At 38.3% G+C, this 64,199-nt stretch overlaps 2 protein-coding genes and 1 pseudogene across 3 annotated transcripts; 2 read left to right on the top strand and 1 right to left on the bottom strand.

Annotated features, from left to right (window-relative positions):
- Positions 1 to 15,044: 15,044 nt before the first annotated feature.
- LOC114283187 (aminotransferase ALD1, chloroplastic) lies at positions 15,045 to 21,760 on the top strand. Its single transcript, XM_082897361.1, has 11 exons — positions 15,045 to 15,106; positions 15,221 to 15,246; positions 15,338 to 15,415; positions 15,634 to 15,661; positions 15,705 to 15,846; positions 17,457 to 17,519; positions 18,117 to 18,221; positions 18,758 to 18,808; positions 19,412 to 19,732; positions 20,327 to 20,533; positions 21,464 to 21,760. The coding sequence occupies exons 1-11, from the start codon at positions 15,045 to 15,047 to the stop codon at positions 21,758 to 21,760; spliced, it is 1,380 nt and encodes a 459-aa protein (XP_082753487.1).
- A 593-nt stretch (positions 21,761 to 22,353) lies between these two features.
- LOC114283186 (F-box/kelch-repeat protein At1g22040) lies at positions 22,354 to 49,361 on the bottom strand. Of its 2 annotated transcripts, none has more exons than XM_028226016.2 (2): positions 49,186 to 49,361; positions 22,354 to 24,194 (listed from the first exon to the last, which is right to left on the bottom strand). In XM_028226016.2, exon 2 carries the CDS (start codon positions 24,053 to 24,055, stop codon positions 22,646 to 22,648), a length of 1,410 nt encoding a protein of 469 aa, XP_028081817.2. In that variant the 5' UTR covers positions 24,056 to 24,194; positions 49,186 to 49,361; the 3' UTR covers positions 22,354 to 22,645. The 2 variants fall into 2 exon arrangements, with proteins under 2 accessions (XP_028081817.2, XP_028081816.2); XM_028226015.2 differs by lacking the exon at positions 49,186 to 49,361 and adding an exon at positions 26,718 to 26,916.
- A 3,809-nt stretch (positions 49,362 to 53,170) lies between these two features.
- LOC114283163 (putative CCR4-associated factor 1 homolog 11 pseudogene) lies at positions 53,171 to 53,950 on the top strand (annotated as a pseudogene).
- The last annotated feature ends 10,249 nt before the right edge of the window (positions 53,951 to 64,199 follow it).

The following is a 64,199-nucleotide window of genomic DNA, read 5'->3' as shown; positions in this document are numbered from 1 at the left end:
CGAAGTAAGGGTATGGCTGAAGAGTGGTTGGCTGGAATAAACCAACTCTCTGTACTCTTCAACCGAAGTAAGGGTATGGCTGAAGAGTGGTTGGCTGGAATAAACCAACTCTCTGTACTCTTCAGCCGAAGTAAGGGTATGGCTGAAGAGTGGTTGGCTGGAATAAACCAACTCTTTGAACTCTTCAGCCGAAGTAAGGGTATGGCTGAAGAGTGGTTGGCTGGATTAAACCAACTCTTTATACTCTTCAGTCGAAGTAAGGGTATGGCTGAAGAATGGATTCGTTGGCTTTTAACTCTTTGTACTCCTCAGCCGAACTAATTATGTCGGCTAAAGAGTGGTTGGCTAGTAAGCGTAGTTAGATTGACCAGATAAAACCGAAATAGCAGTTGGAGTAATAGAAGACATTACAAGTGCAAGCATACAAATCAAAACTGGAATAAGAGTTGAGCATAAAAGAAATTTCTCATTCATCAGAAAGATTACAGTTAATGGGCTCCTAGCCTGGTTACAGGTAAAAGCAAAAAAAAAAAAAGCAAAAAGACAATCAGTTGAAAAGATCATCAATTTCGGCATCAAACGCAGCATCGGCATCAACACGAAGACCGGTTTTAGGCGGGAGCTCGCTCTCGGTCACAAGGGTGGTTTCGGTCGGAACCATAGTTTCACCTGATAATTCAATAGTCAGGTCTTCCACCATGGGCTCCAGCCGAACTGACTGGTTCGCATTGACAACCGGAGTATCCTCAGAGGCAGAGTCTTCGTCAGAGTCTGAGCCTTCAAGAAATTGCTGCTGAATGGCATCAGCATACTCCGCTAGGGAGTTCGGTATGAAGTAGGCTGGAGGGTTGAAAACCTCGATCTGTGGATCGTGACCGAGCTTCTCAACAGCTGCCCTACAGCCGCACTTAAAGAAAAGTTCCTTGGCGGCTTCGCACTGCTTGATATAAGCATCCTCTGCCTTCTTGAGGCCTTACTTTTCGGCTCCTTTTGCACTCTCCTTCAGCTGGGTTATCTTGGTATCTTTCTTCTTTTCGAGCTTCACCAGCTCACGCAGATACTTATCCTTTAGCACAATGGCAGCCTTCTGCTTTTCTGCTTCGGCTGAACTAACCAGTCCGGCCAGTCGGCCGTTCTCAGCTCGTAGATCGGCCATTTGCTTTCTGGCCTCCTCTAACTCAGTCGTCTTCGCTTCGGCTTCTGCCACGGCTTATCTTGTTGTTTTCCTGAGCTCTAACACTTTCCTGTGAGTGATGTTGTTTTTCTGAATGGCCTGACAAAACAAAGACTTCCCTTGAGCCGAAGTAAAAGTTGAAAAAACTAGACAGAACTACGGACAGAACTACTTACCAAGATCATGGATTTTGTTGAAGACCGGATGGCCTTCAGTTCGGTGTTTAGTTTCTTTTGGTGGTGCTCCATATCTTTGGGGAGGCACACACTCTTGGCCAGGTTGAAGGCCAACTGGTGGTCCTTATCAGCAACAACCGAGTCAGAGTCTTGGATATCTCGGTTGTTGAAGGTAAGTTTTGGTGCCCAGCTACTGGTAGTTCGGTCAGAAGGCTCCGGTTGGGGGCTCGGTGGCGGGCTCGATGGAAGAATAGTTTCATCAACCAAGCGTTGTTCAGTTTCAGTAGTCCGGGTGCGCTTGGTTCGGTGGGATGAGGACAGTTGTTGCGTAGGAAGGGCCACCATCGCTTCTTGGGTTTGACTTGATGGTGGTACTTCAGCCCTGTTGGTCTCGGTCAAGAGGGCCCTGACTCTGTTTCTTTTGGCCATTTCTTCTTCTGCGGTTAGTGGGATTAGTCTGATCTCTGGCAAGGTCGGGTCCGGTTCTAGGGCCTCTTCAAGAAGAAAATCGGTCACTCTGGCTTTTCGGCGACCACTGTATCTGTAGGTCGGCTCAAATTTGAGCAGCTTGGCCCAACTACGTTTTGGATACCGTAGTGCGGCGCGTAAAGTTGCTAGGTTGGGTAGCTGTATAAGGAATGGAGGTGGGCAGAATCTGCGAAAGAAGACAACTGTTAGTTCGGCTGAAAGATTAAAAAACCAAAATATAAAATAGCACGCAAAAAAACCGAAGTAAATTTACCGGGCTCTCCTTTTTTCCAATTTATACGTCGGCCAGGAATCTGGGCTTGATGATCCTCAAAATTCCCAGATACCCAGAAAAAGTCGTCGTCGTTCAAGTCTTTATCCGGTGTATGTTTTATTATCTTCTCTCGGCGATGACGTATTCTTAAATAATAGACCCATCCATCTTCTTTTGAACCAATGGAATATTGGTGGAAGATTTCGGCCAAACCAAGGTTGAGTCCGGCTTGGCGGTTTAGTTCGGCTATTCCCATTATGATACGGTATGAGTTGGTGGATAATTGGGTTGGGCATAGTCTTGTTTGCCTAAGAAATTCGCAAATTAAAGGTTGGACTGGAAATCGTAGTCCGGCTTCAATTATAGATAAAAGGGTGAAAGGAACAAAGCCTTCATTGCCTCAAGGAATGACATCTTTTTCGGCTAAGATCAAGTGGACATCATCGGGTATATTGTAGTCTTTTCTGAATTCGGCTAGGCCGCCCGAAGTATTTACTAGATACCTATACTTACCCATTTACTGTGTAATTTACAAATAAATTAGATCGGTGCAAAAATTGTGCTCAGTAGCTCTGTTGAGCGGGCAGAAGAGTGCCTGGGCAACCTAAGTCTGCAAGGTAGAAAACAGAGGGGTTAAGCACAGATCGTTGGACCGTGCTACAAAATAAAAGTAAAAAATAGGAGCCCCACGTCGGCTTTGTGGATACCACAAGTTCTATCTCGGTTTTCTGCAAGGTGATTGGTAGCTCGGTTTGAGCAGGGTTTTTATTAGCCAGATCTTGGCAAGCATTTCGGCATACTGGCTTTGGAAACAATTTTGTTAGACCGGTTCATCGTCTAGGGGCAGCTTTCTGAGTTCGGTCAAAAAAACTAAGAAAGCTGGTTTAGCCCCAAAGGCCTAAATCGGTTGGTGTTCAGGTATCTCAGTATACTAAGTGCAAACCTAGTAAGGTTGGTTATCTCGGTTTGAGCTATGAGTTTTGTTACTTCGGTTGAGCCTTTAGGGGTAGCTTTCTGAGTTTGGTTTAGAAACTAAGAAAGCTGGCTTAGCCCCAAAGGCTTAGCTCGGTTGAAGGCCGAGGTTCCTAGTTTACTGAGTTCAAACTTCGTTCGGTGAGCTTATCTCGGCTAAAGTGAATCAGGAGTTGGTAACTTGCTGAAACTACTATTATTTCTATGAGTTCTAGTTCGGTTATTGTCTGAATTGATCTACACATATAGCACAAACAGTCTCCTAGTTCGGTTGGGACAAGATTCTGGATCCAAAGCTAGTTTTCTACAGGGTGTATCATATACTCATGCGTTCTACTATTAAAGTTTTTTCCATAAAAGTACAGAAGCAAAACAAAAATGTACAAATATGTTTCGCAAAAACATAGAAAGCGAGATACGAAAACAAAATAGATGAGCAATACTAACCAGTTGAATAGGCAAGGGCTGGAGTTGGAAGCAATGGACAGCAGTCAACGAGCTCTTTCAGAAAACGAAGAACAATGAAGAAACGCGAAGGAAAGGGAGAAGATGAAGGGCAAAAGTAGAGGGATTCTGGCCTCAAGGCTTGTTTTTGTTTGAAAGCCCAAAAATTGGGCGGGACTGCTCAAAAAACACGAAGTACGAAGACGGCGTGACAGCCGTCCTCAGTCAATCATAGTGTGCCACGTGTGATTAGAATGGGAAGCGTTACAGTCACTGTGATTGAAGAGACGTTTTGACCGGACAAGCAGAGCCCGGAGTAAAGTAAGCTCGGCCGGAAGGCTAAAGAGTTTTTTAGCTCGGTTGGAGAGGCTAAAGGGTTTTTTAGCTCGGCTGGAAAGGGCTTAAAAACTTCAGCTCGGCTGATTGACAGGTAATCCCAATCATGCTGTGCAGATGGAATTAAGGGGCAATTGAGAGGGTAATTTTAGTGCAAATTGGGTCAAGCTATAAGATGGTCATAGTGGCCCACAATACAAAGGGCTGAGTAAAAAAGGCCGTAAAAGTTACTCCGGCCCAAGAGAGGTACAAAATTACTCCGGCCCGAGATACGTATAAAGTTACTTCGGTCCGGAAGCAACTTGAAGGTTAGACCGGTCTTGGAGTTATACCGGTCACGAATCGTTAGTTCGATCTAAACCGTGTCATGTGCAGTGTATGAGAAACCAACGTGAGAGAAGTAAAAGGAAGAATTAGTTCGGCTCATTCTATGGCTATGCATAGTCATGATTATTTCGGTCATGTTGTAGTTCGGCTATAGTAAAAACCATCTCACTTGGTTTAAGCAGTGAGGGGGGGTTGAAGGATAAGCATTATCTTTCAGGAGTATGAATCTCAGGAGGACTTTGCATGGAGGAGTAGAAGTCCTACTAGGATTGTGCCACACGAAACCTATAAAAGCTCACAAACATCACCTTGGAAGAGGTAACACACATTTTTGCTTTCTGAATACACAGAGCTTTGTCTATTAGTCAAGTTTGCTGACTTAGGCATCGGAGAGGTTTCCGGCACACACCCGCCGGCTAGCTCACGTTTGTGTTTTCAGGTAACAAAGCGACGTCGTACGGAGGAGCGCAGACTTGGTCAACAGGATTATACGAGAAGGTATATTTCTTTTCCGTACAAAACACATAACCAAACACAGATTTCACTGTTCTTTCACAGTCTGCTCCATATTTTAGCAAACAAACAGCCACCCTTTTTGGCTGCAAATCACACTTGAGACTTCCAATGAAAGGCAACAAATCAATTACAAAGGCCTTGTTTGGTTTGTTTTTTAGAAAAAATTTTGAAAAAAATTCTCTACAAATAAATTTTCAAGAGTAATCAAACCAAACAAATTTTTTCAAAAAAAATCTCAAAATTTTGTTTGGTTACCTACTTTCCAAAATCACTCTCTTTCGCAAACACATCAAATCAATCACTTTTTTAAAACTCTCTCTCCCAAAACAATTTTTCAAAATCATTTCTCAAAAAAAACAAACCAAACAAGTTTTCGTATTTTTATCTCAAAAACTACTCTACAAACACAAACTAAACAAGGGCCAAAAAGTCTCTAATCTTGACAAACAAAAAAGACAACAAACTTTAGCAATCTTTTCCTCATGCTTATATCAACAACACAAGGTTAAACAAAATCTATGCCAATCCATCTGCAACAACTAAGTTTATAATTCCAAGAAGATAATCCACATGTTTAAGAGATGAAATAAAAACAAAACCAACTAAGATAAAAGTCAATAAATAAAAAATCAAAAAAGAGAGAAACAAATACAACTTGAAAAGTAAACACAGCCTTCATTGTTCTTTCACGGTCTGCTCCATGTTTTAGCAAACAAACAGCCACCCTTTTTGGCTGCAAATCACACTTGCTTGACTTCCAATGAAAGGCAGCAAATCAATTACAAAAAGTCACTAATTTTGACAAACAAAAAAGACAACAAACTTTACCAATCTTTTCCTCATGCTTATGTCAACAACACAACGTTAAACAAAATCTATGCCAATCCATCTGCAACAATTAAAAGTTTATAATTCCAAGAAGATAGTCCACTTAAGAGATGAAATAAAAACAAAACCAACTAAGATAAAAGCCAATAAATAAAAAACCAAGAAAGAGAGAAACAAAGTTTTGGAACGAAATTTGCCAATACAAATACAACTTAAAAGGTAAGATTAAAAATCCTAACACTTAGCATAAACTGTAGTTATTGAGATTGACATAAATCATAATTATTGAGTGAATTTTAACATTTCCACTGTTAACATTACTAATTTACTCACAATTTTTTTCATGACATAATAGATTGAATTGTAAAATTTGATCAATTTTAATTTTAAAAAATAATAATAATTATCCAAAGACAATCATAACTGGTATAATCAAATAATATTTTATAAAACATTCATATATTTAGCAAATAACCATTCATTACTTTTAAATAATTCATCAATGCAAAAATTCCGTGAATCTGCATTTTTTAAATCTATACTATATATTAAGTAAAATAGGGTTTTTAACCCCAAGCCTTGTGGGATCTCCAATCTCCCAATCTAAATTTCCTAATTTTTTGATTTTTTTTAAAAAAAACTTAGCATTTATTAACTTCTCCTAACTCCCAAGTCTTACCCTTATAATAACACTTTAATGCATTAAGAACAAGTATAAAAAAAATTCTTTGAAATCCGATACATATGAATTCCTTGAAAAGTCCCAACACATATGATTATTATCCCTCATAATAATACTTTAATGCATTAAGAACAAGTATAAAAAAAATTTCTTAAAAAGTCCAACACATATGATTATTATCAAAATATTAAACTTTAATATAATATAATAAAAAAAAAGACATTTAATTCTTTGAAAAATCCAACACATATGATTATTATCAAAATATTAAACTTTAATATAATATAAAAAAGGGAAAAAAAGAAGACATTTAAAAAAAAAAGAAAAAATAATATTTAAAAATCACAATTCACATATATAGATAATTGTAAACACAATCCGTACATAGCACGGGTGATATTCTAGTTACTAATATTATAATGTAGTGTTTGATTTATTAAAATATAAAATAAATAATAATTTATTAGTCTATCCTAACCAGACCAAACCAAACTAAACCTTAACTCTTATCGAATGGGATCGGCTGCATGAATCATTATTCTCACTCGATTCTATCCAAAATTAGTCAAATTAAATAATAATTTCTTAGTATCTTTATAAAATAAACTATGATAATAATTTCATTAATAAAACATTAGAGAATAAGATACCAGTGGAAACATAAAAAATATTTACAAAAAAAATAAATAAAATAAAATAATTATAATTATAATTATTAATATTTATGATGTTTATCACCTTTTATAATTTTTATTTATTTATTTTTTGGTTCAATTGCCCCTAAAACATAACTTAAAAATCAAAAATTATTTTTTTAGCTATTTTAATTTGGGACTAAAATAGTCTCATTTGATATGAACTTTTTAACTTTCTAAACTTTTGTAAGAAAAAAAATATAATGATTATAATTTTAATATGACAATTTTTAACCTAAAATTAAAAAAATATTTTATCTTTTTAACTAAAGCAATCCCAACCAAGCCGAACCCACGCACCAAACGACTACTAAGAATTTGAAGCCCGAGTAGTCTTGCCGCGTTGCCTGTGGGCCGCGCCTGTCATGAATGGAAAAACATAAAACGAACAGATAAATAAAACCCGCGCAAACATCAACGGTGCTAGGACCCCAGTGAGGGGCACCCCAGCACCCCCAGTTTTTTTTCATTGGTCTAGAATTTTTTTTTTTTTTTTTTTCTTTCTTTCCAATCACCCACAGTCACGTGGGCTGGGGGTCACTGGGGGTCCGGGGAAACTGGGGGTCTGCCGCATTAATCCGCAACCATCTACACCGAATTCATATTCAAGCACTGATACAAGAAAATTGCAATCCCAGAAAGTTAAAAAAGTGAAATTTGGTACATTACATTACATTACATACATACACATATACATGCATGGGATGGGATGTGACATTTGGCATTGACTGACTTGCAAACAACCAACAGCGACTGTCTTGGACTCCACACTTCTTTCCTTGATTTTGCATCTGAGAAAAAGGTGGGTTTTTCCGAGAATTCATGTTGTGTTTAGTTGGGATTTGATGATTTAAAAAGAAAAATGAAAAAAATAAATAAATTGTGAATAAAATATACTTATATTTCACATCTTTTTTCATTTTTCTTTTCAAATTCTCAACCAAATACAGCATAAAAGTTGTGGTGATTAGGTGATTCCTTTTGTTTTTGTTTTTTCTCTGCAAATATGCTGATAAAATTCATAGACATTTATTGTCGTTGAACGTTGTTTTGATTTCAGCGAGTTTTTTTGCAAAAAAAAATAAAAAATTAAATTGAAGGATGTTGGTAAGGGACTTCTTGGTTTCGTGTGTTCATTGTCCTCTCTCTATATATGCATATTGTATAATATCTGTTAGAACATTACCATTCATGATTCGATCTGTGTTGCTGAATCTTAAATAATTGAGTTAATTGTATAATTCAATTGCGATTCACTACAATTCACTTCAATTTGATTCAGTTATATTTTTTACAAAATAAATTTTTTATTTTTATTTTTTTTAATTATATTTATGTACATGGCTATATTGATACAATTTAGTTTTATTGATATTTATTTGACTTTAAGCACTATACATATACATATACATATATAAAATTATATATTATGCTAAATAAATTCACCATTCACTAGTTTAGCAAAATGATTCACGATTGAATACATCAAAATTTGGTAAATTATTATTGACAACAGCTATGGTAGTTACCTGGGCTTATACCCCCTTGAGGATTTTGGCCGGTAATTAGATGGTATGCGTCTGACAAGATGAAACCCTAGGGCCCATACACCACTTAGCACGCTTGTGATAGAAATAAAAAAACAGCTCTGGTCTAATATCAGGATGAAACCATGGATTTTATCTTCTGGTATTGAGGACTGATTTTTGGAAGACTTCTATTGACCTTGTTTGTTTATTAGTGCTACGTGTGTACTTGAGTTGCTTTCAACAAACAGCTGTGTGTCTAACATCAAGATGAAACTATGGACTTTTTGTCTCCTGGTATTAAATACTCATTTTTTGTTGACCTTGATTGACATTGTTTGTTTATTAATGTTAGGTGTGAGTACTGAGTCATTAGATTTCAAATAGTGATTTTCTTCAATCCTTTCACACTAGGCATAATCAATTTCATTGTAGTTTTATTTTCTGCTTTTGGGTGATATCTGGTCCATGTTCTGTATTCTGTTTCTAAAGGTCAAACATATTTTATACGTTGGGGCTGACTTTGTGTATGGGTCAAATGGAATTAGTTGGAAGTTGGAAGTTGGAACCTATGTTACCTGGAACGTGCATTGCTTTAGTATGTGGAACGGGAACGGAGCGGGAACAGGAACGTGATATGCCACATGCTCTAAAATGTGATACGATAGGGAAAGACTTCTATGTATCACACTTAACAATCGAAAGTACTTCTAGAATAATTTTTTTTTTAACTATTATGCATCTAATAAAAAATATACATATATATATATATATTTTTTGATGTTTTTATTTAGTCAAAACTTAACTCATCTTATATTTTAGTTCATTATATTTGATTGTTTTCCTCCTACGGTAACATTTAAAAAGATATATTATTAAAACTTTTGGGATCACTTCGGATCACTAAATTTACTGTTTTAGAACGAGAGTGTACCATATTTAGAAACGTCCATACCAATACGTAATTCGTTAAGGTGTTAACATTTTCTGGTAACACAGGTTGTGTCACGACCCAAACCTGCCTCTGTAGATTAGGCATCGCAACCGGCCAGTAATCCGTGGATTACCAAAGGCCTCTGGACAGATTAGCAAATAATAAGGGGCTGCGGAAGCAATACTACAAAATAGATAAGGTCCAATGAACTGTGATAACATACATGAAACAGAACATTTTAAAACTTATTTATATATATACACAAACATACCAGTCCAGATACACAATATTTACAAGGTATTTACAGAATGTACTTTTCAAGACCTGACTTTACAGAGTATACACAAAGACTAGCATGAATACAAAAACAGCCATGGCATTACGCTTCGTTCGGAACCTCCTAGGGAGGCACAACAGTTGGCTGACAAAAACAAAACAGAAGGCCGTCAACTCTGGCCCTGGTCATCTGCCGGCTCACCTACATACATAATATAAATTGTGAGCGGAAGCCCAGTGAATAATAACAGAGTAAAGGGGTTTTATGAATGATATCTAGCACAAGTTAGGATCCAGTATTTAAATCAGAACATATTCAGACTTCAAAACAGAAATAGATTTAGATACACACTCATGTTCATATTCAGCTTTTGCATAAGATCATACGTGGTACACCTATTAGGTATCAGATCAATTTGGTCCAGCGACCCACATGCATAGTTGGTACCAACGACCATAAAGGTCCATATCTTGCGCGCAAGTAGCCATGGTATTGTTACCCCCAGGCAAGGCCACGTGCAGATTGGCCTCGGTATTGTTACCCCCGGGCGAGGGCCACGTGCAGATTGGCCACAGTATTGTTACCCCCGGGCGAGGGCCACGTGAACTAAGGGTGTTACAAATACTTTTCAGAAAATTGGACATTCATTCATAATTCGTAAGATAGCATTTCAGAAAACAGATCATACCATACCAGTCAGAAAATACTTTAGTTAAACATAACTTTACAGAGTTATTACTCACGATGGGCCTTGAGACAGACAGACGGAGTAAACTTGGTCAAACGATACGTGGCACGTAACCTACACAACACATAACAAATGCATACTTGAAACATATGTTTTAATTGTACAAAACTTATTTCGTTGACTCTTAGTGTGTTTCTAATCTCTTATCCTCATTATGGGGTTTTAAACATGGCCTAGGAATGCCTAGGATGGAATGAGGATGCAAAAATGCATTGAAAACCATTTCTCAAATTTTGCTGAAGATAAGGTTCACGCTCGAGCGGACATGTAGACAATGAAGCTCCGCTCGAGTGTGGACTTCCCTGCTCGAGCGGACTACAAACTTATGAAAAAGTGCTGGATGCATGAAATTCACGCTCGACGGGCGCTCGACCCCCGCTTGAGTGTGTGACACAGACCCTCGCTCGAGCGTGGCTTCCCCCGCTCGAGCGGACTGCAAAACACACAAACTTCTGGGTATACGCATTTCACGCTCGAGCGTGACTCTCGCCGCTCGAGCGGAAATGCATGTACTCAAGCTTCACGCTCAAGCGTGGGTCAAATTTCTAGAAAATCCAAATTGACCTCCAAGCATGAAACTCAACCATCAACATCCAAAACTCATTTTTCTGGGCCAAAACTTTGGAAAACACTTGGTAACCCACAAAATAACATGTTAAAAGCATCATTTCAAGAAATCATGGCCCAAGAGCAAACCAATTATGCACAAACTCAACTTAAACTTTATAAATGATCCAAAACATGAAAACATGATCAAATGCTATCAAACAACATGAAACTCATTGTGTTTCCAAAATCAGAATGAAATCAACACATGCATGAGGAAATTCTTGAAACTCATCCTTCAAAATGCTATGAAACATGCATGCATGCATGAATTAATCCTCAATTCAACATTTTAACCCAATTCCTAGCTTTAGACACTAATTAACCATGAACCATGAAAGAAACAATTCAAATTCAAGTTCAAGGGAATGAAATCTCTACCTTAGGTCTTGAATTCAAGGTGTAGGAGCTCAAATATGCAATTCTTCTTTAATTTCATCTAAGTCCCCAAGCTAAATCTCTTGTTGAACTCAAATTCTCCTACTCTCCCCCTCTCTCTCGAATTGGTCTAAGAAAGAGTGAAGGAATGATGCAAAAAGATATAAAATCTATTAATGGCCTAAAGTGCCCACTAGTGGCAAAGATGCAATTAATTCAAGTTGATGTAATTTAACTTTAATTAATCATACCAAATCAAATTTTAATTAAATCTACCATAAAATCACATATATTCTAACTAGTATGAAACACTAATCAATTTCGAAATCGGGCGCCAATAAGGCTTTCAATTCGTAGTTCAAAGTCTAAACATGAACAGATCATTTTATGGCAAACAGATAGAAACGCAAAGATAATGCAATACATATGCAAATTAATTCCGGATTCCTTCTAAATTACTGTTAGGCATAACTAATCATGGATTAGCATTAATCGGAAGTCGGGGTTATTACAGGTTGGAACCAATAAGGCTAGCCCATTGGCTAAGAGCCCTTGCATCTCATGTAGAGGTTTGGGGTTTGACTCTTTCCACTTACGTGTGGATCTCTTCCATTGTATTTGTTTCGGGGTCTTTCTTGTGTGATTGTTAGGTCTATGGTATGCGTAATGTAAGTTGGACTTTTTTATATAGTTGAATGTCTAGTTTGATGTAAACCTCATTATGTTTGTAAATTATTTCCTACTAATAAAAAAGGGGGTGCTAACTTCACTTCACACCCCTACAATTTACTCCATGTGCTGTTTACCCTCCCATCATTCGAAAGTAATCATACAACTCCGTTTGGTTGTAGACTAAAGTGCTCTATTAGATACTCCATCCATGTTAACATAAAGTATGAAAGACATGCCTAGACATAAGGGGGTTATGTGCTCATATCCAATTGTTGAGGGTAAACTGCACGTCGAGTAAAGCATAAGGGGGTAACGTGTATTTTGAGTCCTAAAAAAATGACGAAAATGGCTGTGATTTACACAATGAGGTTACTTAAGTTATGTACAAGGGTATTTTAATCTTTTCACTTAAGTTGTTAACTATACTAACGGTGCATTTTAATTCACAAACCATATGGAGTTATATGCTTATTTCCAAATGTTAAGGGAGCAAACCGCACATAGAGTTTTAATCACAGAAGGTAAAGTGAAATTTGCAAACCCCCCTCCCCCCCCAAAAAAAAGAAAAAAAAAAAAAAAAGAAGAATAAGTTGGGTAGACTCTTATACAATAAAGAGTTTTTACAACATTGTATTTCTTCTACTGCATGCTTTGGGTGGGTGACATCTGTATGCATTTTAGTCCATTTACTAGGTGAATTCATTGTAGTTTCGCCTTTTGCAGGTTTAGGATGATACCTGTACCAAGTTTGTCTTCTATTTCTAGAAGTCAAATATATTTATAGTTCATGTCCTATTTTCTTGGGTAGCCTTTATGTATGGTCAAATGCAATTAGTAGGGTAGACTCAGTTACATTGTAAGAATCATACTACATGTTTATTGGCTTATATTTCATGTTTGGCATCTTTGGCAGATAAGGGCTGTGATTTACACAACGAGGTTACTTAAGTTATGTACAGGGGTATTTTAATCTTTTCACTTAAGTTACTGACGGTGTACTTTAATTCACAAACCACATGGAGTTATGTGCTTATTTCTAAATGTTAAGGGAGCAAACTGCGCATAGAGTTCAATCACAGGAGGTAAAGTGAAATTTGCAACCCCCCCCCACCCAAAAAAAAGAACAATTAGTTGGGTAGACTCTTACATACAATATAGAGTTTTTACAAATTACAACATTGTATTTCTTCTGCTGCATGCTTTGGGTGGGTGACATCTGTATGCATTTTAGTCCATTTACTAGGTGAATTCATTGTAGTTTCGCCTTTTGCAGGTTTAGGATGATACCTGTACCAAGTTTGTCTTCTATTTCTAGAAGTCAAATATATTTATAGTTTATGTCCTATTTTCTTGGGTAGACTTTATGTATGGTCAAATGGAATTAGTAGCGTAGACTCAGTTACATTGTAAGAATCATACTACATGTTCATTGGCTTATATTTCATGTTTGGCATCTTTGGCAGATAAGGGCTGGTGAGTTCGAGTTTTCTTTGAAATTCTTGTTTGGTTCGTGGAGAAATTTGATTTAAATTCATCAATTTGTGTACAAACCAGCTGAGGATTTTGTGTTGAAAATTACATGGTTTTTATCTGTAGTCACATGAAAATTTGATAATAGTTTCAAAGAAAGTATGAAAGAAAATCTCTGTTTAGTCTACTGATTATTTAAGATTGACCCTTGTTTGTGTTGTATATTTGATATGAAACATGAACCAGTTTTGATGACTTTTCAAAGGGAAGAGATAGCACTCCTGTAGGATTCACTGAACTGAGCAGTCCAATTTCCCATGTATGCATTTGGGTTATGTCGCATAAGAAAAAGTCCAGAAACACAGAAACTTATCACAGAATCGGACACAACCCTCTCAAATAAGGTGAGTCCCACCTTTTTTGTGGGCCCCACACCCATGTGAGAGATCACATAATGGTTTCTGTATAAGTAGAAGAATTGGTCACATAACGGTTGATGCAACTGACTTAAAAATTGTTTTGTATCATCTCTTCTAACCATTAGTGTTTTTGGTTTTGTGGTCTCCAGATGCATCTTCACCTAAGGAGTTTAACAGATTAAATATTTTACCGAATGCTGTTGTATGTGCTTGGCTAAGTGGGGGGGTTAATTTTGGGGGTTAAATCATAATAAAACAAAGAGAAGAAATTAGAAAATTTTCTGTAACTTTTATTACTGATTTATCTTCTGGATGTCCAAGGTGACATCTCTTACAACCATTAGTGCTTTGGCTTAGTATCACCAGCTGCCTCTCCATCCGAGGAATCTTATAGATTAAAATATTTTCCCGAATGCAGTTGTATGTGCTCAGTTAAGGGGGGCTGGATTCGGGGGTTAAATCATAGTAAAACAAAGAGAAGAAATTACAAAAACATTGGTAATTTTTGGTACTGATTTATCTTTTGATGTAATACTGACAAGTTGCAAGTAAATCAAATGGACTTGGGAAGGTCCTAATTGCATGGCAACAAGTGAATGAAATTACTTTGAGTGGTGACTTGCATTTTTTCCCTTCCCTTTACCATTAAGCTATATAATATCAAGGATTTTCAAAGGTGGTATCAGCTTTTGTTTTTAGTCCTAAAAAAAGATAATATCTAGGAAAGAACCTCAATTAAATTACCATGTATTGTAAGTCAATAGTGTCACCCAGAGAAAATAAGGAAAAGTGAAGAAATTAGGTAAATTTTGTGGAAAATGTGTCTATTTTTTTGTTAATTTAGCCATACTGTGACACATGGGATGCATTGGCCCTAGAATACCACAAATCAAAACCCTGGATATTGACGTAGTGTGAAATGATTGATTTCACACGTGTGAAAGTTGTTTGCTTTAGAACGATCCAAGTTGAGGGCGACAAATGATTCTGATTGATTCATCATGGTATGAGACTATATATTTGTAGATGTATATAGTATTCTTACTACTACTCATCTCACATTGGGGAAAAAAAAAAAAACCTTTGGAGGAGTGTGTTTGGTGTAAGAAATTTAGCCGAAAGATGTTCAAGTTTTCAACTTGCAATTTTAGGCCTAATCCAATTTTCTTGCAGCCTAGAGCTAGGTAAATGATTTTATTATAGGTCCTGTTAAACAGTTTTTAGTGCTCTCTTGTGTTAAGCTCTTGCTCATACATTGCCTTACAGTATTCTATTATTGTTTATTGATTGTTATGCAGTTTGGATGTTCAGATGGAGGAAATTGGTATGTGGATACGTTTCATTTTATTAAACCTAGTTGTTATTGGTCTTTCATTAGGTCTACGTTAAATAACTAAATGCTAAAATGAATGCAGTCACTGGTCATTGTACAAAGGTAGCCCGCAATTTACACATGGAAAGGTTGCGAAACCACTATTTGTTTCCTGAGGTTTGTTGCTTCTAACATTTCCCATGCCTAACACATTAGCTGCTTTTCTTGAATTTCAGTTTGTTATCACTTGACAAACGGATTAATCTATCTAGTTTCCCCATTGCCTTCATTGTGATCATTGGTAATTTAATTTGTTAAGGTTGCAAATCGAAAGTTCTGCATCTCATTTTCGTTTTATATTCTATCCTATTCATTGAATGATTTTAAACTAATGTTTAGCTTGTTTGTTGATATCGACTTCTTCTACATGAACACTTTCTGGATCCTTTGTGTGACTTTGATTATCATACACTAATGATTCTCATTGCATTAAAGATTTCAGCACGTGAACTTGAACACATTAAGAAGTACCCAAATGAAAAAGTGATAAGGCTTGGGATTGGCAATACAACAGAGCCTATACCAGAAGTTATAACTTTGGCAATGTCTGATGTAAGTCTCGTTTACTGATCTTTGATTCATTTGCATCTGTTACACAAAAATTTGTTTTCTTAATAGATGGCAGAAAATGACCCTCGCGCTTCAACCTATTTGATATGGTTCAAATGAGACAAGTTTTTTGCTTTTGCCTAAAAGACTTCTTAAAAATTGTTCAAACTATATTTTAGATATCAGTTTTTCTAATTCTACAAGGTAAGTCCACATATGTTGGTACTCTCTCCCTATGAAGTATGGAAATGGACATGAGGCCCGGATACGACAAAATACGGATATGCCCCCAAAGCTTAAGTTGTTAGGAAATGGACCAAACAATATATATCAAGTTATTCAACACCCTCCTTCATGTGAAACCCATTTACAACCCATGACTTACACATGGAGATGCAAACATCTACACATAGAGAGTAGAGAGAATGCAAAAGGGAACCAAATACAAATAGAGAGACTTGAACCCTAGATCTCTCCTAACTTGAACTCTGATACCGTGTTAAGTCACAAATTGTCCCAAAAGCTTAAACAGTTAGGAAATGAGCTTATCAATGTATACCAAGCTATTCAACACCGCTATGTCAATTTTTAGAAGATAAGGACATGACATGGTAGGGATACAACAGCAAATAAATATATATTTGTATACATTCATGGAAAAAATAATTTCTTCATTTTTTATGTTACAAATATTTTTAGTAGTAGTGATTTTTTTTTTCCACATTTCACATATTGGAAGAGAAGTGTAAACAAAAAATTAAAATATCTAACTTCAAAAACTCTATTCACAATTAAATTGAAATTTTTAGGCTTTTGAGTTTCTAAAATTAAAAACCTAAATAATTGGTTCCCTATTACGGGTGATACTGAGATTATCTACCACACCAAGCTCTTCCATGCTAGTTGGTAGGAGACACCTGTGCTTCATATGACCAGAAATATTGGGTACATAGTACCTGGTGAAATCAGATCAAATGGAGGGCCCCTATCACTTTATTATTAGCTTGCTCTTTTTCCTTATTTGCATATAGAAGCACCAGAAATAAGTTCTATAAACTATTGAGTTATCATATTATGGGAAATCCTTCTTTGCGTTGAACTGCTAAATCGATATCAGTTTCTTTAAGATTTGTCATTCATACTCTCATCTTTGGGAGTACTTCTCTCTCTCTGTCTCTCTCATCTTTTAGAATTTTTCAGAGGAGCTTCTTGTCTAAGTACCTAGGCGTCCCAGATTTAGAGAAGGGAGCTTCTATTTGCACACCACTCTTTTTCTAAGTTCTCACCACCTGTTTCATTCCGATATCAACTATTAAACAATAATCAATTGTTTGGAAATCAACTACTGACAAAAATTACTTGTTTGGATATCAAGGACCAAACTGGTTTTTTGTTCAATAATTGATATCCTAACTAGGAAAATTTGTTTGGTAATTAATGTCTGAACGAAAAAATGCTGTGAATTGAAATTTTTTGTAATGTGCAAATAGAAGCTCCCTTTGGTGAAGGATAGTTCTGCTGGTATGAGCAATGAACAACTTAATCTCTATTGGGAGATGGAATCACATGAATTCTAGTTTTAAATGGATTTTCATTGATTTGATACATTGCAGTTTACACGTGCCCTTTCAACACCTGAAGGCTATAGAGGGTATGGTGCTGAGCAAGGCAACATGGTAATGTGATGTTAGTATTGGTGGTGATATTCTCTTGTTTCTTGTGATCCATTTTGCAACTAGCATCCTAAGTTAGCACATACACAAACACACATCACAAACACGAACACGGTGACATGTCGATTTTTGAAAAATAGACATGATACATCTAGGACATATTAAAAATTCTTAAATTTTTAAATTTTTTTATAAGACATGTTTGGAGGGTTCAACGTGTCAGCAAAGTATCTATAAAGTGTCCAATGTTATGCATTTAAATTTTTAATTAAGATACCTTGAAGAAGTGTCGGAAATGCTTTAAGGGGTATCCGTAGAGTGTCGGTGTCCGACATGATGCACCTCCTCCATAGAAATGTCTGTGCTTCGTAGCCAGTATCTGTTTGCAAAATTACTTTCTGTCTATTCAACAAAGAACACTGAGATAATTGGCAAGTTGCACTTCTTCTTCTTTTTGATTTTTTCTTTTTCTTTTTTTTCTTTTTCTTGTATATTTATTAAATATATAATATTTCTCCAATTCAGTAGGGACTTTTTGGATATTTAAAATAGTTAAGATGTGGAACTTCTAAACTATGGTTTACTTGTCTCTCTGTTCAGGAACTAAGGAAAGCAATAGTAAAAACATTCTATGGAGATCTACCAGTGAAAGATACAGAAGTTTTTGTATCAGACGGCTCACAATGTGATATCTCTCGCCTTCAGGTATTCAAACATTCAAGGTCAAAGCATGTTTCTGCTCCAGAGCTCTGTTTGTGTTTGTGATGATAGTGAATTTTAAATGTGGTCTCTAACTTTGAATGGAGCAACTTGCCCTGTTTGGCAATCTCTAAATAAACAGCTTTTTGGCCAAAAAGCCAAAAGTAAAAAGCCTGTTTGGTTTGGTTAAAAAAACTTCTCTATTAAAAACAACTTTTTTGGGGGGAATTGTCAACAGAATTGTTAAAAGAAAATTTTACTCTCTATACTTTGAGAAATTCTATCTTGTCCCTTTGGTTATGTTAACAAGGACTCCACAAGACTATAAGGGTAATATAACAAAATCTCACCAAAATGTATATAACAAAAAAGCAACTCTTTTTTTTATTTGCAATTATCAAATGCATAAACTTTCTTAGAATCTACAAAAACAAAAAGCAAAAAACTACTAAAAAAGCAATTGCCAAACCCCACTTTAGCCTCTGATAAAGCTTGGTTTACTACGGAGGCAACACTCATGTTTCTGTGTTTCTATTTTTCAGCTGCTTTTGGGATCTAATGTGACAATTGCTGTACAGGATCCATCCTTTCCGGTGAAGTTATATCACTTAAATACTTTTCTTTTTTCTTTTAACATCCATGAATTTGCAAGTTAGTGGCTAGTGTTAATATGACCATTTTTCTGGCTATTGTTGCACACATGCTATTAATGACCTCAATTGCGCTCTCTCTCTCTCTCTCTCTCTTTCTCCCCTAGTTTTGTTGGCTTATCCTTATCACTGTGTTTGGAGCAAAAAAGAAATTGATTTATGTTTTCAGGAGTTGGTACAAATATTACTCATCAAGTGCTATTCTCAAGTGCATCAATTACAGCACCATACTGTTTCATATCATGCATCGTAAAAAATTACTGGTACACTTCATTTACTGATTTTATTTCCCAAGGGCAAATAAAATTCCAAAGTTATTGAGAGAACAATTAGAAGAGTATGAAACTCAATTTCTTCATTGTATTTTATGAAGCATATCTACCATAAGTTTTCTGTTGTATGCATATTATCTCCTGGGATGATTGAGTTTTAATAGTTGAATTATCATCACGGCCTCGTGTGAATATGCTCATGTTTTTTTTTTTTTTTGGGCAAATCAAGACTTTAGCACCGATGGATTTATGATGAAGATGTATTTTGGAACAGGCATATATAGATTCAAGTGTCATAATAGGTCAGGCTGGTGGTTTTGAAGATGAAACAGGGAAGTATCAGAACATTGTATACATGAAATGTGGGCCTCAGAATCATTTCTTTCCTGATCTGTCGAACACTTTAAGAACAGACGTTATCTTCTTTTGCTCTCCAAATAATCCAACTGGCCATGCGGCATCAAGGGAGCAATTAGAGCAACTTGTGGAATTTGCCAAGGAAAATGGATCGATCATTGTATATGACTCTGCCTATGCTGCTTATATCACCGATGAAAGTCCTCAATCAATATATGAAATACCTGGGGCCATAGAGGTAGATCATTGCCATGAATTGTATTTTATTGGGAGAACTATAGAAAAATGGGAAATAGAAGAAGTAATTGCAAAAGGGTGAAAATAAAAAATAATTTTAGCAGGGGTGGTTGGAAGTTGAAAAAGTAACTACAAAAACATGGTGAAAATTAATCTTTTGCCACTCAGCCTCTTGCTCTCTCCTCCTTCTTCCCCTTCCCTTCCCAGCTGCTGCCTTTCTTCTCTTCCACCAGTTTGCAATTTTTCTTATTCCCCACCTTTTTGCAATTTTTTCTTCTACTTTCCTTTTTTTTCTTTGTAACTCTTCCTATTTTATTTAAGCTCCTTTATTTCCCCTGCTTCATTAGATATTTATGGTAATGTTGGTTGCTATTTCACTAGAATTAAATTTAAAAAAATTTGCCCTTTTGTTTTTCGTCTAAATCGACTATCAATCAGAGCACATTATACTCCCACCCTAAATATTTCTCAAGTAAATGTCTGTTCATGAATGTTTGCATTAGTAGCTAAGAAACCTTCTAGTTCACTAGTTTTGCTTCTGACCTAATGGCACATTAGAGTATTGTTGTCTAACTCAGCTTTGAGTACTTTACAGGTTGCAATTGAAATTTCCTCATTCTCCAAAATTGCTGGGTTCACTGGTGTCCGTCTTGGTTGGACTGTGGTACCTGACGAGCTCTTATTTTCAAACGGGTTTCCTGTCATACATGACTTCAATCGAATTGTGTGCACCTGCTTTAACGGTGCTTCCAATGTAGCTCAGGCCGGTGGGCTAGCATGTCTTTCCCCAGAGGGTGCCAAGGTTAGTTTGTCATAGCTGTTGTTATGCTTATAAAGCAATGAAGCATACTGAGCTTTTCTAATATAGTAAGTATGGGGACACACCTACCCCCAAAAAAAGTAAGGGGACACAAATTTCTTCCAGAAGATTGCACAAAATACACTATATGGGACCCACACTCTACCATGATGAATGTAATGCTGCTAGCACTGCATTCAGTGCACTTTTTTGTGAAAATTTCTGTGTTTGAAGTATTTACTTTGTGATCTTAAAGAGTTAAAAGATGGACAAACTTTGAGTTTGTCTAAAAAGGAAAATATTCAATGGTCGCCAAATTCAATGGTCGCCGAACTTGTGTCCTGAAATAAGAAATTGGTGGCTTGAAGAGAGCATTTCTCTTGTAGCCTCTGCGATGCCCTCTAGATATCTTTTGTAGCAGGGGCCACGAGTGGGATCCAAAACCAGTACAACATGGCAGTGTACATGTTACACGAAATATGTTCTCCTAGACCTCTCAAGCTGGTGACACCTGCTTCTTTCGGGGAGAATTCTGCATGACCATAAATAAAAATTTGGGTAGGCCAAACTAGAATGGGGCATAAAAATACTTATCAAGCTTCTTTAGAGTCTCAAACCCAAGGAATAAGCATGTGGTTTTACTGCCTAAAAGCATTTTAAACTTAGCTGCCAACAATAAAGTTTCTCCAGTTCTGAAACTAGGATGTCACTTATCAACAGAAAACCTTCTAATTTCTGGTATTCTGACTATTTAATTAGCAAGACTAAGGGTTAGCCTAGTGGATGAGGTACTTCCTTATCACATACTATGCCTAGGTTCCAGTCTTCCCCTGCTAGGCAGCTACTTTTTTTATTATAATAAAAAAACTATTTAATCAGCATTCTATATATATATATATATAATTACTTACGCTGCTAAATCTCCTTTTTCAGGCAATGCTCTCTGTGGTTGACTACTACAAAGAGAATGCTAACATACTTGCTGAAACTTTTGCTTCCCTGGGCTTAAATGTCTATGGTGGTGTAAATGCACCTTATCTGTGGGTTCATTGTCCAGGTTTGAGGTCTTGGGATGTGTTTAATGAAATTCTTGAAAAGACGCACATAATTACAGTCCCTGGGAGTGGGTTTGGTCCTGGTGGTGAAGAGTTCATTAGGGTTACTACTTTTGGTCACAGAGAAACTATCCTAGAAGCCTCAACAAGGCTCAAGAGCCTCGTGCTAGTGTAATTATTTAGTAGCTTCGGAGAACCAACTCAAAATGTTAACATGATGCTCTTGAACCAATAAGAGCACTAGCTATGAAATGAGGTATATCCCACTTGACCCACCTTGGTTGTCTGGGTGGAAGACAAAGTCGGTCTCATCCATTCCCTTTTGTGCAGCCTTGGAAGCATTACATGCACATGCTGTGGTGGTGCTCCAAAATTATTCACATCTACATTAAATAAAGTAAGGTCATAGGTTGACCCAAATTTTGATGCTTTTGTTTTTAAGTGTAAAATAAAATTTTGCTCATATAATTTCCTGAAAATATATAACTGAACATGAATAATAATTATGAACTGGTTACTTTACCTTGAATGAGATTCATCATGGACACAAGTTCTCATATGCCTTTGTGAGTGTTGACTATGTGTACATCCCTCTTGTTGAAGAGTACCCTCAATCCATTCTAATTGTCACTATAGACCCGACTATTAATTCAGACATCACGATTGGTAAGAGAGCGCATCATTCACCATTTGAATTAGTAGTCCAGTTTAACTGAATGCAAAACATAAAAATAAAAGCTAGAAAAGCAAGAAACACAAGATAAATCATTATTTGGTCAATACTAAAAGTTTATGAAAACATGCTCAAACATCTTCTGTTGGAGTTTACACAATTCATATGAAAATATGCAGTCAATTTCTACAGCAATGCTGGAAAATGATCAGCAGAATCATGGATCCTTTACAATACCCTAAAATTAACATGCAACCCCTATCAAATATATATATCAATTGTCACTCCAGGCAACAAACAAACGATAAAATTCAATCAAACTTACGAAATACAAACTTTACTTGTAAAAAACATTTTAGGAGCTGAATTTTCATGCATAATATAATTCTAGATATCAAGAATCTGGCAATTGATCAATTCCTCAGAACCGGCACGCCTAGTGGCAATGACCTTCCAGACATTCGACTCAGAGCCTGCCGAGTTGGAGGATTCATCTAAAGGAGTTGATGAAGTTGATGGCAAGGAACTTGAATCATTATGTCTTTCAGCCTGCATGACTGCAATGTTATGATTTGCATCTTTTGTGATCACATGAAGCTTCCCAAGAAAGCCGCCAAGTAGGTAAGGAGACTCTGAATCAGTGAAGTCACGGATGGGGACATCTCCAGCAACCACTTTCCAAGCATCATCGTCATGATCATATACTTTGATCTTAGCACTATCCAAAGAAGTCGATGGATCCAACGCATACAAATCACCATCCACAATAACACTCAATTTGGTTCCTGCCTGCTTCGCAGGCCAACCCTCTCCCATGCCAATTGGCATTTCAACCCATGAGTTATTTTCAGGATCGTAAACTTCGCCTCCAACATCAACAAAAAATGGCCAGCAATACAAACTCTGAGGTACATATAATTTTCCTCTATATGATGTCATTCCAGTTGCAATAGGCTTAAGCAAATCAGCCAGAAAAGCTGTTGGTAGCACCTGAGCTTTTGAAAATGGCATGCTCGGGACTTGCGACCATAGGCCAGTACAAGGATCAAAAACTTCAGCAGACTGAAGAGGGGTTAGTCCTCCACGACCCCTGGTAACCCCTCCAACAACATAAAGTTTTTTGTTTAAGACACCTGTCTTACAATAAGCTCTACCTATTGACATTGGACTCATTTCGGTCCACCTGTTTAGAATTGGATCGTAACACCAGACACAACTCATGGCCGATGCTCTAGAAAAACCCCCTAGCACATATATGCAGCCATCAACAGCCCCAACGGCACAACCACAAAACGGCATTCGATCCAATGCATCCTTCCTCCCGAGCCAGCCCCTTATGGCATCTGCAATTCTGATACTTGATCCCACCATATTCCACATCCGAAGGCCTAATAGGCCCCTCTTAGATCCTTCTTCTCCGTTGAGATTGGGCATTGGTGGCAGCCTTTGCCATTTCCTGGACAGTGGGTCCAAAGCATACCACATAAGTTTATCATCTTCGACCTTTGTCAAAACATAGAGCCACTCTTCAGTTGTTCCAAGCTCTTTTCTGACCTTATAAAGTTCAGGACTCACAATGGCAGCTTTCCAGCTCCGTGAGACCGATTTTACACCTAAGTGGCAAATTCTAGGAAGTCTGGCAAGAATTTGGATCGATATCTCATCGGGAAGGCTAGGAATTAGACGTGGGTTCTCCTCGTAAAAACTTGAAGACGTCCTTTGCCTTTTGCAGGCTTCACCCTGTGAAATTTCATAGAGCTCACAATTTCTAGCCCTACAACTCAATATAGCCCCCATCAGACTCTGTTTTGACACTTCCAATCCAGTTTAGAAACAACACAGCATCCAGCCCTGGAAGTCAATCCTTCTTCCCTAGGACCAGGTCCATGTGCAGCAAGACTGTTCCATTTCTACTTGAAAATCACCAACAATAAAACTGAACTCACAGCAGCAACGAAGGGGTGTGAGAACGGAAGGTCATGGGTATCATTCCCATAGTTAAATTGTGATGGAAACACAACAATAGATGAAATTACAATGACAAAACAATGACAGCAAGATTCACATACATTCACAAATCACAACTTTTCCAAAAACAGCCTGGATACCTCAGCCATAACTTCTAAGTTCCAACCAAGCTTTTTATGTGCAAGAAATTGAGAAAGAGACAGAGAGAGCTCCTTAGCAAATTTAATAATATCTCCCCCACATTGGTAGAGTGATATGGTTATATGTACACAATGTACTTTGACAAAATACTACCATGATTTGTAGCTTCAACAAGATATTGAATAACCAGAAAAGTGACTCATATATTAAAGATATTAATAAACAAGACAAATGAAAAAGGACAACACCTGTTTAAGCTAATGTTCAACATTTGAAAGACCAATGTATGCTTGGTATAAAATACGAAATTGTTATTTATAAATACCCAATTCGTACTAGGGGTGCAACTCGGGCGGGCTCAACCCGAGCAACCCGAGCCCAGCCCGAGTTTTTTTAGGGCTTGGGCAACTATATCTTGTAATTTGGACGGGCTTGGGCAAAATTTTGATGCCCGAATTGCAATTCGGGCCGGGCTTGGGCAGAACCAATGGCCAACCCGAGCAACCCGAACCCGAATTGAATTTAATATATTATATAAATTATATAATATATAATATATAATATATATATAATTTAATAAATTATATAATATATATAAATTAAGTGAAAGAGTTAGTCTTAATTTTTATTTTTTATTTTTTTTTTGGTTAGTCTTCTATTAAGTAAAAGAGTTAGTCTTAATTTTTAATTTTTATTTTTTTTTGGTTAGTCTTCTACCATTAGATTAGAATCTTTTATGTCTACCCTTAGATCTATCTATAGGTTTCTGGACTCGGGCAATTCGGGCAATTCGGGTTAACCCGAGTTCAAAATACAAAGCTCGGGCCGGGCTTGGGCAGCAATTCTCGGGTTCATGGTCGGGCTTGGGCGGGCTTGGGCACTGCCAAATACAATTCGGGTCGGGCTTGGGCAGACCCCCAACCCGACCGAACCCGCCCGAGTTGCACCCCTAATTCGTACAGAAAGGCAAAGAGTAAAACTCTTTTAAAACCTCCAAGGGATTGAGTTCAAATTCATTAGCAAACCATTAGAACACTCAAGATGGTGAAACGAACCAAGTTATAAAAAATAATTTGGCACATGATACTATGCTCCATTTGGCTACCGAAATAATAATAATAATAAATGATAAAATGACTCATTGAACAACAGATTTTCCCTTGTTTGCAACCTGATTAAACAAAAAACAATGGCAGTAAAGCTCCATCTATGTTATAAGAACTAAGGTATGTTCTAAGCATCAAATACTTCTAATTCTTATGTATGACGATGCCAAGAAATGGCTAGACATTTATACTTTTTAATTAACGTATTTGCTTTTCTAGGGTAAAATTGCATTAACACAGAAACATAGAGTAATAGAGAGCTTCACAGAACTACAAGGCTAGGTTGAGGTTGGATTTTAGTTTGTTTAAAACCGAGCATGAAGAAAGATAAGATCAAAACCCATCTTTTCTTAACCTTTCCTTTTCCCCTTCCAAATTTCTCCACAAACAAGTGGAAGTAAATAGGTGAAATTACAAGACAGCAGGAAGTGGGGAAATTATTTATCAAAAGGTGAGGGATGACTTTTGCTGTGATTTCTTTGCACAGAAAAAGTTACATCCTCACGTGTTTGTAATTATTTTTTATTTTCTACACTGATTTGTTATTTTCCCAAGTAAATATCAAACAATGAGTCAATTGAGATGCTTTTGAAAAGACAGCAAACAGAAGTCCCAATTTGAAATCTTCAAACATACCTCAAAAAAAAGAAGGAAAACATAGTACATAAAAAATCAGAAGAGCTAGAGCCCATTCTCATATCTCAACCAAAACTGCCTTTGATTTTATTTTTTATTTTGTAATCATAACTGTTTTTGAATTTACCACCTAAAGGACATCAAACCCATATGCAGCATAAAAAATCTCAGTTGACAGAAAAAAATAAATAATTCCCAATAAAAAATGAAAACAATTACCATAAAGAACAGTACACTCCTAAAAACACAACATAATAAACCATTAAATTCACACTCCATATAATTCGACCCAGTGCACTTCTTTCTCGATAGATTTTTTCCCGAGAAAGTCATGACAATCCCAGACCTCAGCAAACGGCATCCAAGCAAGAAATCAAACAATTCAAGCATTTCATACTGGGAAAATTTAATTGCAAGATATAGATATATATATATATATATATATAGTGCAAACAAAGTCAAACAAATCCCATTAATATGATTACGTGAATACAAAGTGTAAAAGCAGAACAGCAATTGGGTACCTAAATTCGAATCAATTGATTGATAAACACTTTCAAATAAAATAATATACGCAGGAATTTTCAAATTAGAAGTGAAGGAATTACCTTTACGAGAGGTAAGGATATTGAAAGGAATTGAAATTAGGGTTCGAGAGAAGAGAGAGATGGTGTGTGTAATTAAAGGTGTTTAGTTGGGAAGAAAATAGGAATTGTGATGAGTGGTGAGAAATTGAGGGACATTTCAGCAAATCACCGTACGCAACTTTCCGTGGCTATTGCTTCGTTTTTGCTACTTACACACACACACACACACACACACACACACACACACACACATGAAAAACAATTAGACAAAATTATATATTTTTTCAATTTTGTGTTTTTTGTTTTTTTTTTTAATTATCTATTTTCTAATGTGATATAAATAAATTTCAGGGTAAATTATATCTTCTTTAAGTTTGAAAAAACAAATATAATAAATCTTACAATTTTATAATAATTATACTGAATTTTTAAAAAAAAATTAATTCATATAATGCTCGGTCCATTTTTCATGAATAGCTTATTAATTTGTTAACACCATAAATCTGCAATTTTTATTATTATTTATTATTTATATAATTGCAGGACACGTGGCATCCTCTTATTCATTTGGAAGTTAAAAGAAGTTATAGAGATAATGGAGAATATGAAGGACAAAGTGGATGAGTGGGAGGACAAAGTGGATGAGTGGAATGACACATGGCAAGACAAGAATGAAGATGGAAGAAATGGGTAGTTACTAAGTAGTTATTGCTGTATTTTTTCTTCTATAAATAGCCATTAATGGCTACATTGTAAAGGGGCCAGAATTCATAATCAAAGACACTTGATTTCAATATTTCTTATTATTTTCCTTATTTTAGGAGTAGTTTAACATAGATTTATATTTCGAAGCATTTATTTTCATGCACTTTCTTTTCGAAGCATAGGAGTAGAGGTAAGTAATTATTACTTCGATTGTTCACTCAATCGTCTTTCTCCGTTCCCCATTCTTCTTTTAATTTTTCTTTTCTTTACACTTGGCAATCTTGAAGTCCTCTTCGTTGAGGCAAAAGAACCGTCAACACAATCGCTTGATAATTGGCTTGAATTTAATCTGTAAGGATTTTTCAATCCTTGCTGGCACGCTCGCATTTATGATATTTTCCTTCGTAGGAAAAATAAGCCAACATTTTAGCCAACATTTTTTGGCACGCCCGGTGGGACGTCAAGTGTAATAAATGGAAAATGAATTAGATTTGTCCATTTCAAATAGCCTAGATGAAATTTATTGGCGTAAACAAGAAATTTTGGATCTTCAAGAAGAGATCCATTTTCTTGATGAAATAAATTTTCATCCCTTACAATATTGTTTGGTGGAAGAAAAAAGACACCATTTAATTGGAGAAATTCATCAACTTGGTATGGAAATTCGCCAATGGAATGATGAGTTATCAACTCTCACTACCAAGTCTTTAACTGAGGCCTTAATGGCCGGAATTGGTGAATTTTTTCAGAATTTTTTCATGGTTAAAAATAGCAAAAGCAAAGAGTTGATTTCATCAATGGCTCGGGGGGTTCAAGAATCCGTTTTTAAAGAGCCAAATTATGAAATTAACACAACGAAAGAGCATGTTCTTGAGCCAAATTTGGCTAAGAATGATGTTCCATGTATGACTCGGGGGGTCCAAAAACCAAATTTTAGAGAGTCAAGTCATGAAAATAACATATCTATGGGTGATTTTCATAAGCCATTAATGGCTAACATGGAAAAACAACCCACTTTGCCAAATAATTATGAAAACCTATTCGGCAAAAGTCATGTTTTTAAAACAAACATGGTCAAGAATAATGAACAAGCCACTGTTCATGAATTCAAAATTTTTGACATTTTTCAAAATGTCAAAAAGTATGAATTTTCATGGTCACACCATACCATGACTTTTGGTGTTCAAAATCCTTTTTGGGTTTGTGGTTCACATCAAAATATAATTATGATGATGTGGCTAATAAAATTAACAAATTGTTCTTATGAGTTCGAAGCACTAAGAACAAAGGATGACCATTTAAAATGCATGAACTTGGCTAGAAAAAGCCTGTGCATTTAAATAAATGGTTGAGAATGGCTTATCTTTTCAAATTGATGGCCAATTGTTTGTATGTACACAATCAAAGCATCGAAGATACATTCTAAGCATCAAGAGTTGTTTCGAAGGTTGATTACTCTACTTTCGAAGCTGTATAAAGCTTTGAAGATACATTCAAAACATCAAGAGTTGTTTCGAAGGTTGATTACTTCACCTTCGAAACTGTATAAAACTTTGAAAACTTTCGAAATGTGTACATCTCTTCAAATATATGTAAAATGACAATTAATTAGTTGTCGAATAATGCCTGTTTTTGGCATCATAAGTTGGCTCGAAGAACAACAGTTTTGGTGTCTTCGAAGAAATAATAATTGGTTCGAAGCACAAAATTAATATTTCCATTAATTATGTGTGAACCAGAACATATAAGCTTTGAATAAACCACAATGGTTGGCCAAAAACAGCTTCGAAAGCCGTTTTGCCATAAGTTGCTTCGAAAGCTGTTTTGCCATAATTTTGTAAGCTTCGAAGCTCTCTATCTTGCATCAACAACAGCTTCGAAGAAATAATAATGGTGGTTGTGAACCTTCGAAGCTTTGTCGAGTATTTTTTAGGATGCAATTCGTCTTTGGTCGGTTCCATCGACCTTCGAAGAATGATTTTGGTCCTTTATATCACTTTCGAAGCTTGTTACTAGTCATAATTCGAGTCATCTAGTCATAATTTCATACTCATTCGAAGCACTTTATTGGTGTTGTTACATCATTCGAAGCACTTTACTGCTTAGGTTAGTCATGTGCTTGGTTCGGCCCTTCAAAAATTCAAGTAAACATCATTTTTAAGGGCCGCGGGGGGTAATGTTAACACCATAAATCTGCAATTTTTATTATTATTTATTATTTATATAATTGCAGGACACGTGGCATCCTCTTATTCATTTGGAAGTTAAAAGAAGTTATAGAGATAATGGAGAATATGAAGGACAAAGTGGATGAGTGGGAGGACAAAGTGGATGAGTGGAATGACACATGGCAAGACAAGAATGAAGATGGAAGAAATGGGTAGTTACTAAGTAGTTATTGCTGTATTTTTTCTTCTATAAATAGCCATTAATGGCTACATTGTAAAGGGGCCAGAATTCATAATCAAAGACACTTGATTTCAATATTTCTTATTATTTTCCTTATTTTAGGAGTAGTTTAACATAGATTTATATTTCGAAGCATTTATTTTCATGCACTTTCTTTTCGAAGCATAGGAGTAGAGGTAAGTAATTATTACTTCGATTGTTCACTCAATCGTCTTTCTCCGTTCCCCATTCTTCTTTTAATTTTTCTTTTCTTTACACTTGGCAATCTTGAAGTCCTCTTCGTTGAGGCAAAAGAACCGTCAACACAATCGCTTGATAATTGGCTTGAATTTAATCTGTAAGGATTTTTCAATCCTTGCTGGCACGCTCGCATTTATGATATTTTCCTTCGTAGGAAAAATAAGCCAACATTTTAGCCAACATAATTATATGAATAAAAAATAATATTATCATATTTTATGTGTATATTAGGTTATTTATCTTTATATTTTCACAATATTTACATTAATTTAGGTCCATTTAACTTTGCTAAAAAAGAAATTAATATAATCATATCGATATTATGAAACTTACGATTTTTTTTCAAATATGATAAGAGGTCAATATATTGTATCCTAAATTTTCATTTATCAAAAAAAAAAAGAAAAGTACTATTTTTAAATTGAAATAAAATAATACAAAATTTGATTATAAGTAATATTGAAGAGAGGTTCAACAGATCCGATAATGATAACCCTTAAGACTCTGAGAACTTTTAACAAAGTTGGATCTTGAGGAGATGTTTCTAGAACAAAAAAATAATAATAAATAAAGAATAAAAATTTATGATTTTAATTATTAAAATTTATTATTAATTTCTGTGCCTTTTTTTTATTATAAAAATACATTAGGTTGTTATTTTCTCTTTTATATAATACTACTCATATCATTTAATAGATTTTACATTTTATTTAAAAAGTTCTAACACTATTATTATGTGAGATCCAATAAATAATATACTTAATATCAACTATCAAATATTAAAATATAACTTTAAGAAGTTGGTCTAGTGGGCATAATTTGGAGTGTGAGAGTATACCCCTTACAGTGACTTTAAATGCGATCTTATCAAAAATAAATCTAATATGAAAATGTCTAAATATAAGTTAGTCACCTGTCATTACTTAAATGGAAAATGAATAATAAATAAAATCATTTTTAAAATGACTTTTGTTGAAATTGAGGCTCCAAGTTGCAAAAACAAAAATGACTTTTGTTGGACTTTGTCAATTTTTATGTTTAAACAAAATCCTCCCTTCAATTTTCTAATAAATATAATAAAGAATATAATGTATAAGTTGATTTTAGTAAGCATTGGAAGTAGCTCATTTACTAAAGTTTAGGCATGAAAAAAGAATCATGACAACACATTGCTTAGGTCATTCTATCATTACGTACTGCTATGTTTTCTAAAAGAAAAATGAGGAGAAAGAGAAGGTAATTTCTTAAAAATTTTCTCATTCACTTTTAAAAACAGAATGAAAAAGAAAAGTGGAGGAAATTTTTTAAAATAAAATTCCCCCAAAGTGTGGGGATATATTTTCTGAATACCAACACGTGGCATGGTGACGCCGACGTGTCAGCCGAGGTGCCACGTGCCCTGGTAGTTAAGCCGAGGTAATCTCGGAGAAGCCGAGGTCATCTCCGAAGATATCGGAATCCGAGATAAGGGGCAAGAGTCCTAAGGCAAAGAGGGGACTTAGCCAAGATAAGGATAAAGCTCTTAGGGAGTTTATCTTTATCTTTTAAAGAGTCCAGAGTAAACAGTAAATTGGAGTTCATAGAAGTCATACTTCTAGTGGGACTTGGATTGAGTATATTATAAAAGAGAGTCACCCCCGTGGGTCTAAGGTATGCAATTTATGTTTTGAGTATTCAGTTTAATACTTGATTATCCCTGAGAGATATACTGACTTGATCGTCGGAGTGCCCCCGGGTGGAAGAACCACCGCCGGAGCTTTTCCTTTCTGTTACAGGTTGCTAAAGCCATCTATTCTACCTGTGCTCTCTAGCAGATCACTAAACGGGCAGTGTGGTCAGATTTTCACCCACACAATTTGGCGCCGTCTGTGGGAACGAAGGAAGAATAGATGGCCAGTAACGGACAGCAGGAAAATATTGGGGATGACGCTCCCACTGGGAGTGGCAGACCAATTGACCTTGACATCGAAGGAGATAACCACAATGCAGAAGCCCGTGACCAGGGTCACAGAGAGAACGACGTCATCCCAGAAGGCGACACGTCAAAAAGAGCAAACCAAGGAAAGTACTACAATGAAGATAACCTCCAGGTATGGAGGGACAGGTGCCTACGGAGGGATGAGGAAGTAAAAGAACTGGCGAACAAGTTGTCAGACCTTCAGTCAGTCGTCAACTTCATGATGCAGAATAATGTTATGCAGCCACCATACCCGCTGCAAGATAAGCCGATGCCAGCAACCAACACCCAGAAGGGTGGAAGAAAAACAATCCCCGAGGTCCCTCAGCATACCAGGAGCGGAAGGCATTCTCATCGACCTTCCAGGGAAGTCGGACAGGAAAAACCGAGGCAAGAAGAGTCCCGAAGGACACACCACATGAAGAATCCAGACCCCAAAGAACATCGACATGTTCAGGGGCAAGTACTCCATTTTGACACAACCCATGAAGAAAGATCCAAACGGACCCACCACGAGGCCGAAAGCAGTGTACCAAAAAGACTAAAATCTAAAGACAGCCGAGCTCCAGGGAGGAGCAAAGAAGACTTAAGGGACTACCTCAAGAGGAGGCAGCAGAATGCAGAAGCCGAGGTAAACTCCCCAGTAAAACCGAAGACAGCCTTCTCGGTGGAACTGGACAAATTCGAACCGCCCAAGAGATTCAGTATGCCGAGGTTTCAAATCTATGATGGTAAGTCAGATCCAAACTTTCATGTTGGGCTATACCTAAATTCAATGGCATTATATAGCGGGAACGAGCCGTTGCTCTGCAAAGTATTCCCCTCATCCTTTGGGGAAATTGCATCTGATTGGTTCCATAAGTTACCAAAAGGAAGCATAAAGACATGGGAAGGCTTGGCCGAGATGTTTGTGGCCAGGTTCGTGACCAACAAGCTGCAACCCCTGAGGGTTGATGCTTTGATGGCTCTAAGAATCACCAAGGAAGAAGGCCTTAGGGCCTATGCGAAGAGGTACTACGAGGTGTTCAACTGAATACCTGAATGCAATCAGGAAGTAGCAGTCGTGTCTTTCAAGAACGGCCTGAAAGATGACTGCCCACTACGGAAGTCTTTGGCAAAAACATTGCCAAAAAGCATGGAAGAACTCATGGCAAGAATTGAGAAATACGCCAGGGCCGAGGAAGATACATCGGGAAACAAAGAGGTGAAACAAGAAAAGGGAAACGGCTCGCCAAAGCGAGGCCGAGTCAACAGTGGGCCGACCAAACAAGAAATAGAATTAAGAAATAAACAGGCGGTAACAACGGTATTCCGGATCCCAATCCATAAAATCTTAGATCGGATTCGAAATCAACCATATTTCAGGGCACCGGCAAGAGCACCGGGGGAATTCATGGGAAGGAACGTTGGTAGACGTTGTGCCTACCACAATGAAGAAGGGCATCCAACTCAAGGTTGCAGAGCCTTAAAAGCACACTTGGAGGACCTAGTAAGACAAGGCCTTCTGAGGGACCTGGTCGATGAGGCTAGAACAAGGGAAGAGCAGGCAAGGTTGCCTCAAGCACCAGCAGCACCCCCTCCCCCAGCACAGCTACCACAAGCAGGAGAACCGAGGGTGGTTAATGTGATCCACTCAAGGGTCAACGAAAACGAAGTCAGAGGAGAAACCCAGAGGGTAAGACATTTACAGCATATCTACCAAGTCGGGGAAAAGAGACATCGGCCAGAAGAATGCCAAGGGCCAATGATAGCCTTTACTGAAGCCGACTTAGAACTGGTCCAACATCCGCATAATGATGCCTTGGTAGTATCCCTCCAGGTTGGGGAGTGCCAAGTAAAACGCATCCTAATAGATCAAGGCAGCTCCTGTGACATCATGTATGTCAGATGTTACAAAGAGCTAGGCCTGCACCTCGATGACCTAGAACAATCAAACGGCCCGATGGTCGGCTTTAATGGAACACCGACATGGCCACTGGGTGCAACAAGCTTAGAAGTACAAGCCGGCACTAAAAAGATCAGGACGGAATTCCTGGTAATTGACACACCTTCACCATACAACATCATCTTGGGAAGACCGTGGTTGCATGCAATGGGGGCAGTTCCCTCGACGTTGCATCAACTACTCCGGTTCCCAACAGAGCATGGGATTGAAGAAGTCAGAGGGGATCAACTACAAGCCAAAAATTGCTCCATGGCAGCAATAAAGTCCACCTGTAGTATACGGGAGCCAAAGAAAGCAGAAGTTGAAGATGAAAACATGGAAGTCCTAGAAGACGTCGGGAAAGAACCAGCCGAGAAGAGCGAAGAGGCGCTAAAGAAAATCCTCGTCCAGGAGGGCGACGAAGAACGATTTTTTCTTCTCGGCTCAGGCTTAGCTAGAGAAGAGGAAAAAGAACTAGAAGATTTTTTAAGGGCAAACATAGAGGCATTCGCCTGGACACCCTATGAAATGCCTGGCATTGACCCCGAGGTCACTTGCCACAGTCTGAATGTCGACAGATCGGCAAAGCCAGTGATTCAACGAGCCAGAAGGCCGACGTTAATGCACGTCGAAGCAGTAGAGGAAGAGGTAGACAGACTCCTTGAAGCCAGGGCCATCCGAGAAGTTCAGTACCCAACATGGCTGTCCAACACAGTAGTAGTAAAAAAGAAGAATGGCAAGTGGAGGGTTTGTGTAGACTTTACCAGCCTCAACAAAGCTTGCCCCAAAGACAGCTTCCCTCTGCCCAAAATCGACCAACTAGTAGACGCCACTTCGGGACATGAAAGGATGAGTTTTTTAGACGCATACAGAGGGTACCACCAGATTGCTATGTACCCTCTAGATGAGGAGAAGACCACGTTCATCACCCCGAAAGGCCTGTACTGTTACAAGGTAATGCCTTTTGGGCTGAAAAACGCAGGAGCAACCTATCAGAGGTTAGTGACAAAGATGTTTAAACACCTGATTGGAAAAACAGTAGAAGTTTGCATCGATGACATGGTCGTAAAGACCAAGGAATTAAAAGGTCATCTTGCCGACCTAAAAGAGGTCTTTGACATACTCAAAAGATATCGGTTCCGACTCAACGCCTCAAAGTGTGCCTTCGGAGTTGGGTCAGGTAAATTTCTAGGATATCTGGTAACAAGAAAGGGCATTGAGGCCAGCCCAGACCAAATCAAGGCCATCCTGGAACTACAGAGTCCGACATCGGCAAAGCAAGTTCAAATACTCACTGGAAGGGCCGCAGCCTTAAACCGATTCATCAGCAGAAGCTCAGACAAGTGCAGACCCTTCTTTAACCTGGTGAAAAAAGCCACAGACTTCCTATGGACAGAAGAATGTGAAGCTGCCTTAGCCGACCTAAAAAAATACTTGACCACAACCCCGGTCCTTTCTAACCCAATTCCAGGGGAGGAATTGTTTTTGTATTTAGCAGTCTCTGAGCACGCAGTCAGTGCAGTGCTAATCCGTGAGAAAAAAGGGGAGCAGAAGGCTGTCTATTATGTAAGTAAGACTTTGGCTGACGCAGAAACAAGATACCTACCACTGGAAAAATTAATGCTAGCCTTGGTAATGACTTCAAAGAAATTGAGCCATTACTTTCAGGCACACAAAATTGTGGTCCTAACAGAGCACCCGTTGAAGTCCTTATTACATCAAGGAGACTTAACATGAAGGATAGCAAAATGGGCAGTAACACTGGGCCAGTTTGACCTAGAATTTAGGCCAAGAACAGCAATAAAGGGCCAAGTTTTGGCCGACTTCGTCGCAGAACTCACACCTGAAACCATCACACCTCGGGCTTCGTCGAGCCAAGATGAGCATCGCCCCGACAAGCAAAAAGAATCCCAGTCAAAGACAAAAAAGCAAGAGAAAGAAAAGCTCAGACCATGCAGCATCTACATCGGCGATTCATTCAGACTATTCGTCGATGGAAGTTCAAACCGCCAGGGAGCAGGAGCAGGAGTACTGCTGATATCTCCAGATGGAAAAATTGTAGAACAGTCCATCCGCTTGGGGTTCAAAGCCTCCAATAATGAAGCAGAATATGAAGCATTAATTGCAGGACTAAAGCTAGCAGCAGCAGCAGAGGCAGACGAGGTAATTGTTTTTTGTGATTCACAACTGATTGTTAACCAGTCAACAGGAGAATTTGCAGCCAGAGACGAAAGAATGTCGGCATATGCAAAGGAAGTCATCCGACTGGCAGCCCTATTCCAGAACTGCAGATTACTCCAAGTTAGCCGAGATGACAATACCCACGCCGACGCGTTAGCCAACCTGGCCAGCTCAATTCAAACTGGAAAAACAAGGACAATTATGATCGACTACATGTCGGCCCCGAGCATAGATAAACAGAGCACCGAACAAGAAGCAATGTGCGTGGGCTTTGGACCAAGCTGGATGGATGCAATTATTGCATTCCTAAAAGAGGGGAAGCTGCCAGAAGACCATAAAGAAACACATAAAATAAGGCTGAAATCGGCCAGATTCAGTCTAACAGCGGAAGGTCATCTCTACAGGAGGTCGTTCACTGGACCACTTTTAAGGTGCGTACACTCTTTGCAGGTTGAAGATTTTCTTTACGAGATTCATGAAGGAATCTGTGGAAGCCATGCTGGGGGCAGATCGTTAGCCCACAGGGCCATTACCCAGGGGTATTGGTGGCCTTACATGCAAAAGGATGCCGAAGCTTATGTAAAGAAGTGTGAACAATGTCAAAAGTTTGCACCTTTGATACATCAGCCAGCTGCCGACCTAAACCCAGTATCCAGCCCCTGGCCGTTTGCCCAATGGGGCATGGATCTGGTCGGACAACTTCCCCAGGCAACTGGGCAGAGAAAATACTTGCTGGTAGCAACAGACTACTTTACAAAATGAATAGAGGCAGAACCTCCTGCCAAAATCCGAGATGTGGACGTCAAGAATTTTATATGGAAAAACATTATCACAAGATTTGGGATTCCAAGAGCAATAGTTGCCGACAACGGAACACAGTTCGACAACAAACTTATCAAAAAATTTTGTGCAAAGTTCAAGATCAAGAATTATTTCTCAACACCAAGTTTTCCTCAAAGCAATGGGCAAGCAGAGGCATCCAACAAAGTAATCCTGGATGGAATAAAGAAGAGGCTCCAGGCAGCAAAAGGAAAGTGGGTGGACGAGTTGCCCAACGTACTTTGGGCATATCGGACTACGCCGAGAAGATCAACAGGACAATCCCCCTTTGCCATGGCCTATGGCACAGAAGCAGTCATCCCATTAGAGATTGGCATCCTAGGGATCAGAACCCAGGGAGTAGAGAATGGCACCAATGACATACTCTTAGCCCGAGACCTGGATTTATTGGAAGAACGAAGAGAGAAAGCTGCAATTCAGCTCGCAGTATACCAGCAACAGCTTACCAGAGCTTACAACAAGAAGGTAAATCCAAGAGATTTTCAAGTTGGCGACCTAGTCCTAAGAAAAGTCGTCGGGAACAAGAAGGATCCCAGGGAGGGCAAGCTTGGCCCAAACTGGGAAGGACCCTATAGAATTACTTCAGTACTAGGCAATGGAGCATATCGGCTTGAGGACAATGAGGGCAAAGCATTGCCCAGACCTTGGAATACTTGTAATTTGAAATTTTTCTATCATTAGATAAACATCATTGTTTGGCCGATATCATCAATAAAGTCTTTTCAGAATCTTTCAACATATATGATTGATAAAGTTATGCATGGATGTTTATTGAAGACATATCAAACTCAGGCAAAGTTAAGCCGATGTTATTCCTTAATTCACTTGTTGAAATTTGTAGCAATTTACAAGTTGGAATTAAGCTGATTCCTTATCTTCACTTGTTGAAATTTGTAGCAATTTACAAGTTGAAGTTAAGCCGATGTTATTCCTTAATTCACTTGTTGAAATTTATAGCAATTTACAAGTTGGAATTAAGCTGATTCCTTATCTTCACTTGTTGAAATTTGTAGCAATTTACAAGTTGAAGTTAATCCGATGTTATTCCTTAATTCACTTGTTGAAATTTGTAGCAATTTACAAGTTGGAATTAAGCTGATTCCTTATCTTCACTTGTTGAAATTTGTAGCAATTTACAAGTTGAAGTTAAGCCGATGTTATTCCTTATCTTCACTTGTTGAAATTTGTAGCAATTTACAAGTTGAAGTTAAGCCGATGTTATTCCTTAATTCACTTGTTGAAATTTGTAGCAATTTACAAGTTGGAATTAAGCTGATTCCTTATCTTCACTTGTTGAAATTTGTAGCAATTTACAAGTTGAAGTTAAGCCGATGTTATTCCTTAATTCACTTGTTGAAATTTGTAGCAATTTACAAGTTGGAATTAAGCTGATTCCTTATCTTCACTTGTTGAAATTTGTAGCAATTTACAAGTTGAAGTTAAGCCGATGTTATTCCTTAATTCACTTGTTGAAATTTGTAGCAATTTACAAGTTGGAATTAAGCTGATTCCTTATCTTCACTTGTTGAAATTTGTAGCAATTTACAAGTCGAAGATAGGCCGAGGTTATTGCTTAAGTTCTCATAGCAATATGTGGGTTGTTTAAACCCTAGGGAAGATGCTTAACACTTGTTGAAATTTGTAGCAATTTACAAGTTTATGTTAAGCCGACATATGATCACCCGCTGAGGTATACAGAAAGTTACAGGTTAAAATAAAGGCTAAGTATATTGTTCATTACTTGTTGAAATTTGTAGCAATTTACAAGTAGGTAAGACTAAGATTATCATTTAATACTTGTTGAAACTTAAGAAGAAGCTTGCAAAAGTTTACACTCCGAAATATATGTTCTATACTTGTTGAAATTTATGAAAAAATTGCAGGACAGTATCTTGCCGAAGTAAAAGTTTTATGGTTATACCCGAGGTATCTAACCCCGAGAAGATTGCACCAAGGAAGCAACATGCAAAAGATTTTTTCTAAGTACAAGACTATGCAGAAGCAGTCAACAGAATATCACAAGATCAAAACATCCAGAGGAAGAACTGTTGCAGTTACATATTAAAGAAACCACGTCGGCCAAAAGAACGAGTTTTGCATTATCCAGAAAGTAAAAAAGTACAAAGTGCAAAATACAGAAAAAGAAGGAAAAAATACAAAAGGCAATTTTGTCAAGCTTCTTCAATGTTAGCCACTGCAGGGACTGGGACCTCGGACGATTCTGGAGGAACCTCGTCGGCCACTTTTTCCGCTTGTATCTCGGCATCAATCTCTGCTAATGATTCCTCAACACTTCTTTCTATCAGGAGAAGATTGGACGATAGCTCCCCAGTAGTAGTTTCCCTAGTTGCCTCCTTGGCCTCATCACCCTCCTCATCCAAGGTTAAGTCCATAACCTGCTCAGCAGGAGGAGGGGACTTGGCTACGACGGCATCCTTGGGTTTTCTCACCAAGGCTTCTTCGTTGTCCTCTTTATCTTCATCCTCAGCATCAGCATCAGATTCTGATCCACCTTCAGGTGGAGGTGGAGGAAATGGCAAAGAGATGGCATCAGCATTCCGAAGGGGCGAGTCAACAGGGAGATCAAGCTTCTTTATCAGGGACATCCAACCTAGGGAAAATCCCCTGTTGCATGCCTGCCTGACTTGAAGCTTATAATCTTCTGCGACGTCGGCCATGCCTTGGGCATAGGCCTTTTCATTAGCCTCTTTGATTTCGGCCTCTTTGGTGGCCAGAGCTTGCTGGAGTTCTTTCTCCGCTTGGGCCTTCTGAACCTCGGCCTCTCTTTTCTCGGCCTCAGCAACTTTTCTAACGGCCTCAGCAGCTTCGGCCTTCTCAAGAGCTAAAGTTTGAACTTTAGTTGCAGCCTCGGCTTGATCCTCCAGTTTTTTCATTTTTGCTTCAAGGGACTTGATCTCTTTCTTCATAGAAGATGCTTCCCTTTTCATATCAACCAACCTTTGACGATTTTCAAAGGATTGCATTGAAAATGAGTGGGCATGCTGAATGGCCTGCAGAAAAACAGAAATGTGAGATAGTACTCTCAGTAAAGAACAGAAGAAAAAATCACAAGTACAAATAGAAATACTCACTTGGACGGAGTGTTGGAGCATGAGAGCGTAATTCTCATACTCACTAAGCTTAGCATTTCGCTCCAAGTCGTTCGGAAGGAGAAGAGCAGTGCTGAGGGCGACACCAACGTTAATGTCGTCAGCACTTTCACTAGCCATAATGGGCCTATCCTCCAGGGATAGATCAAGGGCCCAGGGGACATCGGGCTTCTTTGACGCCGAGGTCGTCGCGGACGATGACCTCGCCTTCTTCGATTGTGTAGACCCTGAGGGTTGGCCCTCAGCAGACCTCTTGGTTGAAGTAGAGACTGATTTTTTGCTTTCTGCTAGTTTAGAAATCGGCAGAGCATCCTCAGCCTCGGCATCTGTAGCCCTGGCCTTAGGCTGAGCCTTTTTAACTCTCTTTGGTTTGGGTGGGAGCATTGATTGCGTTGGTACGGCTTCGGCGTCAGTTGGAAGATCGGCGAGAAGGTCTTGAACGACAGGCCTTGGACGAACCATCTCGGCAGTCTTTACAAGCCTTCGTCGACGTTTACGCTCAGGAATTGGTATTAAGTAGGGGGCCGAGGTTGATGGAAGATCGGCTGGGTCAGATGTGGACTCTTGATCTGTTCGGGATGTGGAAGCAGTTAGGGTCGTGGCTGTGGGTGGAGAAAGACTCTTCTTTCTTTATCTTGGGACGTCGGGTAAAGTGGATTTGTATGTGGGGATGAAGTTTAGTAACAGTGGGGCCTTTCGTTTGTGGATTGGGAGGTTGAGGAGTGTTTTTAGATCTGTTCCTGGGAAGAAGGATTGACGAAAATTTTTCGGTGGCTGATAAAGATCTGCAGGACAAAGAAACAGACGTCAGAAACAAAAAAGTATTAAGGACTTAAATAAAAACAACTAAGTGTTGACTCAGGGCTCTTACTCTTGCCCTCTGTAATTGTTCGAGGAAGAGGGTAGAGGTGGACATCTTCATCTGGGCCAAATTCCCAATTTCCAGAAGCAATGAGAAAATCATCTCCAGCCCCCTTGTTGGAGTCTGGGAGGTCGGCTACGATTTTGTACTGAGTAGATCTCGGTTTAAGGTAATAAACGAAACCCCTATCCTTCAGGTCAAGAGGGCACATGGTATAGCAGTATTGAAGGTCGGCCAGGGTAATTCTAAGGTTCTCTTGCCTAGCTAAAGCTATAATACCATTGATCACCCTATAGGAGTTAATAGTAAGTTGCATGGGGTTCAGCTTATAGAAATAAAGAACGTGTCGGAAAAGGGGATGAAGTGGAAGTCGGAGTCCACATTCGGTGAAAGCTACTATAGGGAAGGGCATCGTATGGTCTGTGGGCATGATGGTATCACTGTCCCCAGCCAGTTTAAGATGAACATCGGCTGGGATGGAGAATTCCTGTCTAAAGTATTCAAGTTTTGTTGGGGTATTTACCCTGTGCCTCCACATACCCATTATGTCAATTTAAAATATGTTTCAGAAGATGGGCGTTTTTAGGAAGGGTTACAAAAACCTCGGTAAAGATCTAAGAAATGGTTGATAAGGCTTATTTCAGTTTTCCCTAAATTTGAAGGTTCTACGCACAAATCCCAAACCTAAGAACTATAAAGATCAAGATTGAAGGCACAGATTTGGGGCAGAAAAGGAAAAAAAAAAAAAAAAAAGAGAATCAAGAACAGTGGCAAAGAGAATGGTGAAAAAGTATAGAAGTTCAAGGTATAACCACAAATTCAAGATACAAATAAATCCAAGGCTTCGAACAAAATCAGTAATGGCAACAGACAGACAAAAGCATAGAAAGAGAAATTGACATTGACGGGAATGAATCTTACCGGAACAAGTGAAGCCGGGGCAATGTTCGCCGAGCTCAGAAATTGGTTGCAATAGTAGAGAAGGCTTCGCAAGAATGAGGGATTAAGAGCAATTCCAGAAGAGAGATTAAAGCGATGGCAAATTCGGAGAAGAAAGAGCTTTCAGAGAGAGAAAGAACAAGAAGACAGAATGAAAAAGTGAAGGAAAAGAAGAGGCAAAAAAGAGTTTTGTCAAAAATTTGAAACGGCGGCAAAAATAGGGCAATTATTGCGCCTAGAGCAACGCACGTGTCAGACGGCGCAGACGAACGAACAGACAGCTTCCAGGCGCGTCACAGACACGCTCCAATGAAAACAAAGCACGTGAAAAGGAACGGTTAGATATGCATGACAGCTCATGCGCGTGGGAGAGTACGACCAAAGCCTTGTTCTCCGAAGAGAACACGTCGGCTGAAAGTAGATAATCTTGGCTAATCAGTTTTTGAACCATTACTCAGAAAAGAGGTGACAAAATATCGGAATAGGTTCCATCACCTCAAAATGCCGAGGTAATAGAACCTAGGGGGCAGTTGTGGGGATATATTTTCTGAATACCAACACGTGGCATGGTGACGCCGACGTGTCAGCCGAGGTGCCACGTGCCCTGGTAGTTAAGCCGAGGTAATCTCGGAGAAGCCGAGGTCATCTCCGAAGATATCGGAATCCGAGATAAAGGGCAAGAGTCCTAAGGCAAAGAGGGGACTTAGCCAAGATAAGGATAAAGCTCTTAGGGAGTTTATCTTTATCTCTTAAAGAGTCCAGAGTAAACAGTAAATTGGAGTTCATAGAAGTCATACTTCTAGTGGGACTTGGATTGAGTATATTATAAAAGAGAAGCACCCCCGTGGGTCTAAGGTATGCAATTTATGTTTTGAGTATTCAGTTTAATACTTGATTATCCCTGAGAGATATATTGACTTGATCGTCGGAGTGCCCCCGGGTAGAAGAACCACCGCCGGAGCTTTTCCTTTCTGTTACAGGTTGCTAAAGCCATCTATTCTACCTGTGCTCTCCAGCAGATCACTAAACGGGTAGTGTGGTCAGATTTTCACCCACACACAAAGGTATTTAAAAAATATTTAAACAAGCTTTATTTATTGTATTTACTTTCATTTGCCTAGGGGGAAAAGAAATCTAATTTTATTATCCTTTTCTTCATTTTTTAATTTTTTTATCATAAAAGTTATAATGCATTTCTTGTTACAAAAAATAAAATTTTAACTATCAAATAAAAATAATTAAAAAAAATATGGGTAAATTACAGATGATACTCCTTTTAATAGATGCACTATTCCACATTCTAAAATTTACTTTAATTTCACTTAAATTTAAAATCAAATGACAAATTACACCTTCCATTACTTAACTGTGAAGTTACCTAACAATTTCTGTTGAGCCCAACAATTAAAAATTTTAAAAAGCAAAATTTTAAACCTACGTTGAGTCAAGTTAACGAGTCAAGATTTTTTTTTATACAATTCACCACACCACCTCACCTCGAATATCATGGCACACGTATTGGTACATACAAATTTGTGAGAGAGAGAAAAAAAAAAAAGGACGAATTTTTTTTAATGGACATCTCATTTTGTGATCTAATTATGACTATAATCAAAATGGATGTGTATTATATACATCAATTATTATGTTTGTGATGTATCAAAATTTTGTGTAACGCCCTACCACTTATTTGTCTACTAATATGACCAAAAAATTTAAGCTTAAGTTGCTAAATACAAGTTAGTGGTGCCTTATATAATTAAAGAGTGGCTTAATAATAGACATAATATTTGGTATCAACATAAGAATGTTATTATAGAGATTTGTCCTATTTAAAGTTAACATTATTCTAAATATATCAATCATATATGTTTTCACACCCACATCACTCATTAAGATTATATTTAGAAAATATATATATACTAGTGTATGCTTATATCTAAAGACACGGTATAAATAATATTTTGTTGAGATTTTTATTGATAAGTCCAATTTAGAAGTGTTTTTACCCAAGAAATTCATGAAGGAATTTTTTAACCCATTTAGTCTCATGTATGTATAATTTTATTCCATAAAGTCCATTTTCTTGATTTACACTATTTTCTTGGACACTTATGCCCTTATAATTAATTTTGATACCCTTATAAATATTTTTTCAATGATTAGCAATTTAATTATGTGAACATTCATATTTTAAAATTCACATTTGTAGGAATGTAAATTGGCCCGTGGGCGGCCCGAAACCAGCCCGCGAGCCAGGGTGGGCCCGGCCCGCTGAAAATATGAATATTCACATTGATATGTTAAAATTCACATTAATAGGAGTGTAAAATTGGCCCCTGTCCCGTGGCGGCCCGAAACCCGCCCGCGGCACATGCGCAGCCCGGGGCGGGCCCGGTCCGGCCCGTTGACAATGTGAATATTCACATTGACATGTTAACATTCACGTTGATAAGAGTATAAAATTGGGCCGCGGCCCATTGGCGGCCAAAAGCCCGCCTGCAGCCCGGGGCGGGCCCGGCCCGGCCCGTTGACAATGTGAATATTCACATTGACATGTTAACATTCACATTGATAGGAGTGTAAAATTAGCCCGCGCCTCGTAGCTGCCCGAAACCCGCCCACGGCCCGTGGGCGGGCCCGACCCGGCCTGTTGACAATGTGAATGTTCACATTGACATGTTAACATTCACATTGATAAGAGTATAAAACTAGACAGCAGCCTAGGGAAGCCCGACTCGGTCCGACCTGGCCCGTTGACAATGTGAATATTCACATTGACATGTTAACATTCACATTAATAGGAGTGTAAAATTGGCCCCCGTCCCGTGGCGGCGCGAAACCCGCCCGCGGCCCATGGGCGGCCCGGGGCGGGCCCGGTCCGGCCCGTTGACAATGTGAATATTCACATTGACATGTTAACATTCACATTGATAAGAGTATAAAATTGGCCCGCGGCTCATAGACGACCAAAAGCCCGCCGGCTGCCCGGGACGGGCCCGGCCCGGCCCGTTGACAATGTGAATATTCACATTGACATGTTAACATTCACATTGATAAGAGTGTAAAATTGGCCCGCAGCCCGTGGGCGGCCCGAAGCCTGACCGCAGCCCGAGGCGGGCTTGGCCTGACTCGTGACAATGTGAATATTCACATTGACATGTTAACATGCACATTGATAGGAGTGTAAAATTAATCTGCGCCCCGTGGCTGTTCGAAACCCGTCCACGGCCCGTGGGCGGCTCGGGGCGGGCCCGGTCCGGCCTGTTGACAATGTGAATATTCACATTGACATGTTAATATTCACATTGATAAGAGTGTACAATTGGCCCGTGACCCGTGGGCAGCCCGAAGCCCGACCTCAGGCCAGGGAGGGCCCGACCTGTTGGCAATGTGAATATTCACATTGACATGTTAACATTCACATGAATAGGATTGTAAAACTGGCCCGCAGCCCGTGGGCTGCCCGAAGCCCGATCGCTGCCCTAGGCGGGCTTGGCCCGACCCGTGACAATGTGAATATTCACATTGACATGTTAACATTAACATTGATAGGAGTGTAAAACTTGTCCGCTGTCCGAAGCTCGCCCGCGGCCCGGGGTAGGCCTAGACCCAAACCCGGGCCACCCCGGGCCGCCCACGAGCTTCGGGCCGCCCATGGGACGCGAGTCAATTTTACACTCTTATCAATGTGAATGTTAACATGTCAATGTGAATATTCACATTGTCAACAGGCCGGGCTGGGCCCGCCTCGGGCCGCCCACGGGCCGTGGGCATGTTTCGGGCAGCCACGGGGCACGGGCTAATGTTATACTCTTATCAATGTGAATGTTAACATGTCAATGTGAATATTCACGTTGTCAACGGACCGGGCCTGGGTCGGCCCGGGGCCGTGCTTCGGGCTGTCCACGGGTCACGGGCTAATTTTACACTCTTATCAATGTTAATGTTAATATGTCAATGTGAATATTCACATTATCAACGAGCCAGGCTGAGCCCGCCCCGCCCACGGGCCACAGGCCAATTTTACACTCCTATCAATGTGAATGTTAATATGTCAATGTGAATATTCACATTGTCAACGGTCCGAACCGGGCTCGCCCATGGGACGCGAGCCAATTTTACACTCTTATCAATGTGAATGTTAATATGTCAATGTGAATATTCACATTGTCAACAAGCCGGGCCGGGCTCGCCTCGGGCCACCCACGGGCCGTGGGCTAGTTTCGGGCAGCCACGGGGCGCGGGCTAATTTTATACTCTTATCAATGTGAATGTTAACATGTCAATGTGAATATTTGCATTATCAACGGGTCGGGCCGGGCCCGCCCAGGGCAGCCCACGAGCCGCAGGCGGGTTTTGGGCCAGCCACAGGCCCCGGGCTAATTTTACACTCCTATCAATGTAAATGTTAACATGTCAATGTGAATATTCACATTGTCAACGGGCCGGGCCAGGCCCGCCCCGACCCGGGCCCGGGCCCGGGCTCGGGCTTCGGGCTGTCTACAGGTCATGGGCCAATTTTACACTCTTGTCAATGTTAATGTTAATGTTAATATGTCAATGTGAATATTCATATTGTAAATCGGCCGGCCCGGGCCCGCCCCGAGCGACGGGCTGGTTTCGGGCCGCCCACGGGCCGCAGGCCAATTTTACACTCCTATCAATGTGAATGTTAACTTGTCAATGTGAATATTCATATTATCAATGGGCCGGGTCGGCCCTATTTTTTTGGCTTGTGGGCTGGCCCGGCCCGACTCGAATTTTTCCGGGCACCCACGAGGGTCGACATGAGCCGGGCCCCTACACATTGACGATATAAACATTTATATTGACGGTGTGAACATTCACATTAAGGGTATTTTGGTAATTATGTCACCCATAGGACTTATTGAAACATAAGAAAATAATGTGAACTAAATGGAACATAAGTAGATGAAAAGGGTATTTTGGTCTTCTTATCTCAAATTGGACCTAATGGAATAGTCAAAAAGAATATGAGTTGGATGGAATAAAGCTCTTAGAAAATAGATTTATCAAAAAAGCTTCTTATTTTGTTTAAAAAAATTTCATTTATTATTCTCTTTTATATGTACGTTAAGATTATATTTATATAATATATATATACTTACAAACACTCTCAAATAAACAAAAATAAAATAAATATAGATATTTATAAGAACCCTCAAATAAAAAAATAAAAATTAAAAAACTGAGTGTTGACATGTTTTCTTGAAACACGTTAAGCATAAGGTATTGGGGGTGTTTGGTGCAGCTTTTTTAAGCCAACTTATGGCTTCTGGCTTTTAAAAAGTTATTTTGGACTGTTTGGTTAAACTTATTTCAAACAGCTTCTGATTCTAACAACTTATTTTAAGTCAAAAAAGCTGATTCTGAGAAGCTGCTCACCCCTTGCTTCTGATTATCAGCTTCTGCTGTGAACATGTTAATTCACGGTTATACTCTTAGATTTTTTTATTTTTTATTTTTTTAAAAATAGAAAAAGACTCAAATGGACTATTAAATATTATTATTATTTTTTATGAAAAATGTAGACAAATAGTGAATAATAAAAAATAAAAATTAATTGAAAAAGCTACTTCACAGCTTATTTAACAAACACTACTCAGCAACTTAAATCTATAATCCAACAGCTATACCAAACAGATTAACCGCTTCTGATTAAAGTCATAATCTATAATCTGTTAAGCTATAATCTATAATCTGTTTTAACAGCTACACCAAACACCACCATTAACGTGTATAGGAAATTGAACAGGTATTAAAAAGGAGTTTAGAGAAAATACATTAAAAAATTTCAAACAAACATTTCAGGAAAATATTTCAGGAAAAGCTTCAGGAAAAGGAAGACTTCCGGTTACAAATCCAACAGACCAGGCGCCCCAAGCTTCCAGAAAATGCCGGAGGCCGACGGATAGATGCCAAAACTATCGGCCGACGAAGCGAAGAAAGACTGATGGGGATCACTCTAGATCGGTTTGCGTGGTGGTGCTTAAATAAGATTTTTTTTTTTTTTTTTTTTTTTTTTTTTTTTTTTTTTTTTTGGGTGTTGGACTAGATCCATGGACTACTTTCTTGTTTCTCCCCTTGCTCTATTTACTTCTCAAAAATGCTAGGCTTCAGGAAAATATTTCAGGAAAAGCTTCAGGAAAATGGAGGAGGAGGAGGAGGAGGGGAGGAGGAGGAGGAGGAGGAGGAGAAACTGGAGGGGGCCATCAAAATGGAAGGAGGCGGAGGCGGGGCTGGGCAGACGACCGCCGGTGGCTGCGACGATCGGCCTCCTCCTCCATTTTCCTGAAGCTTTTCCTGAAAAATTTTCCAGAAGCCTAGCATTTTTGAAAAGTAAATAGAGCAAGGGGAGAAACAAGAAAGTAGTCCATGGATCTAGTCCAACACCCCAAAAAAAAAAAAAAAAAAAAAAATCTTATTTAAGCACCACCACGCAAACCGATCTGGAGTGATCCCCATCAGTCTTTCTTCGCTTCGTCGGCCGATAGTTTTGGCATCTATTCGCCGGCCTCCGGCGTTTTCTGGAAGTTTGGGGCGCCTGGTCTGTTGGATCTGTAACCGGAAGTCTTTCTGGAAGTCTTCCTTTTCCTGAAGCTTTTCTTGAAATATTTTCCTGAAATGTTTGTTTGAAATTTTTTAATGTATTTTCTCTAAACAAACAAACATACCTCAAAACTTCAAACATACCTCAAAAAAAAAAAAGAAAAAGGAAAACAGAGTACATAGAAAATCAGAAGAGCTAGAGCCCATTCTCATATCTCAACCAAAACTGCCTTTGATTTTATTTTTTATTTTGTAATCATAACTGTTTTTGAATTTACCACCTAACGGACATCAAACCCATATGCAGCATAAAAAAATCTCAGTTGACAGAAAAAAATAAATAATTCCCAATAAAAAGTGAAAACAATTACCATAAAGAACAGTACACTCCTAAAAACACAAGATAATAAACCATTAAATCCACACTCCATATTATTCGACCCAGTGCACTTCTTTCTCGATAGATTTTTTCCCGAGAAAGTCATGACAATCCCAGACCTCAGCAAACGGCATTCAAGCAAGAAATCAAACAATTCAAGCATTTCATACTGGGAAAATTTAATTGCAATATATATATATATATATAGTACAAGCAAAGTCAAACAAATCCCATTAATATGATTACGTGAATACAAAGTGTAAAAGCAGAACAACAATTGTGTACCTAAATTAGAATCAAATTGATTGATAAACACTTTCAAATCAAATAATATACGCAGGAATTTTCAAATTAGAAGTGAAGGAATTACCTTTACGAGGGGTAAGAATATTGAAAGGAATTGAAATTAGGGTTCGAGAGAAGAGAGAGATGGTGTGTGTAATTAAAGGTGTTTGGTTGGGAAGAAAGTAGGAATTGTGAGTGGTGAGAAATTGAGGGACATTTCAGCAAATCGCCGTACGCAGCTTTCCGTGACTATTGCTTTGTTTTTGCTACTTACACACACACACACAAATGAAAAACAATTAGACAAAATTATATATTTTTTCAATTTTTTTGTTTTTTTTAATTATCTATTTTCTAATGTGATAAAAATAAATTTCAAGGTAAATTATACTTAGTCTTCTTTAAGTTTGAAAAAAATATAATAAATCTCACAATTTTATAATAATCATACTGATTTTTTTTTTTAAAATTTAATTCATATAATGCTCGGTCCATTTTTCATGAATAGCTTATTAATTATATGAATGAAAAATAATATTATCATATTTTATGCTTATATTACGTTATTTATCTTTATATTTTCACAATATTTACATTAATTTAGGTCCATTTAATTTTACTAAAAAGGAAATTAATATAATTATATCAAAATTATAAAAACTACAGCTTTTTTTCAAATATGAAAAGAGATTAGTATAATGTATCCTGAATTTTACTATTTTTAAATTGAAATAAAATAATACAAAATTTGACTATAAGTAATATTGGAGAGAGGTTCAACAATTCTGATAATGATAACCCTTAAGACTGTGAGAACTTTTACTTTACAAAGTTGAGATGTTTCTAGCCCAAAAATAAATAAATAAAAATTTATGATTTTAATTATTAAAATTTATTATTAATTTGTGTGCTTTTTTTTATTATAAAAATACATTAGTTTGTTATTTTCCCTTTTATATAATACTACTCATATCATTTAATAGATCTCACATTTTATTCAAAAAGTTCTAACACTATTATTATGTGAGATTCAATAAATAATATAAAACATCAAATATTAAAATATAATCTTAAGAAGTAGGCCTAGTGGGCATAATTTGGAGAGTGAGGGTATACCCTCTATAGTGACTTTAAATGGGACCTTATAAAAAATAAATTTAATATTAAAATGTCCAAATATAAGTTAGTCACCTATCATTACTTAAATGGAAAATGAATAATAAATAAAATCATTTTTAAAATGACTTTTGTTGGACTTGAAGCTCCAAGTTGCAAAAAACAAAAATGACTTTTGTTGGACTTTGTCAATTTTTATGTTTAAACAAAATCCTCCCTTCAATTTTCTAATAATTATAATAAGGAATATAATGTATAAGTTGATTTTAGTACGCATTGGAAGTAGCTCATTTACTCAAGTTTAGGCATGAAAAAAGAATAATGACAACACATTGCTTGGGTCATTCTATCATTACGTAATGCTATGTTTTGTAGGAGAAAAATGAGGAGAAAGAGAAGGTAATTTCTTAAAAAAATTCTCATTGCCTTTTAAAAAGAGAATGAAAAGGAAAAGTGGAGGAAAATACTAATATTTAAGCAAGCTTTATTTATTGTATTTACTTTCATTTGTCTAGGGGGGAAAAAATCTAATTTTATTATCCTTTTCTTCATTTTTTAATTTTTTTATCATAAAAGTTATAATGCATTTCTTGTTACAAAAAATAAGATTTTAACTATCAAATAAAAATAATTAAAAAAAATACGGGTAAATTACAAATGATACTCCTTTTAATAGATGCACTATTCACGTTCTAAAAATTACTTTAGTTTCACTTAGATTTAAAATCAAATGACAAATTACACCTTCCATTACTTAACTGTGAAGTTAGCTAACAATTTCTGTTGACCCCAGCAATTAAAAATTTTAAAAAGCAAAATTTTAAACCTACTTTGAGTCAAGTCAATGAGTCAAGATTTTTTTTATACAATTCACCACACCACCTCACCTCGAATTTCATGACACACGTATTGGTACATATAAATTTAAAAAGAAAAGAGAAAAAAAAAAGACTGAATTTTTTTATAATGAACATCTCATTTTGTGATCTAATTATGACTATAATCAAATTGGATGTGTATTATATACATCAATTATCACGTTTGTGATGTATCAAAGTTTTGTGTAACGCCCTACCACTTATTTGTCTACTAATATGATCAAAAAATTTAAGCTTAAGTTGCTTAATACAAGTTAGTGGTGCCTTGTATAATTAAAAAGTGGCTTAAGAATAGACATAATATTTGGTATCAACATAAGAATGTTATTATAGAGATTTGCCTATTTAAAGTTAACATTATTCTAAATATATCAGTCATATTTGTTTTCACACCCACATCACTCCTTAAGATTATATTTAGAATATATATATATATATATATACTACTATATCTCCGTATCTGAAGATACGATATAAATAATATTTTGTTTGAATAATTTTCATTTATTATTCTCTTTTATATGTACATTAAGATTATATTTATATAATATATATATATATATATAAACACTCTCAAATAAACAAAAATAAAATAAATATATATATTTATAAGAACCCTCAAATAAAAAAATAAAAAATAAAAAATTAAGTGTTAACGTGTTTTCTTGAAACGCATTAAGCATAAGGTATTAACGTGTATAGGAAATTGAACAAGGAGTTTACTAAATCAACTCTGCTAGGAAAAGCTTTCTATTTTTCTTGAAATCCAACTCTACTAGGAAAAAACTACTACTCTACTATATGTACAAACATTCACACATTACTCTTGTATGTGAGGGTTCGAGAATGTCATTCGAAAATTTGAAGGCTTGTCAAAAAATTTGAAGATCGTTGGAAAATTTAAATTCTCTAAAAATGATGGGAGGCTTACATTCTTCAACAGCCGTAACTAAAAACACAATAGTAAAGAGATGATAGAGATAAGAGATTAGGTGAAGAAGAAAACAAAGTAATTAAAGAGAAAATAATGGTAAGGCTCTTCCATGAATCTCCCACTTTCACTCTCAAGGTAGATAATGGAGAAAGGAAATTAGTTTTTTTCCAAAAATTGTTTCTCCAAAATATATCCCTTGTAAAACTATAGGTAGGCATCTCATGATATAGGATGGAGCCCATGTGCAAGACACGTGGGTAATATTTTCTCTAACGATTTTGTCTGAGGAGGTGACCTCTCCGAGGATGAAAAAAATCTTGAAGAAGAGATCAATCTCTCGACGAACCTTTCTTCTTAGCAACGCTTAACTAATGATCCCCAATCATTCCAAAGGGTCAGGGGTAGTCTCAGAGGACGCCTTGCCGCAGAAGGGTCAAGAGTAGTTCAAGAGAACGTCATGCCGCAAACATTATTGAGTCTCAAGGACCTTTAGATCGTGCCACCTTGACTCGGGTATAAGCTCGTTTAACTGAATAGTGAATTTATCTCCATTCACTGTCCTCAGGATCGGGTCCTTTGTTTGGACTCCGTTGATCCCGAAAAGCTTCAAACTTGCAAGTGTTCTAGGACTCATTAACGGAACGACTTCTAGATTGTGTTCGAATCCATTCGAAGCCAAGCGCTTCGAATTCCAGGTTCATAAATCCGAATCTGTAGGTTCATAGATCCGAACCCTTTCGAGTCTGAGCTCGAATAGGTCTAGGTCTTTAGGTTCGTGGTTCTGAGCTATTTCGAGAATAAGAAAATACCTCAGAGAATGGATCTCCTATGAGAGTTTCATCTCTTCTGAAGCAATGATCAACCTCTTCGGACGCTCATATGATATGGGCCTCCTCAAATGGGTTTGTTGAACTTTCTCTAGAGATATAAGTCTAATAAGTATTTTTTGGACCAATTTGTTGACTTTCTTGTAGACCCATTCAATAGAATTCACTTGGCCCTATTTGGCGATAATTTCTCCGGACCCATTAATTTTTAGACTTTTCGATTGGGCTCCAATTGGACCCAATTAATTTAATGGGTTCAAGTTAACCCCTCTTACAATTCTCTACATAAAAAATTTGTAAATCCAAAAATTTATAATGTCTCGTTTAGAAAAACATTTGATTATTCGTGATGTTTGGGCTGATAACTTGAGTTTTGAGTTTGGTTTGATTCGTCGAGTTCTTGATGATTATCCAAACGTGGGAATGGACATTGAATTTCCAAGGACGATTATCTTTTCCGACAAGCATTTCTCTTGTCTGTCACCTTCTGACAACTATTTCCTCATGAAGTCGAATGTGGACACATTAAACCTCATACAAGTGGGTCTCACTCTGTCGGACAATCAAGGCAACCATCCCGACTTGTACACAGACAGTTGTTACGTGTGGCAATTCAATTTCTGAGACTTTGACATCAAGTCCAATGATCTTCGTAATGTGGATTCGATCAAGCCGTTAAAGCAACAAGGAATTGATTTCAAGAGAAATAGAGAAGAGGGAATCGATTCGAGGGAGTTTGCGGAGATGCTTTTGTGGTCGAGACTGGTTTACAAAAGGTCGTTGAAGAGACGGGTGACTTTCCACAGTGAATATGATTTCGGGTTTTTGATAAAGATGTTGACGCACAGAGAGTTGCCTGAGAACCTCGAAACTTTCATGGCTATGGTGCATTTTTACTTTGGTGGGAGTGTGTATGATATAAAGCACTTGATAAGGGATTGCAATGGATTGAACGGTGGGTTGGAGAGGGTGGCTAAGGCACTCGGTATTGATCGTGTGGCTGGGAAAAGCCATCAAGTTGGATCAGATAGCTTGCTTACCATGCAAACATTCTTGAAGCTTCTGAAGGTGGTAGAAACGTCCTTTATTAATTGACTAATCCAAGGAGAAGAAGAAGGAGTTGGTAGATCTGATTGTCGACTTCGCTTTGTGTTGTATGGATTGGAGACTAATTTCGAGTATACTTATTTTTGTATACTTCTTTTAACTTGGTACAAGAGCAAATTTGCTATTTTCCTATACCAAGTTACTAAATTTTATTTGATCAATTAAATGTAGGTTGTGTTCGGAATATTATCTGAATATTAACAATTAGTTATGATTCAATTAAAGAATTTAGGTATGCTATGTCCCATAAAATTAAGTGTTGTGATTGGCCATAAGCTTTCTGTTGGCCAGTGCTATGTTTTTTTTTTTTTTTTAACAGAGGAAATCGATATAACGAGAACTAAGAAGAAAAAAAGAACATAACTTGTGGAGAATAAGGTTTGGACACCCAATCTAATGGGAGCTGGTCATGAAGGCATGCATGTGCTACCCAATGCGCCACTTTGTTCGAGGCCCTGGACTGCCACTGAAACAAGAACCGACCTTGGGTTGCCAAAAGCTTGATGTCGCTAAGGATTGCTTCACATTCCCATGGTGGAACCGTTTCGATAGCACAAAGATGAATCACGGCTTTGTTATCCTCTTCAACATGAACATCCAACAGATTGAGCCGATGAGCAAGAAGTCAAGAAAAACGACAAGCCAGAGCCTCTCCTTGGAAAGGAGAGGAGATACAAATCTTCTTGGTAAAGTCGTTCACCAGTTTACCATTCGTATCCCGGAGCACCGCCGTAACTGCTACTTGAGAGGAGCCTATTTGAACTGCCACATCACAATTAACTTTATAAAACCCAGGGGCAGGAGGCTCTCATCTAGCTGGCACAGCAGAGGTCTATGGGGGTTGCCGAAGGGGACCTGCTACTCGAAGGAAGTCCACCTCTTTGAATTTGGCCATAGCCACTCTAGCTCGATGTAACGTCGAGGAGGGCTCAATAGGGAGATGATTGAAAATAAAATTGTTGCGTTCCTTCCAAATATACGAGCCAATCCATGCCACCTTACTGAAGAAAGAGTTATATTCCGCATCAGTCCCAAAAATGTCCATCAGATCACTAGACCACTGCTGCACTTAGTGAATCGCACCCCAATCAACTCGATAGTTCAAACTACTGCCAAACCAAACTGGACGAACCCATTCACATCCGAAGAGAAGATGTTCCACCATTTTTGGGGCCTCGTGACAGAGTAGGCAAGTTGGAGGAGAGGCATACTTTCTCCGAAGCATATTCTCTCTCAATGCAAGCACATTGCGGCATATTCTCCACCAAAAGTGGCGAATTTTTGGAGGGACCCGTAATCTCCAAATTTGCTTCCAAAATGAGCTCGGGACTTGAAATGAAGATGAAGGAGTTTGACTGGCAGACCTAGACTTTCTAGTCATGGCAACATGATACCCGGATTTCACAGAGTAATGGCCTTTTGATTCAAACTGCCAAATAAGAGAGTTAACAGTAAGAGCGAGCAAAATAGGGATAGAGCTAATTGCTTGAGTTTCAGCCAGCTTTTCCGGATTGGATCAATAACATCCTCTACTTTAAGTACTTCAGTTCCATCAGGTTTTAAGAAGGAGATTTTGAAATTTGGAAGACCAGGAACCCAACAATCCTCCCAAAACAGAGCACTGGAGCCGCTATGAATTTGCCACCTCAATCCTTGTTGTAAGAGTTGGTGCCCTTGAAGAATACTGGCCCAGCCCCAAGAAGCCCTCCGACCTTTAGTGGAGTACATAAAGTCGATGTTGGGAAAATATATGCCTTTCAAGATGCAAGCACAAAACGAGTGAGGGTGTTTCACTAGGCGCCATCCCTGTTGGGCAAGTAAAGCCAAATTAAAGGCGTGAAAATCACGGAAACCAAGACCCCTTTGAAACTTTGAGAGAGCCAACTGACCCCAAGAGATCTAGTGAATGCCCTTATTATCTGGGTCCCCTCCCCACCAGAAATTGCTAATATAGGAATTGAGTTTCGTATAAAACTATTTAGGGAGAGCAAAACAAGCCATGACATAGGATATGATAGCTTGGACCACTGTTTTAATCAGAATTTCTTGTCCAGCGTGCAACAATAATTTTTGTTTCCATCGCTAGAGCTTGGAGATTACTTTCTTAATGATGAACTCAAAAGCTTCGGTTTTCGATTGTCCCCAGAAAGAAGGCAAGCCCAAATACTTCGTGGTAGGAGAAGAGAGTTTTAAGCCAAAGTGAGCACAAATAGAATCACAGACAGCTGTGGCAATATTTGGCGAAAACTGCACACTTAATTTACTGAAATTGACTACCTGACCCAAAGCCCTGCAATACACCGCCAATAGATCCAAAAAATTTTGACATTCCGTGTCCTCAGCTTTCAAGAATAATAACATATCATCAGCAAAGAACAAGTGCGATAGAGTAAGGCAAAGGCTTGTGATCTTAAAACTAGAAATCTCTCTATTTCGCAGGCTCTGAGTGATAAGCTTGGACAAAACATTAGCCATTATGATTAAAAGGTAGGGGGAGAGAGGATCGCCTTGGCGGAGACCCCGAGAAGGGACAAAAGAGGCCATTTTCTCACCATTTGCAAAGATAGAGAAGCGAACCGGGGAGACACACTCCATGACCCACTGGACCCATTTAGAGTCAAAACCCATTTTGCGTAGAACCATGGTCAGGAAATCCCATTCAATTTGGTCATAAGCATTATCAAAATCGAGCTTGATAGCCATTTGACCAATAGATTCGGACTTACGGAGTTTTAGCGAATGGAAAGCTTCGTGGGCCACGAGGACATTATCATGGATCAGCCTCCCAGATACCAAAGCAGACTAATTTAGAGAAATCAAAAGGTTCAAAATTCCTTTGAGCCGATTGGCAAGGAGTTTTGTGATGATCTTGAGAATGAAGTTACACAAGCTAATAGGACGAAATTGTGACAAAACACAAGGGTTACTGACCTTAGGAATCAAGACCAAATTTGTGTGATTAAGTTCTCGGAGTAGAAAACCACCATTGAAGAAACACCGCACCACTTCATAAACACTCCTCCTACTTCATCCCAATAATGCTGGTAGAAGAAACCAGGGAAACCGTCAGGCCCTAGGGCTTTGAAAGCCCCCAATTGAAAGGCTGCCAATTTGATTTCCTCGTCACAAACTGGACGAGTCAGGTCATGGTTCATAGCCGTAGAAACAACAGGCTCTACTATAGACAGAGCTTCAGAACAGTCCCGACTACCAATGCTAGTGAACAGAGATGAGAAGTAGCCTAAGAAGTGTTGATTGATTTCTAAATCTGAACCCAACCAAAGCCCTGTTTCATCTTGTAAATGAAGAATTTGGTTCCTTTGACGACGTTGAATCAATGAGGCATGAAAAAAGCTCGAATTCCTGTCCCCAAATTTGAGCCAGCTCACGCGTGATCTCTAATGAAGGAACATCTCTTCCTTAGATAACATAAGCTCAAGCTCAGATTTGAACTGGTCTTGGAGTTGCAAATTCTCATCAGACCAAGGCTGGGCTTGAAGGATGGCTAATTGTGATTTAAGCTGAGCTATTTGGATTTTATTATTGCCAAAATGGTCCTTACTCCACAATTTCAGTCCATCCCGACAAGCTTTGAGCTGCTTTGCCAGCTTATACATCGGGGATCCCACAAAGTGACCTCCCCACTGTTGGCGAATGATGTCCACACAATCTGGGCGAGTTGACCATATGGTCTCAAATTTGAACAACCGCGAAACTCTTTTAAGTGGAAGGTTGTAATTTAGAATTAAAGGGCAATGGTCAGACCCAACCTGAATCTCATGGAAAACCTGGGCACATGGATATAAAGTACTCCAATCCACTGTTGCAACTGCTCAGTCAAGTTGTTCCCGAATGTTAAGGGTATCGCGTTGGTTATTTGACCAAGTAAACGGGGAACCATTGAACTCCAAATCCATGAGAGCACAATCCGAAAGCAACTCAAGGAAAGAGTGGATTTGACTCATTCGACAAGCTGCACCCTTTTCTTTTTTGTATGAGCCCCAATCTCATTAAAATCACCTATACACAACCTAGGGTAGTGGCTCTCAGACATAACGGTTCGAAATCGAGCCTAGAAACTCGTCCGAACAGACCGCTGCGAAGAAGCATGAATGAAATTGGCAACCCAATAGACAGGGTTGTTGTGCGAGGTAATCAAGCCTCGAATCATATAATTAGATTTAAACCGAACGTTGAGAACAACGTCGTCAGTCCACCACACAGCCGAACCTCCTGAAACTCCCATAGGTTCAACATAAGACGAGTGGGAGAAGCGTAGGCGTTTGTGGAGGCTGTCCAAACTTGTTGATTTATTTTTCATTTCCATAAGAAACACCACTGTAGGATGATGGGTTGCTACCAACCCTCGGAGGATTTGGACTGTCAGGGTTTGCCCCAACCCCTAACAGTTCCTGCTGATGATTAGCATGAAGGGCATGGCTGTTGAGGGCTAGCCACCAAAGCCCATTTTGCCAAAGCATGACTATCAGTAGAGACTGAACTGGGTACTGGAGAGCAATTTCCAAGATCAGAGGGGAGGGAGCTATCTGGGGATAAATTAGGGAATGGCTCTTGTACCGACGGCAAATTGGCCACCACTTCGACAGCAACCAAAATTGTTTTCCCCAACTTATCTCTATCCTGAGCGAATCGCAAGCCTTTCCTCCGGGGATTAGGCCGAGTAGAAGAAGAATGTAGTAGAAAGGCGGGACGGAAGTCGAGAGTGTGAATCGGGACATTAGTTAGGGCACCTTTGAGCAATTTGGGGCTTTTCTCTTGGAGTTCGTCCTCCGCCGAAGCCTTGCGTTTGAGAGACAAATTGTTGAACACTATTGACATACACTCATCCCCAACTATAATTTTCAAATCCCTTCCTGGAATTTGGGCTAGTCTCCTTTATATTGATTGGGCTAGGAAAACATCTGGGAGGAGGCGGGTTGGGGCCTGAAACCAATCTGCAATCCACTGATTCTGTAACAAAATAGGGGGGTCCAGAAGAAGTAGAAGAGCCCAACACACTCGAAACAGAGCCCATAGCCTTAAGGCCCACTTGCTGCAATCCCAGTCTACTCTGACTTGGGGCCCCCAATGAGCCCAGAGAGTCTACAATGTCGTTACCCAAGTTCATAGATTGAGGGACATGGATAGTTCTGTTGTCCCTGCCACGGCCCCTAACCTCCACGTCTCCAGCTACGTAGATCGTACACTGCTCCAAGGATCGTGCACCACCACTCTGCTCTTGGCTCAGAATGGTACTGGTTATACCCATCTCGCAAAGCACAGGCTCCCACCTCGGCATCGGTTCGGGGGCAGGCTGGTGGGGCTGCAACTGGTGCAGGGATCTCCGCACCCGATCTTCTAGCTCATCCACTTGCTTCTTGTAGTGCTCCATTGGCAAACTAGTGCTCCTAGCGATACCAGTTCTTAAGTCTAGGCCATAACCAGACCTCTGCCCTTCTTCCCTCATGACAAACTTACAAACATTCCGATCATGACCAATTCGACCACAGTCAAAACAGAAATCAGAAAGCTTTTCTATCTTAAGTGAAACCCAGTGATACTGGGTGCCGCCCGGAGACTGTCCACTACTCTGAAGGTAGAAACCTCGAGACAATGGTTTAGAGATGTCTAGTTCAACTCTGATGTGAAGAAAGTTCTGGTAAAGAAGAAGGCCCTCACAATAAGCCTCAACTCTGATAAGGCGCCCTAATTTCCTAGCAATGGTCTCACTATTAGCCTTGGTCAGCTTTTCCAAAGGAAGCCCATGTACTTGAATCCAGAAGGGACACCAGGTAAACACCATCTCCAACACCAGGGTTCCTCTTCCCAATGGCTGGAGAATAAAGAGGTGACCCATGATGGACCAAGGAGCCTCGTTAAGAACCCACCGTCGATCCTTAGCATCATCAAAAGTGAATAAGAACAAGTTATCATTCCATGGAGCGATTGAGAAGGAGGCCCTTGCCTTCCAAGCGTCATGTAAAATGGAAGAAATAGCTTGCTTGTTGAGCTGTTTGGGGGCCAGAACCTTACGTAGCAAACAACGATGGGAGACATCTTCAGTTACATCAAGCCCATCCTCAAGTTGAATGGAATCCAAAGTATCAGCCGTCAAAGCCAAGTCTTCTTCCATGGCCAAACTCGTCTACCAAATAGAGCGAAACCCTAGAGAGGAGATAAGGGAGAAGGAGAAAGACAGACAGAAAGAAATGAGGAAAGGGTTCTGCGAAAAACAAAGAGGCTCGCGTCGGCTTTGTGAAAGGATAAAGAAAACAAGGAAAGGTGCAAACTGGGATGTCCCTAGAGAAAACTTGTCACGACCCATCCCAGTGACCAGGGCTGGATTCGTAACTAGCTAATTCTAAAATTTCTTAGATTAATTCAAAGTAATTAAATTAAATAATACAGCGGATTAAAATAAAAGATGTAGATAAATATCTGAAGCGTACATAGAAATTATTTTTTATGTAACGATGTAACATCAGTCAGATAATGATTACAAGAAAAAAAAATGATATCCATATCAAATTTGAGGTTCTGATCCACAGGGTAAAACCATCATTCTTTAAATTTCTTCACCTAAAATGGGTTTTAACAACTATAAGTACATGACAAAGTGAGAAATATTATACTGAGAGGATGGGGGTATAAAATCACCATAGACAATTATTTAGGCTAAACGATGAATAGTTTGGTTCGAATAAATTATTTTTAATAACAGACATATAACACAAAATCATATAAACAAAATAATTATAACCACGGTACAGAACAGAACAGAAGGTCAATGGATCAATGACAGACAGAGGGTCACGAAGTGACTAATCAGAGGGCCAAAGGTTATTTAAGTCCCCCAAGGCATGAGACTGTCAGAGGGTCACTAAAGTGACAATTCAGAGGGCCAGTAATTATTTAAGTCCCCAAGGCATGAGACCTCCGTGGTGGTACTTATTCAAAACAAATGTTTATAAAATCATTGTCAAATATTTTCTAAAATTTAAACAAACTTATTTTTGGGCTTCAATTTAAACAAATAAAGTTTAGAAAATAATCCACATAATTGAAACATTAACATAACCATAAAACATAATTTATATAAAAGAAATTTGTGGTAACTCAAAACATTCATAAAATATATTATGATAACTCAAGACATATATAAAACATATTATGATGACTCAAGGTATAATATAACTCACTTTAATATAGATTTCTTCTACTTTTACGAGCCTTTCACCTCCGCCTATCTTACTTTACCACCTTCCTTACTGTCACTGTTATTATTTATTTGTTTATTTTTTTTCCTTTTGCTCTCAGGTTGTGAGCTCAGATTCCTATTTATACCACATTTCCTACCATAGCTGCTTCAAATACCCTAGGAATAGACCTTCCACGTTGCTTGGGTAGATACATGTTGTTTGCTTATAGCAACGCCACCTCATCAGATTCTTATTCCCTAAGTAAATTCATTGATTCTAAGTAGATTCATTGATTGTTGAATATCTCATGCATCATTTTAGGCCTTATTATCTTATGGTCCATAAATCGCCGTAATTACATATTTCATTTTTTTTTTTTTTTGCAACACATAAGTATTCCTAATTTAGAGGTGGTTTCGGATGTCCTAAATAAGTGCACTTTTTAACTTTTTATAAAAAGATGTGTAAAAAAGTAGAGAGGTGATGTTGATTGATGTGATCCAAAAAAGATAAAAAGATGGACTAAAATAGGTTATGCCAAACAAGACTTTAAAATTAATTACATCTAAGCACATACAATTAAATATGTTATTATAATTATTATTTTTTATTCATTTATTATTATTATTATTATTATTATTATTATTATTATTATTACTTTACGCAGCATTGAATTAAATACTTGGGGTGTAACAAAACTACCCTGGGGCAGAGAACCTCCCATTATAGAGAGAAAATATTCGTCAATGACATTCGCGCACAACTTTTTCAATTTTGCGCAACTTTGTTCTCATCATGTTCTTGATTTTAGTTACAACTAAACCTCTTGAAGCTGCTGCAAGGCCTGTTCATGGTAGAAAGGTCACAGTGGCTCACCGTGGTGGTGGTGGTGGTGGCGGCTCTGAGTCAGGCGGTGATTTTCCATCTTTGTGAGTCTGGCCACTGCTATGTTCTTATACCAAGCTTTCTATCTGTAAAACAGTACACTCCTAAAATTACTAGAATTCTCGGCCTACAAAATTAAGTTTTGTGATTGGCCATAAGCTTTGAGACATATCCTATATTATTTGATTTGAAAGTGTTTATCAATCAATTTGATTCAAAGTTAGGTACCCAATTGTTGTTCTGCTTTTACACTTTGTATTCACGTAATCATATTAATGGGATTTGTTTGACTTCGCTTGTACTATATATATATATTGCAATTAAATTTTCCCAGTATGAAATGCTTGAATTGTTTGATTTCTTGCTTGAATGCCGTTTGCTTAGGTCTGGGGTTGTCATGACTTTCTCGGGGAAAATTTTATCGAGAAGGAAGTGAACTGGGTCGAATTAAATGGAGTGTGAATTTGATGGTTTATTATGTTGTGTTTTAGGAGTGTACTGTTCTTTATGTTAATTGTTTTCAATTTTTATTGGGAATTTTTTTTTTTCCTTATCAATTGAGATTTTTCGATAAATTACGCTTACACTCCTTGAGATTTAAGTTCAATATATATCACTTATGACGTTTGAAAAATTATACTAACCCCTGTTATTGTAATTATTTAGACAGAATATTGAACTCATGCATTCGCTTTTTTCTTACTTTGCTTTATTTCTTTTTTTTCCCTTTCCTTTGCTTTACTTTTTTTTCATGTAAATCAGCAGCATAACGCAGCGGAATAAAAATTCTGGTCATACCTTTTCTACAGAGTCTGAATAGAAAGGATCTCCTGGGTAAATCACGTGCTTCCTGAATCTGATCAGTTAACCCAGCAGTGGGGTGATATTACAACAGTAAATATCATCCACACAAATCACAGTGCAAACAGCTTTGATCGCTGTTTTTGGGAGAGAGTCAGAATATGGAAAATTTCTATCTCTTAGACTAGACAGGAGGGTCTCAATTTATACATGTATAGGGGAGAGAGGAAAAGCCTCCAGCCTTTATGGCTGGTCATTAATGCACCATTAACCTCTGTAATAAAGGCAGGAGTTACAAACCCCATTAATGCAGGAGTTACAGTTATAAATTCAAAGCATTGAAATGGTCATGCCGCATGGGCGCCCATTTCTAACATCTCCCACTCGCACATGAGTTGGCATGACACTGCCACATCTCTATCTCAATCTCCCAAAAAATGAACAATCTCATACTAGCCAATGCATCGTGCGACCGCTGAGAACACCTGCATGTGGGAGTTCTATACTAGAAACTCAAAATGAGCCAGCATAGAGACATCAACCCAAAAAAAGAACAGAAATAGTGTCTCATATACCCCAGACCCATCTAATTATACTTGTCCAAAAAACATCTCTAATCCCTCAAAAAGAGCATGTTTGGCCCTCTCAGTTCTTGCAATATATTCACACTCAATCCGCCTCTCATACAGAGCGATGTGAGTTGCCGGCAATGAATATACAACAGTGGTGTAATACTAGATGATCTTCCCTTTGCCCTCATGCCATTTGGTCTAAGATTGACCGTTTTCCCAGTGATATCCCTTAAGGCCGAATCATACATGACCGCAGGCAACATACCAAAGTAGCAAAACATCAACCCCTTACCTTATGACGTAGTCAAAAGTCACAAAAGGGTACATAAATGAAAGTCATATCAATAATGACATGTAAGACTCACATGGTGAGGAAATAGGGATCCATTCTCTCACCTCATTACTCGGTCGCCAAGCACATGCAGTATGAATACATGTTACAGTGGAGTAACTCTTCCAAAAGAGTGACGTCATACTCGATACACCGTGCAGATATTAGTCTAGTCGCTTTCTAGCGCCTAACCCAAATTCTCTATTTGCTCGCCTTCTAGGCGCCAAATGAGATCTCGCATCTGGCTAATCATAACAGGCACAACATGGAAAATGGGTACTAACATCCATGTTTGGTCCTTAACACGACCTCATCTTGGTTGTAACCAAGGCGATATACATAGTAGATTATTTAAGCCTCTCTTTGCTCCAAATAAAAATAAACCACTAGTCTCATCCTTGCTCGCTCCCAAGCGCCAAGGGCGATTGCTCGTGTGAGTGAGCCAATAT

Source organism: Camellia sinensis, chromosome 12 (assembly GCF_055761805.1).
Source record: "Camellia sinensis isolate YWXY chromosome 12, ASM5576180v1, whole genome shotgun sequence".
Taxonomy (NCBI): domain Eukaryota; kingdom Viridiplantae; phylum Streptophyta; class Magnoliopsida; order Ericales; family Theaceae; genus Camellia; species Camellia sinensis.
Note: the sequence above shows the minus strand (reverse complement) of the source record. Positions and strands in the feature narration are given on the sequence as shown.

Bases quoted from the DNA above. Each gene is read 5' to 3' on its own strand.
- LOC114283187 (XM_082897361.1), top strand. From the start codon at position 15,045: ATGTTCAAGTTTTCAACTTGCAATTTTAGGCCTAATCCAATTTTCTTG. The intron at 17,520-18,116 runs GTAATGTGATGT...CTCTCTGTTCAG, and splicing joins GTGCTGAGCAAGGCAACATG to GAACTAAGGAAAGCAATAGT. The intron at 18,222-18,757 runs GTATTCAAACAT...TCTATTTTTCAG, and splicing joins GTGATATCTCTCGCCTTCAG to CTGCTTTTGGGATCTAATGT.
- LOC114283186 (XM_028226016.2), bottom strand. From the start codon at position 24,055: ATGGGGGCTATATTGAGTTGTAGGGCTAGAAATTGTGAGCTCTATGAA.